The 72,089-nt window shown below is 36.5% G+C and overlaps 1 protein-coding gene across 2 annotated transcripts; it reads right to left on the reverse strand.

The window, feature by feature from the left end:
• Window positions 1-18,090: 18,090 nt before the first annotated feature.
• Window positions 18,091-32,898, reverse strand: PCDH18 (protocadherin 18). 2 transcript variants are annotated; one of them, XM_047718449.1, is made up of 4 exons: window positions 29,864-32,898; window positions 28,944-29,029; window positions 28,691-28,854; window positions 18,091-20,037 (listed from the first exon to the last, which is right to left on the reverse strand). In XM_047718449.1, the coding sequence occupies exons 1-4, from the start codon at window positions 32,348-32,350 to the stop codon at window positions 19,370-19,372; spliced, it is 3,405 nt and encodes a 1,134-aa protein (XP_047574405.1). In that variant the 5' UTR covers window positions 32,351-32,898; the 3' UTR covers window positions 18,091-19,369. The 2 variants fall into 2 exon arrangements, with proteins under 2 accessions (XP_047574405.1, XP_047574404.1); XM_047718448.1 differs by having other exon boundaries at window positions 28,944-29,032.
• Window positions 32,899-72,089: the final 39,191 nt, after the last annotated feature.

A 72,089-nucleotide genomic window follows, 5' to 3' on the forward strand; every position in this document is an offset into this window, starting at 1 on the left:
GAAGCTGGAGCAAATCTCTGAGGTATATCAACGTTCTGTTAGTGTGTAGAAAAGAAGAACTGAGGAAAAGGTACATATGAAAAGGGAGCACTGAGAGATTTCATAAAAGTTTTCTTAGAGGGGTGCCTTGGTGGCTCAGTGGGTTAAAGCCTGTGCCTTCGGCTCAGGACATGATCCCACATCGGGCTCTCTGCTCATCCGGGAGCCTGCTTCCCTTCCTCTCTCTCTGCCTACCTCTCTGCCTACTTGTGATTCCTGTTCTCTGCTTAGTGGGGAGCTGCTTCCCTCTCTCTCTCTGCCTGCCTCTCTGCCTACTTGTGATCTCTGTCTGTCAAATAAATAAATAAAATCTTAAAAAAAAAAAAGTTTTCTTAGAACGTTTTGATTAGAAGATTGCAGTGACTTTAAAATAAGTCCCCAGGGCACCTGGGTGGCTCAGTGGTTAAGCCTCTGCCTTCAGCTCAGGTCATGATCTCAGGGTCCTGGGATCGAGTCCCACGTCGGGCTCTCTGCTCTGCAGGGAGCCTGCTTCCTCCTCTCTCTCTCTCTCTGCTTGCCTCTCTGCCCACTTGTGATCTCTCTCTGTCAAATAAATAAAATCTTAAAAAAAAAAATAAAATAAAATAAAATAAAATAAGTCCCCAAATTCTTTGATACCCTTTCCTTCAAGAGGTAGAACCTGATTCCCCTCATTTTAAGTATGGCTAGACTTAGTGATTCACTTCCGATGACTGGCATAAAACCAAGCGGTGTGGTGTGATTTGGGAGACTATATCATAAAGGTACTATGGATTCTTAGTCACTCACTCATTCTTGAGTCACTCACTTGAGGGCAGCCACCTGCCATATTATAAGAAAATGTTCACAAGTTGAGGATGGTGGCCTCCATCAAATAACCACACAAGTAAGCCATCTTAGAAGCAAATCACCTAGCCCTAATTAAGCTTTCAGATGACAGTAGCCCCTGCCAACTTCCTCCCTGCAACCTCATGAGAGATACTGAGCCAGAACCACCATCTGTGCTACTCCCAAATTCCTAACCCATGGAAACTATGAGATAACAAATGTCTGTAGCTCTGAGTCACTAAGTTTTGATGTAAGTTGTTGCACATAATATATACTTAATACAAAGAACCGAGGGAATAACAAGATTTAAGGAGAGATGGGATAGTGGGCAGTGTCAAATGTGGTACAAAGTCATATAAAAGGAGGACCAGCAACCATCCACTGGCTTGATCAGCCTAGAGGCTATTCCTAGCCTTGGTCAGAGCTGTTTGATGAAAAATGGGAATGGAAGGTAGAAGACTATCAAGAAGTAAGAGTTTGAAAATGTGACTAGTGAGTCTACAGAATGTATTCAAGAAATTTGGTTACAGAACATAGCAGGGGAGAGAAAGTGTGGTAATTGGAGTAGTGCATGTGTTCCAGAGGATTTAAGATGAAATACACAAAAGAGTATATTGATAATGTAGGATTTGACACGTGGAGAACCAAAATATAGAGACTGGAAAAATCAGGGGAAAAATATGGCAATATTCCTGGGAAAGGAATATTGTAGAAAAATGGTGGTAACCCACCTGTTTACAATTATTCATTCTTAATATAAAGGGAATACAACTTATGGTTGCAGCTGGAGATAGATTTGCACGCAAAAAGTTAAAGTATATCTATGCAATTGATCGCATTACCTCTGGAAAGTTGAAGTACATGTTAAAAAAAAGAAAGGAAGGGGAGCCTGGGTGGCTCAGTCGTTAAGGGTCTGCCTTCAGCTCAGGTCATGATCCCAGGGTCCTGGGATTGAGCCCTGCATTGGGCTCCTAGCTCAGTGAGAAGTAAGCCTGTTCTCCCTCTCTAACTCCCCCTGCTTGTGTGTCCCCTCTCTCACTGTGTCTCTCTCTGTCAAATAGTTAATTAAAATCTTTAAAAAAATAATAAAAACAAACAATTTTTAAAATTTAAAGAGGGAGACTAGGAGTTTTTAAATAGTGGCTTAATGACAGAGGTCTCTCCATTTTTTTCATAGCACCTCAAAATCAACAAAAGTAATCAGAGAAGTCGTAGTGTCATCTAGAGGGTGGAGTAGGTGACCCTAGTCTCCACCCGCACCCCCCCCCCCCATGAAGAACAATTAGACAATAATCTGCAAATGGAAACAGCTCTGAGAGAGCTCAGGAGTCCACTTCCGAAGCTTCAGCAACACAGCAAGCAGAGGAAAAAAACCAAGAAGAGCTGCAGCCAACGGGTGGGAAGAGTAGTCTCACTACACCTGCAGCCCCATCTCCCAAGCCAGCTCTGCTCAGAAGCAAGAGGACAGTCCTGGCACAAGACACTTCCCCTAACTGGAAAAAGGAGGACCTGGTGAGCAACCAGCTTTCCCAGACTTTGAGGGCACTGCACTAAATCCCAGTTCACTTTTACCCCACCCGGAGATGAGCAAAGCTGTCTAGAGACAGCTAGGAACAGGAAGCAGGGCAAGGACTGCCTGTATCAGCCCAGTAGCGGAAGTCACAGTGGTTATCACAGGCTTCCTTGGCAGGAGACCCCAGCAGCTTACCCCACCGGGGACCTGAGCAGACTTTGCCAATGTTGCAGACCTCCCCTTCTCCTAAAATTCATCACTGAGGACCTTGTCAGGGATCCTAGCAGGCTGCTCCACACACAGGACGCCAGCAGCTGTTGTCGCAGAGGAAACCAGTGGCTGCCACAGCCACCCCAGACCCCTGCAGATTTCACCACTGAGATTTTTGCCCCAGAAGTTTTCTTTTGTTTGCAGACACCACCTGCCTTTGTCCCTTCCTGCTCCCTCTACCACCCTCACCCTGGGGCTCGGAATCAGCACCAGGAGCCGGCCCCAGCCTTTGTGACTGTGCATACACGACACCAGCTCAGGGCCCACCACAGACCCCGTTGCCATGTGTGCACCCATGGCTACCATTTACAGTTGTGTGATTGTGTATTTATGCCCAAGGTCTCCAGAGCTGCTGTGGGCTTTGTTCTGGCCCTGCCACCTGTCACTGGCCTCTGCAGCCATGTGCACACCCATGAATAGTACCCACTGCTATACAAGCACCTGTCAACCACCCAGACCCACAGAGCTGCTTGACACCTGGAGATGGTCCCAGTTCTTATCACTATCCTGCACCAGCACATATGTCAGCAGCTAGCCCCTGCAGCTCCACACTTGTATGCTGCTTACCCTGACTCCCAACACTGGCCCCCACTCATATCTCCTCCTGCAGCTAGCTGATGATTCAAGTTTGCACTGATACCAAAGGCTCCCACGGCAGCTCTCATATCCCCAGCTGGTCCCATCCCTGTTGCTGACCCCATCCCTTGCCACTGCACTCGTGTCCGCAGTTGGCCTTGCCACCACCACATGGGCACTTTCAGCCAGTCCCCACAGCCAAGTGTGTGCATACCATCAGCTCCAGCCACCACCGCTGCTTCTTCTGGCCGCTAGCCCTGAGGCACCGCTGAATACACCAACAGCCCTTGCAGCCAAGTTCATGTAGCTCCTGTGTCCCCCAAATAAATCCAAGGCAAAGAGATTTTCCTCAAGATATATTTTAATAAAACTGTAAAAAAATCAAAGATAAAGTGAAGATCTTGAAAGCAGCAAGAGAAAAGAAGGAAGCCATCTATAAAGGAGCCCTGATAAGGCTGTTAGTGGTTTTTTTTTCCCAGCAGAAATCTTGCTCATCAGGAGAGCCTGGGTTAATATATACAAAGTACTGAAAGAAAAAACTGCCAACTATAAATGCTGTCCCTGGCAAAGTTGTCCTTTAGAAATGAAGAGATAAAGGTTTCCCCAGAGAAACAAAAATTGAGGGCTTTCATCACCACTAGACCTGCCTTACAAGAAACGCTGAAAACAGTTTTTCAAGCTGAAACAAAAGGAGGCTAATTAGTAACATGAAAACAAATGCATGTAAACATGTGGTAAAGATTATAATCAAGTTCAGAATATTCCAATACTGTGTGTTAATCACTTAACTCTGGGTTACAAAGGATAAAAGACAAATGTATTAAATATAGCTATAGATACAATATTGTTAATGGATACACAATATAAAAGCATGCAAACTGTATATCAAAGCATAAAATGTGGAGGGAAGGAAATGAAAGTGTACAGCTTTTATGTGCAATAATTTAAGTTGCTATCAGCTCTAAGTAAACGGCATTTCCATGTTTTCTGTCAGCCTCATGGGAGCCAAAATCTACAGGAGATACACAAAAGAGAAAGAGAAAGAGATTAAAGGATATCACTGTGGAAAGTCATCAAGTCACAAAAAAAGATAGAGAGGAAACAAAGGAGCAAAGGAACTAGAAAATGGCTGGAAAACAATAAAGAAGATAGCATTAGTAAACCCTTACCTATCAATAATTACTGTAATTGGCTGTCTATTGTAGAGAATAGTGATTAAAGATAATCATACTATAGTGCATACCTGAACGTTGCAGAGAGTGAATCTTAAGTGTTCTTATCTCAAAAAAGAAATGGTAATTATATATGAAATGGAGGTTTAATTAATGTTATGGTGGTAATCATTTTGCTATACATACTTGCAGCATACCAATGCCTTGTACACCTGAAACTTGTGCATTGTTATATGTCAACTGAAGCTCAATAAAACTTAAAAAAAGTAATAAGAAAGAAAAAAAGACTCATGTTTTGATAAAACATAAAAATATTGATAACCTCAAACCATAAATTATGACGAGAGAATGACCATTTTTGCCAAAGTCAGAAAGCCAGATAGAAACATGCCAAGATCCTACAGTTGATTGAATAGTGGACCTCAAAACAATATGCCCACTTAGAACCCAGGTATGTGACCTTATTTGGAAAAGTCTTGAAGATGTAACTAAATTAATGGTCTCAGGAAAAGATCTAAATCCAATAATAGATGTCCTTTTAAAGAAAGGGGAAAAGACAAGAGGGAGAAGGTCATGAAGGTTAAGACTGGAGTTATACCAGATGCTTGGACCCACCAGAGCTGGAAGGGGCAAAGAAAGGATCTCTTCCAGAGCCATCAGAGGGATCATGGCCCTGCTGACACTTTGGTTTCAGAGTTCTGGCGCATAGTACTCTGAGATAATAAATCTCAGTTGTTTTAAGTCAACCAGTTTGTGGTAATTTATTATGGCAGCCTTAGGAAACCAATACAGATTCCCTCAGTCTTAGAATTCAGAAAAAGAAACAACACACATTCTCCAAATAATGGCCTACTTTGTGAACAATTGATCAATCAAACAATAGTTTAGAAACTTGGTTCAACAACCAACCCTTAGAGGAACTGCTCTGGAAATAAAACTTCAGGAGTCATACAAGACAGGCCTGAAAGGAAAGTCACAAACACAAACCATATTTGCAAAGAAACCTTCTCAAGGGACCACCTTAAGAAAAAACAAAAACACCAACTGTAGTTCAGAAAACTCAGGGATTTACTGTGAGAATTCAGAAGAAAATAAAATATGAACAGGCAAAACATAGGAAGAAAGCCTAGGAACAAATACAGATCCACGTGTACACAAAACCATTGAGGAAGTGAATCCTCATTGGATTTAGCAACTAATGAATCAGATGCTGCTGAAAATACAGTAGCTGACATGGAGGATAGGATTGGGACAACAACAACAAAAACGTAGATGAACGATAAAATGACAATAGTTTCTTTTTTTTTTTTTAAATAGAGAATAATGAATGATAGGAAAGAAAAGCAAATAGTATTTTGTTTTGCAAAGTTAGTGTCCCAAAAGAATACAAAGTAATTACTAGACAAGAAAGCAATAAAACTAAGATAAAATAAAGCAACACTTTCCTAAATAAAATAAAAATAATACAAACTTTCCATAATTAAAAGATGTGAATATATAGATTAAGAAAAGACCCTTAACACAAGAGAAATGGACACAGAACAATCATTATATAAACACTGACATATAGTCTAGTAGATTTTTTTTGCATTTTGAATAAACAGGAAAAAAAATCTTTTGGAATCCAAGCAAAAAGTATCAAGTCATCTCTAAAAGGAACAAAATTATTCTGGCTCCTGATTTCTTGTTGCATCATCTATAACTGGAAGCAGGAGAGCAGTGTGTGCAAAGCCTTAGAAGTAGGAGTGGATAATCTAAATATTCTGTCAATTTATTTAAACATCAAGGAAGCTATAGCAAAAGAACTAACAATGGGCATTAAATTAATTTCCCTGAACAGCCAGGATAAAAACAATTGTGGAGAATATGATTATACATAAAATGAAAATATCACATGCCACGAACATGTAGGGAGACATGCCTCAATGATAGTAGAAGGAAAACAGTGGGAACTGTGGTGGATGGGAAGAATGTTTCATCTTCCATAAATACAAGTTAAATGATACCATTTAATGATATAAATAAAGCTACATGTGTATTTTAATGCATAAAAATCAACAAGATAGGGAAATACAGGGAACAAAAAGAGAGAGAAAACGTAATAGAAACACTGAATAATACCTTTGCCCATAGTAGGAAGTTAATAGACATTGTCTAAAGAGGAGATTAAATTAAAAAAAATAAAGAAAGAAAAATGAAACTAATTAATATCAAAATCACAAAAGGAAATAATGAATAGGATAATCTAAACATAGAATTTGAAGAGCCACAGCTAAAACAGATGTCAAGCCAAACTGTAAATCAACTACACTTATTTATTGAAGAATAACATTTTTGGGCACCTGGTTGTCTCATTCGGCTAAGCATTTGCCTTTGGCTCAGGTGATGATCCCAGGACCCTGGAATAGAGCACCAGGTTGGGTGACTGGCTCAGCATGGAGCCTGCTTCTCCCTCTGCCCCCTGCTAATGCTCTCTCATTATCTCTCTCTCTCTCAAATACATAAAATCTTAAAAAAAAAAAAAAAAAAAGAACAACATTTTCATGTTAGACTCCAAAGCACAATATTCTGTAATACACATTCTTAACACAAAGGTATTTATATTGACTAAAAATTAATAAATGTGTAAAGGCATACCAGCCAATTATCTATGCACCAAAAAATCAAACTAAATTTGGAAAGGATTTAGAAAATAATGTCAATTCAAATTTACATTTCTAAGCCTATGAGAAACACAGCTAACATAGTGCACAGAGGAAACATATAATAACAAAAGCATCATGCGATCAATTCTGAATGTTTTAAAAAAGATAAAACAATTGTAAGGAAAAAAGTGAGAAACAAAAAAAAAATTAAGTTTAAGTGGTTAAATGTTAGAACCAATAAATAAAGCCTGTTGCTCTTTTTTGTGAATAAAATTGATAACATACATCAAAAGAACTGTTTTCTAACCTTGTAAATGACAATAAATAACAACAAATATTGTAGAAATTAGTAGGATTCTAAGCAACTAATCTTTTCAGATCTTTTCAAATTAGTTCAACAACATGAGTGAAATGGATGCTTTTCTTGGAAAATATAACCTATCAAAACTAACCAGAGAAAGTGGCTCTAGACAAATGCATATATGATTCACCATTCAAGAAATAAAGTTGCTAAATAGCTATTACCCAGATGGTTTTACAAGGCTATTCTCCAAAACTTCAAGTAATAAATAACTGCAATTAAACTTCAATTATTCAGACCACAGGAAAAAAAAGAAAAGAAAATTTCCTATCTCTTTTAGGAAGTGTGCATCACATTGATAACCAAATCCCAATGAAGATACACAAAAACAAACCACAGAACTTTCAAATGTGTTAAAATAAAAACCTTTTAAAAATAAGTAGCAAAATTCAGCTGTTTATTTAATAAATAGTAAAGCAAGTGCAGTTTATTCTTGGAATGTTCATGTGGTTAAATATTAGAGTAGTTATAAATATAAATCAACATACTTAGTAAGTCAAAAGAGACAGTCATACAGATCTCATTAGAGGTAAAAAATTTTTAGTAAAATCCAACATCTATTGTTGATTTAAAAATCATAATATTGTAGGATAATTTCTATGTGATGATGTTTATATGTATATGCAATTATACATATATAATATGCTAACTGAGGAAACATTAGAAGCATTCTCTCTAAAATAAAGTATCAAAATTGGTTATCGATATTTTGATTATAAATTTTTCTACAGGTATTAGGCAATTATATTGGAGAATACATTGCAGAGTGAATTTAGAAACAAAATTGGAAAGGAGATTTTAAAGATATTAATGCTAGAGAATAATATATTTTGTCCCTTGGAAAATCTAAGAGGATCAATTAGGAACCCCTGGGTGGCTCAGTGGTTTAAAGCCTCTGCCTTCGGCTCAGGTCATGATCTTGGGGTCCTGGGATCGAGCCCCGCATCGGGCTCTCTGCTCAGCGGGGAGCCTGCTTCCCCTCTCTCTCTGCCTGCCTCTCTACCTACTTGTGATCTCTGTCTGTCAAATAAATAAATCCTTAAAAAAAAAAGGATCAATTAGAAGACTATAATATGTAATAATTGTCATATTATTATAAATAGTAAGACAAAGCAGTTACGGGTCTGAGTATAAAATTGACACACAGGAATAAATGAGTTTCTCATGGACAATAACTAGGTAGAAGAGTAAAACATCAAAAAATAAAATATGAAACTTAACAAGAAACACAAAATCTAGTTTGAAGAAAACTACTCATACCACTGAAAAACATAAACAAAGACCTTAGCAGAAGGAAAGACACATTCTTTTGTTCTTTAAGATCTTATTTATTTATTTGTCAGAGAGAGAAAGAGAGAGAGAGAGAGAATGAAGGGAGGGAGGGACAGAGGGAGAAGCAAGTCCCCCTGAGCAAGGACCCTGGGATCATGACCTGAGCCAAAGGCAGAGGCTTAACCAACTGAGCCCCCCAGAAATCCCAAAAGACACATTCTTAGAATAGAATATGTGACACTATAAGAACATCAGTTTTCCCTGAAACTAATCTATAAATTTAATGTTATGCTAGTAAAAATACCAACAGAATATTTTTGGAAACTAGATAAATTGATTCCAAAGTTAAAATAGGAATAAAATGGTCAGAAATGTCCTAAAAATAGACAGAAAGAGAGAGATTATGTTTCTCTAGCTCTATCATTTTAAACTTATCATAATTAAAACAGCATGATACTGAATAGAAAGGCAATTTCTGTACTGTTAAGCACTACAAGCATTGATATTTTTATGTTATTGCTATTAGCTTTTCAAAATCTGAAACTAATCAATCACTCACCATCATATGATCCATTTTTATGAGTTTTTAGTCAAAAGATTGTTTAAATGAAAAACATAGTTAAGAGCTTGATAGAAAAAAATATGTTATACAAATTGAAGGTGAACATTTATCAGCTGCAGCTTTTTGCCTGAACTAGAATCAAATAAAATGAGGACAGTGTGAAGAGTCAAAGAGAGATGTGATTAAATCAAATTTTCTTTTTGTAGAAGGGGGTGATACTCAGGATACAACATCCTGAGCAATGGTTCACTTTTTGAAGGCATGTTAGCAGGAAGAGAAAATCAAAAAGCACTCAGAATGAAAATTAATTTAAGAAATGGTGTTCTCTCATGGACTAAACAGGATTCTGAGTTATATTCAAAACCACCATCAAAAATATGTGCGATTAGTGAATTTTGATATTTTCTTTTTTTTTTTAAAGATTTTATTTATTTATTTGACAGAGAGAGATCACAAATAGATGGAGAGGCAGGCAGAGAGAGAGAGAGAGGGAAGCAGGCTCCCTGCTGAGCAGAGAGCCCGATGCGGGACTCGATCCCGGGACCCTGAGATCATGACCTGAGCCGAAGGCAGCGGCTCAACCCACTGAGCCACCCAGGCGCCCAGAATTTTGATATTTTCATTGAAATTCATAGAGTTAAATGTCAGTGGAGACTTTTCATCCTAAAGAATCAGGAAGCATAAAAGTAAAAGAAATTATGTAGTTGAGAGATTGTTTCCATGGAAGGCCAGATATTCTGTAAATCTGTTGCATTATATGTTCCTTCATCTGGGACATTAGTTTAATGTATGGCATGTTTTTGCTTTTATCAGACTGCATACATTATAGTAAAAATGAAGAATATGGAACAGATTATGCTTTTGTTTGGTGTTGCCAGTTGTTTATTTGCTTCTTTGTTTTCATAAAAAAAACTAATGCTGTGAATCACAAACCTTCAACAATGACCAACTCAATAGGAGAGGAAGAATTCTACAAACACTTTCCAGCGGTGAGTGGCATCATCATTAATTTCATGTGTATCCCTTAATCCTCTGTGGGCTGGTTGGATAAGTAATGCAAGGTATAAACTCTAAACTGACAGTCTGAGTTTACCTCTCATTCTGACAGCTTCTCTGGCTGTTCCATTGTTATAATTTTGGAGTAACAATCTTATTGCTTGCTGCTCAAAATCTTCATGTGATAGTTTTGGATAAGTCTTAGGTTTCTCTTATATTATAGTTGACATGAAATGTTTCAAATGTACTTTCAGAAAACTTGGTAAGAATTCTGTTAAATGCTTTATATACACATACACAATATACTTTGGGGGAAAATATACCTACTTTTTCTCAATATTTCCTACCCTGATGATGCACACAGACTTTTGTGTAACAATGTGGGTTTCTGTCAAAACAAAATAAAATCACAAGTTTTTTTTTTTTTTTTCCTAAATGGGGGAGGGCTCCTTAAATGAAGTTTGATCTTCATTGTTCATGATGATTTCTTCCTCACTGCTGTCCTTGTCACAGCTAATGGTATAGGGATTAAGATGATTAGGTCTAATAGACCCTCTCTACCCTAAGAAGCCTGAAGTTATAACAAGCAGCTAGGTCAGGAAACTGTCACTGTCAGTGCGACATTGCATAGAGTATCCTGCTGGGGCTGTTTTACAACTGACTTGTTGAATTAGAGAAGATGGTGATTGGATTCAGTGAGAAGTTTTCATATTCTTCTTAATTTTTGCTTTTTAGCCATATCTTTTAATTATGATTTTGTTCATTTTTATTGAAGTATAATTTATAAACAATAAAATCCACAGATGTTAAATGTACATTTAGATGTGTTTTGACAAATATAATCTACTACGCCCACTCAGAATAGAGAACGTTTTCTTTACCATAAAGATTTCTGTTACTTTGCTTTGTAGGCAGTCTCCACCAGCTCCACTCTCCACGCCCCATAAACCTAACCAGGGAAGTAGTTTTTTGATATCTATCAGAATTTAGAAAGAGATCATATTCATTTTGAAGAAAGGTTAATTCTATTAATAGCTATATCCACTATCTCTTCCCCATCACACTCCCTGTCCTCACCCCCAGCCACTAAGATCACTATGTAAAGGGGGCACCTGGATGCCTCAGTAAGTTAAATGTCGGACTCTTAGTTTTGGCTCATGTCATGATTTTATGGGTTTTGAGATAGAAGTCCGGTCTGGTTCCCTGTTCAGCATGGAGTCTCCTTGAGGATTCTCTCTCCCTCTCATTCTTCTCTTCTCTCGTTCACACACATGCACTCTCTCCCTCTAAAATAAGTAAATCTTAAAAAAAAAAAAAGGATTACTGTGTGACATTTAAATTCTATTTTATTACTTTATTTTACTTATTCATAGATTGATTCTCTTTAACAGGCCAAAAACTATACTAGTCTCTTGGGACACCAAAAAATAAATCAAAAATAAAAACCTACACTCCCTCTGTCAAGGTGTTAAGATTCTAGGGCAGGAATTAGAGGAATAACCTGGAAATAACCATAAAAATTCTACAAATGACAAGTATTGACATTCTGAGAGTGTAGAATTCCTAAAGATTGTGCTCACCAAAATATAGCTGGCAGCATTTAGTAGCCTCCTTATATAGCCATATAACTATTTCAGCCAATGAGCTAACAGTGAAAGTGACACATGACATCTTCAGGTTTGGTCCTTAATGACCTCTTCAGTTACCACTCCATGGCTATTTCCTTTGTGTCTAGCTGGAAAGGAGATCCTTCCCAAGGTAACCCTGAAAATGGTGGGTTAATGACGCTAGAGTCTCCATGAGACTGGTCCTCAAATGAATTTCACTTAAGACTGTTTTATAAGAAGAAAGAAACTTCTGATATATTTGAAAAGTTACTCATTTTGAGTTTATTTTTGTAACTGTTAGCCTTCCCCAACTAAAAGTAACAACATAAATGATAGTTTCTCTTTTTCATGTAAAATTATTTTTCTTGACAATCCATCAGGTAAAATCACAGATGGAGAAGAAACTTATTTAATTCCTCATATCTGCACCTGAGCTGATGAGCTATCCTATAGAAAAATGACACAAGGAAATGAATTGTTCCTGTTTTAAGTTCTTCTGTGTTTTCCTCATCTAATTTAAAGTTCATTGTTGGTTTCAATTGAGGTGAATAGTGTTATTATCAACATTGTAGTACAAGCATGAAGACCCAATTGCTCATTTGTCATGTGACTTATTTCAAGTTATTCTGCCAGAAAGAGGTAGTTCTGGAACATCAAGTTTGAGATTTTGACTGCACCACCTGACCTAGAAAAAAACACCCAAGGAAAAGGGCAAAATATCCCAAAATATCTAAGTGGTCCTGAGAAAAGTGAAAAATAAACAGACGTATGCAGTCATATCTAGTGTCAGTTTTTCTTGATTTCCAGTTCCCACTGCTGGCAGAAAACCCTGGATTTTATTTTCTTTTATACTGTCTAAGTTATTTGAGGCTTAATACTTAAGCATGTTTGCATAATAACTCAGATTTTTATGGTAATAATGCAACATTTTTTTTCAGCCTTTCTCCCTGGGTAGTATTTGGATTCAGAAAAAAATGTGTATCAACCATACATTCAACAATTTGTTGAGCATCTATGATGGGCCAGGTGCTGTTTTAGGGACTGGAGATGTGCATGTAAACAAAGCAGGGTCTCTGGTCATTTTACTCTCCTCCTCTTGCTTATTATACTGGATGGGAAGTATTTGCCTACAGGCTTTGCTCTTCATTTCTCCTCCCCTGTCCCCACACCCTTTAAGACTTGATTATTTTAGAGCAATTTTAGATTGGCAGCAAAAATGAGAGGAAAAAACAAAGCTTTCCTGCATATCCCATTAACCCATACATGCAAAACCTCCCCCATTAGCAACATCCCCCACCAGAGTGGTACAGTTGTTGCAATTGGTGAACACGCATTGACACATCATAATGAACCAAAGTCCATTGTTTAAGTTACTATTCACTCTCTGTGCTTTACATTCTAGGGATTTGGACAAATGTGTAATGACATATGTTCATCATTAGGTATCATACAGAGTATTCTCACTGCACTAAAAAGTCTCTGTGCTCTGCCTGTTCATCCTTCTCCCCACCCCAGCCTGATCCCTGACAACCATCTATCTTTTTATTTTCTCCATTATTTTGCCTTTTCCAGAATGTCTTGTATTTAGAATCATATAGTGGATAGCCTTTCCAGATTGGCTTCTTTCGCATAGTAATATCATCTTAGATTCCTCCATGTCTTCCCATGGCTTGGTAGCTCATTTCCTTTTAGCACTAAACACTATTTCATTACCTAGATGGGACCCAGTTACATTTATTCATTCACTGACTGAAAGACATCTTAGCTGCTTCCAAGAATCGACAACTATGAATAAAGCTACTAAAAACATCGTCGTGAAGATTTTTGTGTGGACATGTTTTGAAAGCCCTTGGGTAAATACCAAGAAGCATGATTCCTGGATCATATGGCACAATTGCACTTATTTTTTTAAAGCAACCTCTAAACTGTCTTCCAAAGTGGCTGTACCATTTTGTATCTCACCAGCAGCGTATGAAGTGTTCTTGTATCTCCACACCCTTGCTAGCATTTGGTATTGAATTTTGGCCATTCTAATAGGTGTATAGCAGTTTTTGTCTCCTCTTTTGTCTTTTTACTCATCAATGTATTTCAAACACCTAGAACAGTGTCTGATGCATAGTATGTGCACAATTAATGCTTGCTGAATGATTAAAGGAATGATTTATATGCTGTCCCTCTGTTCAGTTGCCAGCCAAGGAGAAAGGGAGGGGAAAGGAAAGGGAGGAAATGCAGTGAAGAACTCAGTTGTAGCGGTTGGTCCTTTGTAGACTTTTCCTACAATGACACTTTGTTTGTCATCAGATGATCTTCTTGTGTATTTGCCACCCTACCCCCAGCAATTACCAGAATTCTACAGAGTAAGTTCATGCAACCCACATGCACCGCCTCTGGGCATGAGTTTGCAGAACAGATCCAAATCACAAGTCAGGGACTGGCAAATATTTTTCTGGTTAGAATTCATAAAATATTCTTAATTGCATTTTTTTGGATGTTGCATCTCAGGTAACAAGATTCACTGCAGGTTGTGTAGATTTTTTGGAACCTAAAACTCTGGCTAACACAAAGATCTACTTCTAAAAATGTCTATATTTTTTTCTGTCTAGAATATTGTGTGGTTAGTTCTTTTAAGCTGCAGATTGTACCTTTTAATAAAACAAGAATGTACCTGGCCTTTTAGAAAGCTTTCCTTCATTTAGATAAAAGCACTTTGAAATATATTACAGTTTATTGTATCAGCCCCTCCCCTATTTTGGTAAGGAAGGAAATTGGAATCTTCTGCAAGCCAGCCAAAGAGAGGAAGGAGGAAGGATGCCGGTTCAGAGGCACACACACTTTGGCACCAGTTTGTCCATACCTGCACTCCTAGGCAGGGAGAGCTGTGGAAAGGAGAACATCTTCCCCCAAAATAGTGCTTTGTTTTAAAGGTTCTTTTAAAGATCACGGGAGGTGAGAATATAGAAGATACTAACATCTGAGATTTTGCCTTTCTCAATTTATTCATAGGGCTCTATGCTGTCAACAATTGCCTGAGTTATCTTTCTTTTCTGTGGCAATGGATCTTTCTTACTTTCACATTTATTTCCTCACACTTAACTTTAGCTTATATTAAGATGCCAAGCTTACCTTTCCTAGGCCAATCCTTAATACATAAAGAGAAGGGTTTTATATTTAGGAAAAAAAAATTCCTCCTCAATAAGATAAGTGTTCTACACTTATGTCTCCCTAGGCACTGAAAAACATTTAATTTAAAACAGAACAACAGAAATGGCCCCTTCATTCTTAACTGTATAAATTTACCCTTCCATTAAAGTATGAATTGGAGGAGCAAGGTTTATTGAGAATGAAAAGGTGTTAGTTTCACATCTCAAAAATATGATCCCTATTGTATTAATAACAAAGAAAAGATGTGGAAAATTTTGATAAAATCTAAGTGGTTATATAAAGAGCTGTGTGCATGTGAGAATTTTGAGAAGATTGCTATAAAATGTGGACAGTAGGGTAAATTATCAAGGAAGAATACCATAAAATAAATAAATTGAAAAGATAAAATCTGAAAAAGCAAACAAGAATTAGGAGCAACTTGCAGAAGTCATAAAAGGAAATAGAAAACTGTTATTTTAAAGTGCCAGAGTAGGATGTTATTGCAATTTTAAAAGTCAAGATGTATGTAAATTTTGGTAGCAATTTTTGTTATGCCAGTCTTCATAAAATTTTTCTAACAGTTCTACAAGTTGTATAAGTTAGTGTATAATAAAAATCTAAATTAAAGAGAAGCATATTCTATCACTTTCAGATCTGTTATACAGCGTCTACCTGGCCTCTTTATCTTGTTTTAGAGTATATTAAAGGTCCCATTATTCCTGGCATACAGATTGTATATATTGATATGACTCCAGTTACACAGTTGAAAACTGAACCACAAGTCGGGCAATACAGGTTTTTCAACTGCAATCTAGTACTTTAGATATCATATATTTCTTTCAAAAAAGTGACTTATTGTTTGTTCTGGGAACTAAACTGAATGAGATGAATCTTCAATGGCTCAAAGAGCTTAATTTATCAAATTAGAACTTTATGTAACCACATAAAATTGTTTCTATCCTTCACAGTTGGAGACATCCTAATACATTAAAAATGATTACAATCAGTAAGACAACTCCTACTTTCATAATATATAAGACAGCTTCTATATATAAGATAGCTTTATTTTATGAATTTAACTTGCAATTGAGGAAGTCAATATGCTGGGTCTTTTAAAATGCCTATACTGTCTTTATTCTTTTTAAAATGCAACATAAATCTTGAAGACTTTTGTGTGGTTTGAATTTAATTTTACATGGCAATGCTTATTGCCTTTCAGAGTTCAGTGCATTCCCAATTTTTGATACTGTGATGATACATTCACTGTATATATTCAGTTAAAACAGGAACATCAAAACCTTTTTAATAGTTTGGCAAATTACCTGAACTGTGTGGGTCCAGTTCTGTGATTTCATGGAGGACTGAGAGTTGTTATGTCAGGCAATACCTTTTTCATCCACCATGTTTGAATTTTAATGTGTTAATAATTCAAACTCAGTTTTGAATATTTTCTGACATTAGCTGGTATCAAAGCAATGCAACAAGGATTCTAAAATTCTTTCACAAATGACACTTCTTCAGTAACTCCAGTAAGAGTACCTTAACCATTTTTTGCCTGAATAGTTATCTATTGGTAAGTGGTAAATTTGATAGATGTATGACAGAAGGAGAAAGAATTTAAATAATTAATAAAGTCATAAGTCTCATCTGCTAAATACTAAGAAAGAAAGAAACGATAAATGAATAACAATGTTAATAACTTATAAGATTTGAATAAAGCCATTTCTAATCATCCTATATAATAAACATTTAAAAGAAAATTTATTAAGCAACAGATTCAGTATTGAATTACATTTTTGGGAGATGATCCTATTAATTAATAGAAGATTATCACTGGGGTGCCTGGGTGGCTCAATCAGTTAAGCCTTTGACTTTGGCTCAGGTCGTGATCTTGGTTGGGGTCTTGGGATCAAGCCCCAAGTCAGGCGGCAGGCTCCCTGCCCAGCGGGGAGTCCGCTTGTCCCTCTCCCTCCGCCCTACCCTCTGCTCCTGCCTTTGTCTCTCTGTTGATCATTGAAGAACATTTAAAGGAACTGAATGGGGACAAAGGGATTAAGAAATCAAAAAGAACCTCCTTAGTTTAAGTGCTTTTCAGTTGTTTCAGTCTGAAGAGGGGCATGGTATCAAAGAAGAGAAAATGTAAACTTGATGAAAGGTTAAATTGCTATGATAGCACCAGAGAGTTGAGCTTTCACTGAGATTATAGTATCTGTGAAAGGAACAGGAGCGAAAAGTGAAAATCTTGCACTAATATTCCCTTTACCTTTCCATCTGGAAAGCCATAGTAAGTGGAGAAGGCTGGAGTGGCAAGGAGTCTGAAACACAGAAAATTTACTATACAGACAATGCTCAAAAGTTTTGTATTTAATATAGTATTGCATTTTATGTACTTTGCATTATTTAAATGTTGATTTCCAGTTCTGCTTCCTAATTTCTAGTGGTGCTTTAAATTAAGAACAGCAAAGCCATGAAAAATTTTTAATAATATGTACTAAAAGGAAGTGAATTTGAAAAAAAATGTTTTTAAATGTGGTTAGCATTTGTGTGTGTAATATACTGAAAAATAAATGGAAATTTCCCCTGTAACTGAAATCCCTCCTATAAAGGAAAATAAATGTGCCTTTCAGAAAACATAAAACATCTATTTGATGTGGTGCTCATTTGAGATTTAAAATATCTGAGTTCAGCCTTTTTTAGGCTATTTAACTTTCTTCATATTTCAATTCCCTGCTAGTAAACCAAGGAGGATGATATTTTCACCTCTTGGAAACATTGTAAGGCATCTTTTTTTGACCTAACTTAATACAAAATGTTCTGAGATTTTTTTTTTTTTAATTTGAAAAATGTTCAAGTAGTTACTATTTGATTATTCTTTTTTTTCTTTATACTTCAAATGCATTTAAATTCTTCAGTCTACTGGGAATACCATAAACTTCTTTCATTCCCATTACAGGTCTCAAATTCATTCCTTTTCCATTGTGTTTTTCTTGTTGGCCAAGCCAGCTGACAGCTTCCTCTGTATCACTCAAAATTCAACATTGAATTATTCTCTCATGAAAGATATGCTTCATGCAAAGCTTTTGAACTTATATGTAGACCAGGACTCTGATTTATGGACAGTTCTTTAGCTTTACTTTAATTTTTCTTTTATTTTCATTGACAGCAAAATTTTTTGGAGAGTACAATCAAGATAGTGTATTCATAGAAATAACATTAATAGAAGCTTGGTCATAAATGAGGACAGTCATAATAATGATCTCCTTTACCAAAGCATTCCACACAGAGAGATAACAGCACAATAATTAAAGAATTTGTTGTTTGTCACACAACAAATACAACAGAACTGCAGTAACAAAAATCATCATTTTAAAAAACATTCTTATACTAAAAATAAAAGCAAAAACATGAGATCATGCATTGGAGACAAAAGCTAAAAGTGAATAGTTATAACAAAAACATTGCAAAAGATAAAAATGTTCAAGTTTTGTGAAGGAGAGAAGATTCAAATAGAACAGTTTCAGAATAAATCACTTACATTTACTACCTTAGGAGGGACACTGACATAACCGTCTTCGTCCACTAATATTTTTCGCTGTTAGAATACATACTGTTAACCCATTTATAGGACAGATTTCATTTCCTTGGAGCATGTCTACTGTTACAAGGACAGAATGAAATGCATCATTTACCTTGATTACAAGTAGACAATAATACTTCAGGAGAAATATTCTCAAGAACAGGCCAGTGTGATGCCCCAGAATAGTAGGGCCCTGGGGGTTGGGAAGCATTGACTCTAGCCCTATTTTCATCATTGTCTGTGAAAGACACTTCCCAGTCCTAAAATGAAATTTCACCTCATGTTTCAATTCTGCTGTAATTGAACTATCAGAACTAGAAGAGAGCAGCGAAAATAATGATAATAATAAAATAGTTTAACATTTTTATTGATGCATAATTTTATTTTTTAAGTACTGTAAAAAGAAACTGGATCACTTAATGAAACTAAGAATCATATAATGCTTTAGTGGGGTTGTTCCTACAGCACAGCAATTTCTTCCCCAACGTAACTAATCTACACAGTGCCTTTATACTTTGTGGTTGACTATACATCCTATTTGAACAGTGGCTAGTTTCTACATGATTAGGAAAGACATGTTTGTCATGGGAGTAAAAAAATAAAATTTGTCTGTTAAATTACACATAAATATAAGGTACAAATGTATTTTTAAAATACAGATTAAAATAATCACACTTGCATTGTGTACATACGAAAATACAGTATTTAATATTCAATATACACAGACACATTTATGATAAATGCAACTATTCGGCAACGCCAGTTCTTTCAGGGTCTTCTCTGTCCCCTATTTCCACACATATGGAAAACAAAACGCTTCGCTAAAGTCTCCTAGCTCTGGCGGACATCTTGAAGCAGTTTGTTAATCTCAGCCACTAGCTCACTGGCATCCATGAGTTCGTGTTTCCCGTCGTTGAGGTGGTTGAGCACATTGTCAAAATCATCTTCTTCATAGTTTTCGGGGATCTCCTCCATGGCCGGCAGCCATTTCGAGGAAGGCTGCACACTGGAGTGAGTTCCAAGAGGGGGACCACAGCTGTTGGTGGGGTTTTGAAAATGCGTACTGGCCGCCCAGGCGGCCACGCCTTGCGGGTAACCCGCAGTCTTGGCGGGCAACGCCCCCTTGCGGCGCTCCAGAGAGTTGGACCGATCCACCTCGCTGCACTCAGCATAGGTGTCCAGGGAAGGGGGCAAGAGGCGTTGGAACACGCTGCTCATTTCCGAGAGCAGAGAGGATGTGCTGGTATCCCCGGAGTCCTCGTCGTTCGGGGAGTCCTTCCCAAAGGTGGAGAAACTCTTCTTCTTCTCCCCAGAATCCACGGGCTGGGTGTCCTCCTCAAGACTCTGATGCGGATGCTGCTGCTGCGGTTGTGCTGGGAACTCCTCCCCCGGAATGAACATGTTACTCCGATAGTCGGAGGACGGCGAGGGCAGCGGTGGCATCCAGCACTGGTCGGAGTGTCCTAGGACCCTGCACTCCTCCGTGCAAAGCCGCATAGCTACACCGAGGAAAACAACAGGGATTCATGATCATACTTAGCGTAACTCCAAATGATAGAAAAGAAGGTAATTTCATTTTTTAAAAAGTAAAACGAGACAGTTTTAAACGGCGAACACGATACTCACCTGTTATTTTATACGCTAAATGGATTACACTTACGGATTTAAGTATCATTTTTATGGACTTTTTTTTTTTCTGTTTATCAAATAAGGAAAGGAGGGTTATGACTCACACACTTCTCAGGGATATTATTTCTGCTACTCACGTAATGAGAAAATGGATTTATAACTTATACATGAGGATGACTGAAAAGGAGCAAAGGTATGGGTGATGGAATGTTTGAACATAAATTCTTGAAAACCCAGGGCTGTAAAGTGAAATCCATAATTTTAGAATGCCACCAGATAATTTTTGAGTAATACCTATGAGTAGCTTTCTAGATATTGAGGTCTATCTGACCAACTTTACTTTTAATGGAGGTATTGGGAATATAATAAACTATCAGGTCATTATCCTTATTAACTCTCTCCAACGTATTCTGGATTATTTATTGATTTCTTACTTAAAATAACAGTGCAAATTATCCTCAACTACCAGGCATCGCTAGTTAGTCTGTTACAAAGACTTCTTTTAGAGGTTTGAAATTCAAATAGATGGAAAAGTCATTAAAAGCTGAACAGTACAAAAAAAATCCATTGGTTATCTCTTCCAGTTGTTATAATGCCCTATTGGAATGTGAGTAGCCACACTCACAGAAAATAATAGGTGATATTAGAGAAGCAGAAAATAAAGAGGAGAAAAATTTCTAAATTTGCCAAATATAACTAAATTACACAACAATGAAGAAATGCAAAAATGTAAAATATACTTCACAAACCATCTATCTCTTTCTCTGAAAATTAGGTCTCTTCAGTATCATGATTTTATTTTAGAGCCAGAGACAGAATGCAGAAAATACAAAGTAGTTATCTTACATTTGAATGACAACTGGATTGGAAACAACCATACCTATCTATTCAGAGCTAATTCTCTAAATCTGACCACTTCAGAAAGATTTCTCTTCTTCCCAAATTATTGTGAAAAAGGATGACTCTTGAACAATGTCAAATCTTTTATCAAGGGATGCAAGCAGTCTAGATAGTCCCCATTACCAGGTGAAGTGTCTGCATAGAATAAGCATTCACTATATGTTTTCTGATTATCAGGGAAATGCACATCAAAACCACAATGAGATATCACTTCAAATTGTCAGGATGGCTGTTATAAAAAAATAATAAATGTTGGCAAGGATGTGGAGAAATTAGAATACTTGTACACTGTTGCTAAGAATACAAATGGTGCAGCCACTATGGAAAACAATATGGAAGTTCCTCAAAAAACTAAAGATGTACCTACCATATGATCTAGCAATCCCACTTCTGGGTATTTACCCAAAAGAACTGAAATCAAGATCTCAACAAGATATTAGCCTTTTCCTATTCACTGCTGCACTATTCACAATAGCCAGATGGGAAAACAATGTGAATGACCACCAACAAATGAATGGATAGAATAAATGTAGTATATGCATACAGTGGAATATTATTTAGTCTTAAAGTAGGAGGAAAAGTCTACATTATGTGACAACATGGATGAATCTTGAGGACATTATACTTGGTGAAGTAAGTCAGGACAAATACTGCATGATTCTATGTATATAAGGTATCTAAAATGGACAAACTCATAGAATCCGAGAGTGGAATGGTGGTTGCTAGTAGGTGTGTGTGTGCTAGGGGGTTGAGGAAATGGGAGACTGCTAATCAATGGGTATCAAGTTTTGGTTAAGCACGAAGAGTAAGTTGTGGAGATCTGCTACATTGTACCTATAGTTAACAATACTGTACTGTATAATTAAAATTTTATTAAGAGGGTAGATCACATGTTAAGAGTTCTTATGCAGTAAAATAATTTTTTTTTAAAGATTTTATTTGTTTAGGGCGCCTGGGTGGCTCAGTGGGTTAAGCCGCTGCCTTCGGCTCAGGTCATGATCTCAGGGTCCTGGGATCGAGTCCCGCATCGGGCTCTCTGCTCAGCAGGGAGCCTGCTTCCTCCTCTCTCTCTCTGCTTGCCTCCCTGTCTACTTGTGATCTCTCTCTGTCAAATTAAAAAAAAAAAAAAAAGATTTTATTTGTTTATTTGACAGATACAGATCACAAGTAGGCAGAGAGGCAGGCAGAGGGAGAGGAGGAAGCAGGCTCCCTGCTGAGAAGAGAGCCCAATGTGGGGCTCGATTCCAGAACTCTGGAATCATGGCCCGAGTCGAAGGCAGACGCTTTAACCCACTGAGCCACCAGGCACCCCTTTAAAAAGATTTATATACTAAAAAAGGAAAGTGAAGACTTAAATGTTTCCTTCCAGAAAAAGAGAAATGAGGCACCTGGGTGACTCAGTCTGTTAAGCGTCCAAGTCTTGATTTCAGCAGGTCATAATCTCAGGGTTGTGAGATTGAGCCCCAGGCCGGCTCCATGCCCAGTTTAAGATTCTTTCTCTGTGTTTCTCCCTCTACCTACCTGCACCCACTCTCCCTCCCTCTCTTAAGAAAAAAAGACATATACAGGACTTCGTTGAAAAGGTGGAAGTCACTGTCCTTCATCACTTAAACTGTGGAGATAGCTCAGTTTTATACTTCATCAACTCTGGACCTCAGTTCTTTTTTTTTTTATTTCTTCTTCTTCTTTTTTCTTTTCCTTTTTTTTTTCTTTTCTTCTTCTTTTTCTTTTTTTCCTTTTTTTTCAAAGATTTTATTTATCCATTCAACAGAGAGAGAGATCACAAGTAGGCAGAGAGGCAGGCAGAGAGGGTGGGGGAAGCAGGCTCCCTGTGGAGCAGAGAGCCTAATGTGAGGCTCCATCCCAGGACCCCAGGATCATGACCTGAGCCCAAGGCAGGGGCTTAACCCACTGAGCCACCCAGGCGTCCCTGGACCTCAGTTCTTAATAGAGAAGGGGCTAATCTGCAAAAATGACAGCAAGTATATTGGGTGAGAACAAAAGTCTGATTGGCAGGAAAGCTAAAAATAGAAAGAGGGTAGGGAAAATGCAGAGATAGAGTGAGTGCTAACTGGGGGGTAAGACAAAGGGCAAATACTTAGAATCCTTGTGTACTTTTGCTGTGAAGAAAGGCTAAGTTTAAAAAATGATGGATGATTTAAGAATAAAAGCATGCTGGGGCGCTTGGGTGGCTCAGTGGGTTAAAGCCTCTGCCTTCAGCTCAGGTCCTGGTCTCAGGGTCCTGGGATCTAGCCCACGAGTCGGGCTCTCTGCTGAGCGGGGAGCCTGCTTCCTTCTCTCTCTCTGCCTGCTTCTTTGCCTACTTGTGATCTCTATCAAATAAATAAATAAATAAATAATCTTAAAAAAAAAAAAGAATAAAAGGATGTTTAGATGTACTGACTTCATGCATTATTACTGCTTGGAAAAACTCACCAATTATCGCTCATCATTTAATGTGGACAAAAAACAAAAGGAGTTGAAAGTAATTGGAATGCCTTAATAGCCATGAGGTTTACTCAGCAGTGAAACAATTCTCAAAAAAATCTCCCTGATTCCCCGGGTCTCTGAAAATGGAAAGGAGATCTGTCTATCTTGTCTTATACACATCCTGTTAGAAGGAAGGGAAATAGATCTGATGACACCTTTCATTTGTTTTCTGGCCTTTAACTCTGTGGGAAGGACTTAATTGATTGATTGTTTGATTGATTTTGTTTTCTTTTAATATTTAATGATGGGGGGGATTACATAGGCTTCTAGGAATCCTGCATATGATCAACTTTCTAAGACCTGAATCTAATGAACATATAACCAAAAATACAACCTGGATGATTAAAATGGTAGTCCCTGTTCAAAAGCAATTTAATTACAGGAATTTTTAAAACAGGGAATGCTATTTAACAACTCTGCAGCAAATAAGTGAAACTTTCATTATAAAATAATAAATTAACATACCATTTTTCAAATTCATAAAGTAGAAAAAATTGATGAAGCAAAGCTAATGAAGAGAAGGTTGGGGAAAAATTAATAGAGATGGGGGCAGTGGCACAGAATAGGGTATTTCTGTTTCATTGATATTTTCAACCTTTTCCCTGGAGACGCAACTATTTAAAACATTCTCAGTATACACAGAATTCAGTGCCACAGAGGTTTCATACCACATCCAGTAAGTTAGAACTTATTGGCAAGGGGTGCATGTAGCTAATCTTTCTGTCTCTTCTTGGAAGCAGCCAGGTGGTTAAATTTCGTCTGGAAAGGGGAAGGGAGGTAAGGAAGCAGAGAACTCCATAGGACTATCAATTTTGTGACTGTACTATATCTTATGCATCAGACCTAACGTAAGAAGAAGAGATAAAAACCCTGGGTCTAACTCCTATCAAGCCATTAGTTATTGAGTAGTGAATCGGTTACGTCTTCAGAGCCTGCCATAGGCAAAGTCATTATGATAGCTCCCTGTCCTCAAATGGTTTCCGATCCAGTTCTGAGTCAAGTGTAACAAGTGATGCCCTAAATGCCCAGTTAGAGTGCCAGGCTGTATGATGCTGAGGGCATGGCAAGAAAGGAAAAAAAGGGGGAAAGTGGAGGTTGCAGTAGCTAAAGAAAGACAAACTTGAAACAAATTTTGAGAGCTGACGAGGTCTCCGACATGGTGAAGAGAAACTAATTTTTTCAGAAAGGCAACATGAGCAAAGGACTGGTGTATTATGTGAAGAGATGGTTCTGCCCATTGCAAAAGATTAAAAAAAAAAAAGAAGAAGGAGGAAGGAAGGAAGAAAGAAAGAAAGGAAGAAAGAAAGAAAGAAAGGAGAGTTAATAAGCTAGGAGTGGGTTTTATTGGCCTTGGAATGCCAAGGGAAATAGTTTTATTAGGTGTTGCTGGGCAACAAAAGCCAATTACTGATTTTGAACCAAAAAAATGTGAATTAAAACATTCTGAAAAAGTTGTTCAAGCTGCATAAAAGAAATATTTAACGAACGCAGGCGGTGCTAGAGAGTGAATATCGGCTTATGTGCTGGTACAGTAAACCAGTCGTGGAAGAAAGGCCAGAACTGGGATACCAGCCATGACAATGGACAGAATATGGATTTAAAGAGAAATGTTTGAGTTAAGTAATCACAGATGGCAGATGAATAAAAAGTGGAATGAACCTAATAAAGGAGTATCACAAGAAACAAAATCAAAAGCCTTTATAAATCATTCTGGAGCAGCTGATAGATTGGGAAAATGGAAATTTTGCAGGAATATGTGTAGCACTGTAGTTCAAAGTTGAATGAGTAAGGAAGAAAGTATGTTGACAAACATGAGCTAACAGACAAAAATGCTTGCTGATTTTTCTGCTCAGAATGCAGGATATTTCTGTGGGAATTAATAGAATGGATGACCAGAAATGACCTTGTTGGCAGGCAATGCAACATAACATAATCTATATTTGATCACAGTTCAGTGTAGAAAAATAGTTGGAATAAGACACTTAAGTCCTAAAAATATACATGCTTTTGAAAACTGCACTGATTCTGTTAATGGCATTCAGATGTGGACTTGCATTTTTTTTTTTTTTCCTACTTGGGCTATTTCCTGGGAATATAAGTTTACACAGCACAAGTTTTAAACCCTAACATGCTGGTGGAAGCTGCCAGAATGAGTAATAAACCAGAAAATGGTTGAAGTACAATCAGAATGATGGTCATAACTAAAGGACGGTTATCTCTGTATAAATACTAAATATGCTCATTTCTTTCCATACTAGCCAGACATGAATAAGGCTTAAAATACTTTATAAATCACTTTATAAATCAAATTTATAAATATCCCAGTGCTCTATGCCACCAGAATGCTTTCTCCACATGGACGCAAGTGGCCAGTAAGAAAGAAATGTATCTATTATAAAACAACACCATGCGGGGCGCCTGGGTGGCTCAGTGGGTTAAGCCACTGCCTTCGGCTCAGGTCATGATCCCAGGTCCTGGGTTCGAGCCCCACATCGGGCTTTCTGCTCAGCAGGGAGCCTGCTTCCTCCTCTCTCTCTGCCTGCCTCTCTGCTTACTTGTGATTTCTCTCTGTCAAATAAATAAAATCTTTAAAAAAAAAAAAAAAAAAAAAAAACAACACCATGTACCAGCAATATAGCTCTCCTGCTAGACACCTAGATTAAGTATAATTATGTAAATGTGGAATTTTTTAAAGGGCTATTTATATATTAAGTTGTGTTATTACTGATAATATAAAAGTAAAGCTCCAACTTTGAAAAGAAATGATAACTCATAAGGAGTTTAAAGCTATTCACTAAATAAAACTTACTATTACCTAGACTTTATATCTACCCATTATTTCCTCAATGGCTTTATTTACATTTTTTTATCTTATTTTTTTAATATATGCATTAGATAACTCTCCTGCTATGAACATATCTGGTGTTGGTAGCTTTGAAAGAGTGAAAGAGAAATCTTGTCTTTGTTTAAAACAAGTTAGCTGTTTACAACTACACAATTTCAGAATTATAAAGGATTTTAGGCACCATTAGGCCCCCAAATGGAAAGGTTGTCTAAATAGGGAAAGTTTTTTTCCTTTTAACTATGCCAATAAATTAAAATTTCAATGAATAGCCCTCATACAATGTAAAAAATAACTTATTATAATATAATACTAATGTTATGACCATTAAATTACTTTTCTGTTCTATGAAATAATGAAATTTAGGAAATGACATTATTCAAAATTAGGGATGAATATTCAACACTAGAGTTCCATCAGTATCATTGAATCATAGAAATTTAGCCAGATGGTTCTTTCATTTCATTGCAAGTTTTCTGAGGCTGTGTATATCCCACTAGATTTTCAGAGATTTATTTTCTTCCTTTAAACAGGAAATCTAGGAATAAAACAAAGAAACAAAGACACTACTGTGCAAATATTGGTTCTCGTGTACACTGTAGCCCTCAATGCTACTAGAAGTCCTTGCCATACATTCATCCTGCCAGAGATGCACTGTCTCGTGCTGTCCTATCATAATGAAATAGGCAGCATTCAATCATTTCATAGATGGTAGTGAGACTTAAGAATATGAGAACAAATACATTACTGAACTTATTTATTTATTTATTTTTTAAAGATTTTATTTATTTATTTGACAGAGAGAGATCACAAGTAGACGAGAGGCAGGCAGAGAGAGAGAGAGAGGGAGGGAAACAGGCTTCCTGCCGAGCAGAGAGCCCGATGTGGGACTCGATCCCAGGACCCCGAGATCATGACCTGAGCTGAAGGCAGCGGCTTAACCCACTGAGCCACCCAGGCGCTCACTGAACTTATTTAAAAAAAAAAAAAACTGTTGCTTCATATTGCTCTTACTGGGCTAGTGTTTATGTGTGCAGGGACTGGTTGAAATCCCACCTCCACCATGTACAAATTGCCCGATTTGGGACACATTTTTTTAACATTTATAAGCTTCAGTTTTCAAACCTAAACAAAACAAACAAAACAAGAACACTACTCTTACTACTACCCCACTATTAATTCCTGTGTCTGTCGAAGTGTTAGGAGACAGAATGCAGGTACCAGTGTCCTCATGGGGCCTATGTAAGTGCTGGGACATTGCTGGTTATTACTGGTGGCAACTACCACCACCACCAATAGAACTTTCCATGTGGTGAAAACCTGCATTTCTGTGGCTCTCTGAAGCGGTCTCACGACTATTTCCTAAACTCTCCTACTTATCTATATTTAGAAAACGGATGTTTGATTGAACTCAGATGGGGCATAGTTCTGCCTTCCTTTCATTTATCAAATGGCAGTCATTTGATCAACATTCTCTGGAATGTACAAACATAAGTAGCCAAAGCAACATTTATGTGTTCCTAAGAGTTGATTCAGTATTACAGTCTCTAGAACCAGGGTTGCTACAATGAGGTAGTCAGGATATTTACCCAGTTGGTTCAGGGTTTCTACTATACAACTTAGAGCGGGGGGACTCTAAGGAAAATGTGGCTCATAACTTACTAGGATCTCCTCCATGTAGCTATATACTTATAAATTTCCCTCTTAAACTCCTGTTCCTTTTCCACTATAGTGCAGATAGAAAATGAAGGGAGGCAAAAATATTCTGTGTTTACCACCTACAAAGATGCATTCTTTGTCCTATTTTTGGTGATAGAAGTGGACCATTTTCTAGTGTATTTTAATCTCTGATTCTGTGAGTAGGTTTCCATCACAGGAAATTTGTGTCCTCCAAATTATAGTCCGTTTCACCACGAGGCACCAAAACAGGCTGTTTGAATAACAACAACCACCCAGCAATTTCATAAAGAGTTGCTCAAGAGTGCCTTGTGGCAGTCCTGGTTGGGGCAGAAAGAGGAAAGAAGTGTGTGGTTTTCTGTCCTCCTCGCCCCACTCCTTCCTTCTTGTCCTGCTGGACTCTCCTGCTTACTCCGTCTCTACCAACTGCTTCACGTGAATTCTAAGAAAATGATTCTGAAGTGTGCCAGGTCACGTTCATTGCTGATAGTGTACAAATGACAGACACTTCAGTGCAAAGGACAAAGAAAATTAGAAGGATGGGAGAAACTTTTCACTTCATTGGTGTAGCAGATCTGAAAATAAGGATTTGTCATCTATCACTACCCTCTTACCTGCTGGAATTCTTCCATCTGTAAGAAACAGGTCGCTGAATCCTTCACCCAGCAGCCTATCTATCGGTGAATCTCGCCCCAAATCGTAATCACTGTCTCCTGCTTCACTGTCACCACGGCCACTGTCTTTCAAGCTAAATTTGTCCATGTCTTGGAGGGCATATCTAGAAAGATGAATCAGAGAAAGTGTGGTTTTTACTCTTCAGCATTCATGCTAGTGGGACTCAATAGGTGGCAGGAGGATAATTCATACCTATAGCTCCTGGAATATTTGTTTCCTCGAAAACTTGGCCTTGGCTGATATTGCCCCTGGTGAAGCATTGATAGAAGCTGGGAGACCTGCTGGAAACCAAAGAGACAGAACTGATTTCTGGAAACAAAGCCCTGAAGACTCACAAGCTTTAAGCAAGGAAAAACAGTTGCACACTATCTCATCCTAATTGATTGAACATGTTACCTCTGTTTTAAAGATTTACACATGCTGGAATGTGGCAGACCACGTAGGCAGCCACCACACATAAATGACTCCATCCCAGAGAGACTTGAATGATCTCATACACTGACTTTTTCTTTTGGAAAGAGAACTCCTTGATAAATAACAGATTGATTTCCTTTATTTTATTTTATTTTTTAGTTCAGATTAAAGTGAGCAGTTATAAAAATACATGGAAAATGTTGTAAAATACAACATTCAAACACATGCAACTAAAACAGTCTCAGAAAAATTCTAAAAGTTGAGCAAATGTGATATGCATTCAGATGGCATTGTGAAGGCCTCGGTTTTGTTTTTTTTGTGGGTTTTTTAAAATTCTTTTGTTTTTTGGGGGAGTGTTAGTAGGAATCACAATTATGAGAATAAAACAAGCCCTTTCATTTTCGGCTTCCAGTATTTCAATCTGGGAAGTAAGGGTATTCTAATTAGATAGTCATTTAAGAGCTCTACGTTTATTTTTCAATATTATGCATATAAATAATACATGCAAGCAAAAAAAGAAAAACAAAACAGCCCACTAAGGTATGTATACTTACTACATACACATAATGCAACTTGTACCCTATTTAATTCAAATATTGTTTACTTCTTAAGAGAAACATTTAAGAACTAACAGATACACAACTTCTGAACACTAACAGCTGACTTGATCAGTGAACTGGTGTAGGGTATGATCTTACCTCAACAGCAGGAGTGGCATGGGTGAGTTCTAATGAGAAATTCTCTGGCACGTGGTTGGATGAGATTGTCACCAAACTGTTGAGGGACTGGTGACTGTGGTGACTCTGCCGGCTGCCCATCTGCCCTCTTTCCAAGGTCGGAGACGAAGATGGAGATGACCTGTGATGAGATCTGATGGGCAGAGTGCCATTCATGGTTGGCACCAAGGTAATGTCCCCTTTGTGAATCTGCCTGGATGGCCTTTTTGGGTGGTGCTGATAAGTGGATTCTGCTACCCTGCAGTTGTAGGATCTAGTGTCTTTCTTTTCTCTGTTACACCTCGTGGCAAACAGCACCATAATAACCAACAACACTGCACAAATTGCTCCTAAGGAAATAATTATAATCATGGAGACGTCCAAAGATGCCTGGCTTACTGAGGTCATGGCTGTACTTGTCACTGACTCTGCATATTCAAAGATCACACACTTCAGAAGGACTTTGGTATGCAGCTGAGGATTGCCTTTGTCCTGGATGATAACCGAGAGCTCCCATTCTGTGTAGGAAACAGATTCCATGCTCACATTGGTATGGATGTCACATGATCGTGGATCCATTAAAAAGATATTCTCCTCATTACCTGCTATGATGGAGCAACTGAGTTCAGCATTCACACCAGAGTCTCTGTCAATTGCCCTTATTCTTGTGACGTGAAAGCCGCTTTCAGCCCCTTTGGGTATGGAGATTTCTGCAGTATTATTGCGCAGCGCAGGCCCTATAACCACGGGGACATTGTCATTTTCATCAATGATGGTGAGCACAACTGTGGTATTGCTTGCGAGTTGCTTTGGACTTCCTCCATCTCTTGCTTCAACCACAAAAGTGATCTGACTCACTTCCTCATGATCAAAGATTCTGAGGGCATAGATGGCTCCATTCGATGGGTCAATGGTTACATATGTAGTTATGGAATTTCCCAGGATAAAACTCTCCAAAATTGTGTACGTAACTTGCCCGTTTTCTCCAAGATCAGGATCTGTGGCTGTAACAGTGGTGATATAGGCCCCTGGCGAGTTATTCTCTGAGACTGCAAATTCATAGCGACTTCTCTGGAAGTGGGGTGGATTGTCATTTATATCATTGATCTGAACAGTAAAATGTTTTACTGTAGAAAGACTGGGTGTCCCCTTGTCCTCAGCGATTACGGTCAAACTGTATTCAGATCTCTTTTCTCTATCCAGTGTGGCATTCGTCAAGATTAAATAATTGTTTTCATAAGTCTTCTGAAGTTTAAAGTGACCATGTCCGTGAAGCTTACAAACTATTTCTCCATTCAGCCCAGAATCCTTGTCCTGAACCCTGACCAAAGCAACAAACGTGTCAATAGGATCCCCTTCAAAGATATAAGATATTTCTTCTTTGCCGGGGGACATGAGGTTTATGTTAATTTCAGGCTTATTGTCATTAACATCCACAACCTTAATTATAATTTTGCAATGAGCTGGGATTGAATTTGGACCCAAATCTTGAGCCTGAACATCAATCTCATAGGATTTGGTGATTTCATAATCCACTTGCTTGAAAAGAGTCAAATGTCCTCTTTCTGAATCGATTTTAAAAGTCTCTATAATTTTGGGAGACACATGACTGCTGAAGGAATATACAATCTTCCCATTAGCGCCCTCATCTGGATCAGTGGCATTCAGATCAAGGAGCAAAGTGCCAACAGGGGAGTTTTCTAAGAGTTGTATTATATAAGACTGCTGCTCAAAAGCAGGGCTGTTGTCATTGGAGTCTGAAATGCTTATTTTTAGTATGGATGAGCCAGACCTCTGAGGCACCCCCATGTCTGAGGCAGTGAGCTGAAGCTCATAGCTTGACTTCAGCTCCCGATCCAGCTCTCTGACCACTATGAGTTCTGCATACTTGGCGCCATCAGTCCTGGTCCGGACCTCAATATTAAAGAAATCATTGGCAGAGAGAGAGTATGTATGGAGGGAATTTTCCCCCACATCTGGATCAAATGCACTGTCCAGGGGGATCCGAGTCCCGACTGCTGCACTCTCAGATATCTCAATAGGTATGACAGATCTTGAAAACTGGGGAGAATTGTCATTAATATCCAGCACTTCGACTTCAATATGGAAAAGCTGCAGATGCTCCGTGGGTAGAGTGATCACATCAAACTCTATGGAACAGTTCAAGTTTTTCTGGCATAGTTGTTCACGGTCGATTTTAGCCCCTATGCTGATTTCTCCATTATCCTCATTGACCACAAGGAGAGGAGAATTTCCCCTTTGCATGGCTCGAAAACGAACAGTGGAAGGATTAGGTAGCTTAACTAAAACATCAGCCACATCCTCTGATAGTCTTGCAATTACTGATCCAACCCTCTGTTCCTCATAAATCCTGTACTTCAGATTCTTGCCCAGTACATCGTAGCTGAAAGATATCATCAGGAGTGCAAAAAGAAATCTAAAGTGCATTTTAGCATTCATTTGGCACATCGGTCAGTTTTAGGAGATTCCTCACACAGACCAAGTTAAAACGGCAAAGCAATTCCCCCAACTTCCTTTGGCAACTTAAAGCTAAACTACATTTGGTACTTGAAAGTTGAAAGCGTCTCTTAATAATACAGCACAGCAATTAACGGCTCGCAAACTTTTGTTTTATACACACCGTGTCACGACTTCCAGCTACTAGCGGCGTGGAGTGCGATCCTTGCGTTTGTTTGGCCGTCTGTCCTCTCTGCAGGCCGACGAGTGTCACCTCCGCGTTTCGCCCCCCGTGTAGTCGGAATCCATCTAGTGCAAGGTGCCGGCAGTCTGCAGTGAATCCTTGTCGAGCGATTCTTTCTCCCTTTCTCTGCGCGGCTGCAGACTAAACACCCGTGATTGCTGACTCCAGTCTAAAATCTGTACAACTTCACTTCAACTCAGACAAAGCTCTCTTGCCCGGCGTGTGTTGAATCGCTTCCAGCCAATCAGCGTCCTTCCAAATCAAAAGCTGATGGAGTCCCCAAAGCGAGGGCGGTCGAGAGTGGCGGGTGGAGAGGGAGAGAGACCAGCTAGGAGGAAGGCGGGGGCCGGGGGCGCGGCGGGAAGAGCGGGGAGGAGGGCCGGTGGGGGCTGGGGGCGGAGGATGGGAGCCGCTCCTTCCACGGCTCCTCCCTTCCTCCTTCGTCCTCCCCCTCCTCCTTTCAATCCACTGCATTCACTTTCTCTGAGCGTGCCACGACAAAGGGGAGACAAATTACAGAAGACAAACTTTAAATCAACTTCTGGTCGCCTTTATTTATATGGCATTTTAAATCGTTCTGGTTTTCTTAATTGCCCTTTCTTCTTCCACAAACATGTAATCATCTTGCCTTTCATAGTCGTTTTAAGTACTGGTTTAACTTAAAATACCTCTAAGTGCGTTTTGTTGGTGAAGGAATTTAATAAAATTTGAAAACTTGCTTCTAATTATGCTTCTCAGGCCGCCTCCTTCCCCTCCCCCTCTGTAAATACTTGGGTCTTTCTCCTGTGAGCACAAGCAGATTTTCTTGGGGCTCTGTTTGAAAGAACAGAACAAGTAAGGAGGTTTCATTTTCTGTTTTTCTTTCATCTTTATTCTTTGAAGATAAGAATAGGGCTATTTTCCACTCATGATTTCTCTTAATTAGCAAGATTTAAAGGAGCACCTTAGGATTCAAAACTAATTACTAATATAGTTCTACCATATAGCGTTTCTTTCTTGGAGTTGCGGCGAAATTGGCTATGATATTTCTTTGTCTTGTACTTCAAAAAAATCCTATTTACCTTGAGCAAAAGATATTTCATGCTTTAGCGTGCCAGTTTCTACCAAAAGGCATTATCCATACATAGTGAGTCTTCACAATGAATACTGGGGGGATGTGGACTCAATAGTTTACAAGTCAAATTTTTATAATATATGTATTTATTTATGAAAGCACTTTTCAGATATGTATTTTAAGAACCCAAAGCTTGTTTACATTAAAGAATAAAATGCCTGAGCTGAAAATTGCATTTTGTGTGCATCAAAATACTAGGAAATATCGTGGGAGGTTTGTGCTCTATCCAGGTCACAGAAATTGATACGGTATTCTTATTTGAAAATATGATTATTTATGATGTTCTTTCTGCTCTGCAATTCCTTTTAAGTTTATCATCATGGCTCTATTGCTGCTTTTTTTTTTTTTCTTGTACCTCTTGCATTATTCCTCAGCTGTCTTCATCCACTTGCAGATTTGCTGTTTCACATAATCTCACGTCACTTTTTTCCATTTATTTTCTCCCACACTCGATTTTGCCCACCAGAAACATATAAAAAAGGTAATTTTCTGATTTTTCCACTTTGCTTACTCTCAGCAGAGCTCAGCTAAAGTCACTAAGAAGGTTCCTTCCGAGAAAGAAAGCAGAGGAGTCTCAACGTGAACTCTCCTTCTTTTTAGGCATTCAAAAGCATTTTATAAGCCATTGTCTTTTTTCCCCCTCCAGAAACCAGGGCTGTGTGGCAAATTGTGCAGAATAGAAATGCCTATAATGAATGTATTTAGCACTGGGTCACGCTGATGAACATTCTGCCCCCATGAATAATACTGTTTTACAAGGTTGTAGCCCTTTCAAATTGCTGATCCCCAAACCCTATAGGCAAACTGGGGAAACTACCACAAGCAACTGGGACTTTAGAAATCCATAGCCATCTGGCCTAGATCTCGAACAATCTGAGCCAATAATTATATCAATTCAGGCTTTAGCGAACCCCTTTGCAAACACCAAAAGAGCAAAGAAAGGAATTAGTAACTATTCAAAGTTGGGGTGAGAATTCAGAGGTAATCTAATTCCAGGAGTTCTAGGAGAGTCTCCCTTGTGGATTTGATAAGTCTACCCTCAAAATCTGTAAGAGCAATGGACTTGATTACCTTAACATAGAGGCCATTTTCCCCTCCCGCTTAAAAAGTGAAAACAAATTTTAAAATCTTTCTTTTATTCCTGACAAAGTCTTAATCATTGTCAAAATAGCTTCAGACTACCTTACTGAAATATTTAGAATAGGCTGTAAATATATCCTCTTAAAGAGTGTGTTTCTAAATAGCATGGAGGACAAGGGGAGATGGAGAGGAGAAGGGAGTTGAGGGAAATTGGAAGGGGAGGTGAACCATGAGAGACTATGGACTCTGAAAAACGATCTGAGAATTTTGAAGGGGTGGGGGGTGGGAGGTTGGGGGCACCAGGTGGTGGGTATTGTAGAGGGCACGGATTGCATGGAGCACTGGGTGTGGTGCAAAAATAATGAATACTGTTATGCTGAAAAAAATAAAAAAAAAAATCAAAAAAAAAAAAAAAAAGAGTGTGTTTCTATGAATAAGTCTTTAAATAATTTGGAATTTTTCATGGAGAATAGCTTGTTTTCACTTGTGGTATCATCCTTATCCAATACCTTTTCATGTTCAGCTTGTCAGTCCCTCCCTGAGAAATTATATGTACCTACCTGATAGTACTGGGCTTTTGATTTCTCCTTAGTGTGCACTACTCTGTTTTTCAAACTTGTTTGTTCAAAAAGTACAAAGAAGAGAATAAATTTTCCTTCGCAGGTTTGATTAGCTTCAGCAATTCAAAATGTCCTTATTCGGTAGTGTTGCGAAGAAAATGCCTGCCCCTCCCCCAACCACACACACAAAAAACTCTCTCTTATATCATTTGCTATGTGTGAAATGGTTTATGTCTGTTAATTGTCATCTAATGGTGATTTCATCGAACTTTTTTGGTCTTCTAGAATTTTACAAAGTCATGAATAAGTAGTCAGGAAAAAGTTTAGACATTCTAAAATTACTTTCAGGTATCCAGTGAAGGAGGATTGAATGCTCCTTAAAGTCCATCCACCTTTGGTACCACAACCTTTGTTGACAAAAAAAGAGATGGCTGCACGTCTTGAGGCATTCTGAGTGATGTTAGGTAGGAGAGCAATGTGCTCCTGACCTCCTAAATGAAAATCTTGCTTTTTCCATCCTGTAGTGTATATTTTATCTACAAAGCTCCTTTTACCACTTGAGCCTAAGCTGGCTGAAAATTGCTAAACTAGAGAAAAGATACTCATTGACATTTGCAATACATCCTGTCACCTCTAATAACAGTTTTATTATGACATTTATTTTGATTACTTTTGTTTTAAAGAAAATCAAGCCTTATAATTCTAAATCTTCAATGTTTTCCTTACTGCTGAAGAGGAATGGGAATGTAAGGCTCAACTACAAAACTGAAATGTCTTGTCATTACGTGAGTAGTGTCCTATTTGATACTGAAATAGAAAATTAAAGTCAATAAAATATCTTATAAGCGGATGTGGTGTTCTTAAAAAAATTCTTAGTTATTTGTACGTTACTAGAGCATATGAAATGCAAAAAAACTAGGGAGATGGATAAAAATTCACTTCTGTCTGACCATATCATATCTTTCCCATCATCAAAAGAATAATAAGAATCTCACAATCTCCTTGTAGATTGAGATAACATTACAATCTTTACTCATAGCATTTGCTTGGAAATGCTTTGTAGTAGGAATTCCCAGTCCTGTCTGATACCGGTCCTCTCCTGAACAAACCTAAATAATTACTCTACTACATATCTTGGGAAATTAGATAAGATCAAAAGTTTTATCAGACATAAGCTGGTAGAGTTAAGGAATCCCAGTACTTTGGAACTGTTTAGGATAAAGAATTTTACTTTTATATGAGCCCAATATATGTGTGAATGCAGGTACCACCATTTGGTAGCTGTATAATCCTGAACAAATTATTTAGCTTTCTTTAGTCTGTCTAAACCTCCATGAATAATAATAACATGCCATAAAGAATTCTTGTAAGAATTAAATGATTGGAGCTTCCCACAGAGGCTGGCCAAGAGTAAATATACAACCAAGGTTAGTTTCTTTTTCGTAGACTATATGAGTCTGTTTTCTTCCTAACATGCACTGCAGAGAAAAAGAAAAGTGGATTATATTCACAGTCCTTGTTGCTTTTCAAACTTTTGGTTTAGATGCTTATATAATTTTATGCTGGAAAGATGAAGCTCTCTCCATTTTTGATGTATGAATGTCACCTTTGAAACATAATCAACAAAACTAATAGTACTGATCTATGATGTTTTTGAAAACTTGCTGGCTCATTGAAGAAAATTTTGAAAGATTCAGCAAATACACTGAAGTGTATCTCCGGATTCTGACTATAGAAACATATCCAATAATACAGTTGAAGTCTATCAGGTGCTTAATTATCTCTTTTATTTGGTAGGATGCATCTAGTATTTGCCTATCCTCAAATAGTTTGAAATGAACAGGTTTTTGTTTGTCTGTTTGTTTTAAATCACATCATACTGTACTGGGAAGGCAAAAGAATATAATTTGATATGGTATCTTGGCAATGACAAGGAAAGATAAAACTTATCAAACAAGATTTTCATTTAGAAAGCACCATTAGATCTTCTATCAATCATATTACACCTCTTTATGTTGGTTTCCTTGTATTCCATCCTAATCTATTCACTAGTATACTAATAAAAAATCACTGAACAATATAACCTCTTTATTGGAACAAAGTTATCAACATAAGATCAAGGGTTAGGAAATGAGAATGGGCCCTATACTAACATTAGACTTGTAGAATTGAAATGGACTCTGTGGAATTCTGATCAAAACTAAATGGATTAAATGCCTACAGGAGGGTCACACACCTGGAGGCATAGCTCTGCAAGCACCAAGAGCAAGCCATCAGCAGAGGGCCAGGAAGAGTTGGAGCCCATGAAATGCAGTGACAGGTGCTAGGTCTATTTTGTCTGAGTATGCAATCAGTACTTGGGCTGTCCTGCCAAAGGTAGGACACCAAGTTCCAGCCAGTGACTTAGGGTCTGACAACAGGTCATCAACTAAGTCTGGATGTGAGCCATATAGGTGAGCTACTGCTTGTCCTTCTCAGGCAGACAGGTTGTAGAATTAGGGACTAAAATGAGAGAATAAGACAGGCACCCAAGATCCAGTGTTCTGAAATGGGCATATACTGGGAGCCAAGTCAAAATATGAGACCAGATCAGAAAGTTAAAGGAGATGGCAGCAGGTTGATTTTAATATTAATCGTGTGAGCTGTTATAGTCTCTTAAATTCCTTTTCCACAGGGCAGAATCCTGAGGCAGAAAACTAAGCTTATAAATTGTGTTCCAAAATCTGCTGCTGATGGGAGGGACTTTGCAGGGAGGTGGGTTAAGCCCTTAAGTGAGCTGATTCTCAGTTCTTAGTTTAAAGCATTGCCAACAGGGTAGTATAGAGCAGCAGCATGGGCGCTATCCCAAAGTTTATTAAAAATGCGGAATCTCAGGCTGCACCCCAGACCTACTCAAATAGATTCTGCATATTAATAAGATCCTCTGCTGATTCCTATGCACATTAAAGTTTGAGACACATTGTTACAAGAGCAATTTATTGTCCGAAATGTTAGAAGTCCTGAAACACAAGACAGTACTCCCATCTTATGTGCTGTAAGATTTTGCTGCTCGAGGGAGTTTAAGCAATTGGCATATGGTGAAGATTACCACAGAAAAGGCCAGGTTTAAATACCATTTATTAAAAAATATAAGTGGAAGTGATATAAGAAAATCTATTTATCTGGCTAAATTCATAGAGAAGGAAAATTAAGCTCTCCTCTGCATCCAGTGTTTTATATCACTTAATACCCTGTCCTCAACCATTTAGGCAAGATAATTTGTGTTAGAGAGGGAAATATACTCAGAAGAAGAGAATTATTCTTATTTCTTTTTGAAGAGTTATTCCTGAAGGTAAAAGTATTTCCAGTGTCATTACATACATGTACATGTGTATATGTATATGCCTAGGCATATACATATGGTTGTGTGTTTTTGCATCCAGCAAGTATATATAAATGACAAGTTTACCTTATGTTATCTTCATGCCAGTATTCCTTCACCCTTCTGTGGTGTGGGAAAGCAAGTCTTGGTACACCGTTTATTTATCCTTAAATATTTCTAGTTCAGGATTAAGAAAAGAGGGGCGCCTGGGTGGCTCAGTGGGTTAAAGCCTCTGCCTTTGGCTCAGGTCATGATCCCAGGGTCCTGGGATCGAGCCCCACATGGGGCTCTCTGCTCAGCAGGGGAGCCTGCTTCCTCCTCTCTCTCTGCCTGCCTCTCTGCCTACTTGTGATCTCTGTCTGTCAAATAAATAAATAAAATCTTTAAAAAAAAAGGAAAAAATAAAGAAAAGAAATTGAAGGGTGACAAAAAGTTTCTTTCCAATGCTTCCATTTCATGTACAATACTTCTGGACACCTCCAATAAATATCTAATATATCCAACTTGTTTTTCAACTAGGAGCATCCCATTATCCATAGTCTGGTGTCTACTCTTAAGATAAAATTTCTGAAAGTAAAAAGGAAAACTAATACGACTTAAAACTCTAAGCATCCGTTTAAGTAATGCAAATCAAATGAATGTCATTTTGGATATATAGATTAGATTCAAACTTTTTGAAAGGAGGCTTTAATATTGTCTATTAAGCTTAAATAAATGTCTATTGAATATTAGCTTCGATTATGTGCAAAAATGTACTATAAGTAAATTCAGCTTGGTTAAGTGTGACTTCGGTGTCCAATTATTTATTTACTTAGCAGCTGTGGGAAATTATTTAGTTCCCTGTTACCATCCACAAGCTGAGCCACTTTCAGTGAGAAACAATCTAGGATTTCTAGTGCATGAGGAGCAGTGTTAATCACATTGTGGGAGACTCAATCTTACAAGGACCAGAAAAGTTTCCAGGTATTCTCTCAAATAGTAACTTCTATCAAGAATAATTAAAATTTTGCAAAATGAAAGAAACACTTGACTTATAGATTGAGAACATACATATCTGCCTAGCTATACGGCTGCTCTCTGAAATGTGTGTACTTCCTACTCTTTCATAAAACTAAGACGAAAACGAACAGTTTGCACAAACTTTCTAAATAATAAACGTCTGAATGTATATTAATTATACCACAGAAAAATGTTTCAGTTGTAATAAAGCTGAGGAGAGCTGTAAGGCCTTCTTTGAAAATACTTTCTATTTTCTGTAAGGCACATAGTGGGCTACCTTTTGTGACAACATGGTGCCTCTTTATTATCACCTAATATTTATTTTTAATTTAGATAATTTAATTTAGCTATAATAAACTAATCAATTATGGCCAGTATTCTCTATTTATAGGAATTTAATTTCCGGAGAATATTCTCCTCTTAAACAATAAAGCATTTTAAAAAATATCTACCCCAAAATGTAATTAAGAGGACAAATTTTGAGAGTTTACATTGAGGTTGAATTTCTCATAGTAAATACCATCTGAAATAGTAACATTTCACGTAGCAGGGTCTTGGAACACAATAAAAGTAAAGGCAGTAGTTATTTAACACCATTATGTGTCAACTGCTTTCTTTATATTTCCTTATATAATTTTCACTATGATCTCAATAATGAAATGTTTATAATTGCTAAAAACATATGTGATACAAGTTACTAGAACCTAAAGTGTCAACAAGGAGTTCATCATTTCAAGACACAAATCCACAGAGATAAGAGATTTCTGACACAGAATAATTAAGCCACTCAGCAATACCATCATGAACCAGGTTTTTCCCATCCTTCTGCCTCTGCCCCTTTCTCTTCAGTGTGTTGCCTTATCCTCCTTTCATGGGTTCCTTCACCTTCCCAAGATGGTTGTTACAATTCCAGGAAATATCTCCCCACTCAGCTGAATAGAGTTACAAAAGGGCAGCATTTCCTTCACAGATCTTCTTTCATTAAGAAAAGAGCATAGACCTAGATGGTATTATGTTAGTTGAAGTACGTCAGACTGAGAAAGACAAATACCATAGGATTCCACTCTAAAGTGGAATCTTAAAAAGAAAAATAAAATAAACAAACAAAAAGCAGAATCAGACTTATAAGTACAGAGAACAAGCGGATGGTTGGGCAAAATGTGGGAAGGGGAGGGGGAATGCATAAGTCACTGGGATGAAAGGCTCAGCATAAGGACTATACTCAATGATACTGAAATAGTGATGGAGTGGAACAGATGGTAGCTCTGCTTGCGGTGAACACAACATAATGTATAGACTTACCAAATCATCAAGTTGTACACCTAAAACTAATGTACCATTGTGTGTCAAGGATACTCAAATTAAAAAAATAATAATAATAATGAGAAGGAAAAAAATATGTTCTAGGAGCCTTCTACTAATACTCTTTTAATGCTTATTGTCAGATTTGTGTCACATGACTGTTCCTTAACCTCCAGCAAGGAGAGCATAATTGCTGTGATTGGCCTAGATTAATAAAGTTTTAGGATTGGGTTATAAGACTAGCTCCTTCACTTCACACAAAATGCTAAAATATTGTGGTTCAGTTAACAAAGTACAGTGGAGAGCAAAGGAAGTGTTTCCTGCCACAATAATCCTAGAACAATTTTATGATAAAGAAACCAAGACTCACAAGTTTAAGTAAATTTTCACACAGCTATTATGTAGTTGATGTTGAATTATATATCTATATCTGCCTCCAAAATCTTCCTATACACTAATAAATACCCGTTTTCGGGTTTTTTTGTTTTTTTTTTTTTTTTTTGGTATTAAATGAGAAAACCTGTCCCATTTTAGAATTCTTTCTTTTTTCAAAACTATGGAGCTATGGGAAAACGTATCAATACACATCAAGGTGAATTGCCTCATGGAAAAATACTGTCATCCATGCAACAACAAAAAATGATCTCTGTCCTTTGGATATTATCCTTGAAAATTATTAATGCTACAAGATTAATTAAACTGATTCTTAGGTGGGAGTGGGGAAAACAGAGGAAGGAAAGGTAGAGGTGATACTTTTCTGACTCTGAAAATCTCAGATCCATTAGGACATTTTCACCTACCAGGTGATATTTCTTTAAGACCAAGCTCAGCTAGAAGGAAACACAGTTGAATTATCTGTGGATTAAAAGGTGCAAATAGAAAGTCTGGGAAACTGAGAAAAGGAGAGTAGAGATTCCGATTCACATGTATGCTATAATCAGAAACATTCTAGTGTTTGACCAAAAGCTAACCAGGGGACTGACACAAGGGAGTAGCATAATGCAGTACAAGAGATACTGACCTGAAATCAAAGAAATCCACTTCCCACTCAACAGCTCTTTGATGTTGTATCATTGTTCATACATCACCAGTCTTCCCAGAGATACGTCTCCACATTTTTTTTGGTTGTTGTTGTATAAAGTAATGAATCCTATATTTGGGAGGGAGACATAAAAAGTGCACCTGGATATCCTGCTTACATTGAGTACTCAAGAGAATATTATTTATTTTGACAAACTTTTCTAGAAACTCTGCTTTCTGTTGTGAGGCTAAATGAAAGACGCTAACATTCCTGGCAAAGAAAATACCATAATTTAAGGCAAATATGCTTTATGTTTCTCTGCCCAAAGTATTGAATTTAGCAATCCAAATAAACAACAATAAAAAATCTTTCTTTCAATTTTAAGAAGCATATATGGTGTGCACATCAATTCTGTACATCCAGTTTCTGAATTTCTAACATTAACTTAATGAAATAATAAAATAATAATCTCTTTCTTCACAAGCCCCAATACGAACTTTCTTAGACAAAATGGCTGTACATTTCTTTTTAATGGATTCTTCTAGTAACAGGAATATAGAAAAGCAAATCTCATCTCCCCCCATATTTATCCAGTGTGGTTTACCAAGGTACAATGAAATGGTTTGAAAGTGATTTTCCTGCATAGTGTTAAACTTATAGATATTCCTGATGTGCAAAAAAAGTAAACATATTTGAGCTTTTGCACAAATAGTCAGCGACTACAACATTTGCTGTGGTTCTTTCTGTTTTGCTGTTAACTCTCCGATGTTTTAAATTCAAGAGGTTTCTGCTGGAATTGGATTATGATTATTATGCAGGAGCATATCCCAGTATAAACAGCTTGCTTGGCATTTACATATTGCTCCCACATGCTTCCATATCTGACTTCTCAGTAAGTCAGAAGCACATATTTTATTGTTATGGAGAGAGCACAGGTTTTTTTTTTTTTTTTTTTTTTTTTTTTTTTTTATTTACTATAGAATCTTGGGTTTTTACAAGCAGAATAATCTAGCACCATAGAGTTTATAGAGCCGAAACCTGAACTGATAATAACAATATAAATGTACAGAGCATGCAAATATTTCAGTCTAAAAATCTGTATTGTTAATGCAAGATCAACAAAGGTTATCCACAATGAATGCAGACATTCCAGCCTCACTAACTGCTTTTATAGTAATGAGGGTCAACCGACAGTGAGAATCTAAGCAGCTTTTGTTGAACCTCCATAGAGACATTGAGCCCCTCTCTTCCGGCAATATAAACATGACACATCTCCTGGATCTGCGGTCACTGTCAAAACAAACCCTATGTCCCTACTACTAGAAATAAGTCCACTTTTTCCTACAAGGAATAGAATACCACTATTTCTGCCAAGCAGGTATATACATCTTCAAAAGTGAAAGTCACTAATGCATAATAGAGTTTCTTACTGTTTCATGCTGTTCTACTCTCCTCATGGAGAATTTTCCATATGGAAAATACTGCCATACAAGCCTTCAGATGTCCAGTAGGTGAGAGTCCCTTCTAATTTTGCCTGCCTCCATTCTGATCATTTATTTTTCTAAGTCAGGGCATGCTGCCTTCTTAGTCTTAGATATCTAACAACAACAACAACAAAAAATTACTAAATGATCAGTGAGCGACAACAATTCTAACTCAATAAAAACAGAGCATTTGGGCTAAGGCTATTCAAAAGGTCAAGCGTTTTTATTTTTACTAAGAAATGAATATTTATAACAATTCTACATCCTAACATTTTCCTCTTTTTGATTTTTTCTGTAGGGACAAAATGGCTCCTTTTCTTAATGTCATCAAAAACCATGTGGTCTCAAAACTCTGTTGCAGAATAAACAGCGTAGGGGGAGATGCGAGAGGAAAAGGCAGGCATGGCTTATCCGAAGAATATGCATCATATACTGACCATCAGTCAGTCTTTGCATGTAAGTCGTTAACTGTTTTGGGTGCAAATGTTTCTCTATAAAGAATCAGATGTTCCTTTTCCTTCCCTTCCTCCAGCATGGTAAAACCAGGGCCATAAAGTCATTGCAAAAGACAGCAAACAACTTTGTTATTGTAATGGGGCTTTTTTTTTTTTTTTTTTTTAAACAATAGGTCTAGCAGGTGGCATGTGGCTATGGCTGGGTCTATCTCCATCTCCAGGGTGCCAAGATGTCCCTCAAAGTTTCTGTGGGAGGAATTTGTTGGTGGGATTTGGATTGTAAAGGCACGCGAGCATCTGCTGCCTCCCTGGTCTCATTACCATTCACACAATTAACTCCTGTGGCTCTCTGCTCAGCAGCCAGAACCAAGGACTCAATTTTACTACTTCTCTGACAATGCTCATTATCATTCATCTGAACTTAAGAGTTCTCAGGCTTTGAGCTCCCTGGAAAGTTTTCTCAGGAAAACAGATCGCACACAGGAAAGCATTAGGAATGGAGAGTGAAGGAGCAGAGAAATGGCTAAGGACCAAAGAAACACCTGGAAGGAACTGAAGTTCTGGAATGCAGAATTTTATTCCAGTTCTTAACAGCATGTCACATCTTTCAAGACTGTATCGTATTTCAAAGGCCTATGTTTGATCTCCTAATATTTTCAGTTAAGGAACTTTGATTAGTTAACAACAGTTGTGTCAACTGTTCTCAATGATCCCAGTTCCAATTTTGCAGCCTGTAGAAGCTTTGGTCAAGACTAAAACTGTCCAAAAAAAAAAAAAAAAAAAAGACTAAAACTGTCTCCAGAAGGTTTTTGAGTAATTTTCAGAGGAGATTAAACAGAGTGTCATGAAATGCAAGGAGGGAAGGATTCACAAAAGATATGACAAAATCAGGCATGCCCATTTTTTATAGCCTCAGTCAATCTGATTAACCAGTGTTAAGTCGGATAATTATCAGGAATGCTACCTGAAAATTAAAACCACACTGTCTCTTTAACCACTTGTCTCACAATAAATATTCATAAATTGCAGTTATTAACAAGTTTATGTTGGGCCAGATCGAGGTGATAATGTATGACTTTTTTCTAGCTTAAATAGCAGAAATCTGTCACTATTGACATGTGGACTACAAAGAGGTTAAAAGAAAATCTCCTTCCTTGTTACTAAATAAGTGATATAAAAACTGCACCTTCTCTTAAAGATAAAAACTTAATTTTGAAGAAAAAGCATTAAAACAATCTGGCTCAAATGGAATAAGTTTCCTTTGTTTGAAACAACAAAAGAAAGATTAGACTGTTAAAAGTGAGGGAAGCTGTGCTATGTGGTAAAAGCTGTGAAGCTTTATTTGTACTTTTATGAACAAATTAGGTTGTGAGAGAGAAAGTTTACATGGTGGTCTTTCTGCAATAAGTAAAACTTTATTCCAGTGACTACAATTAGGAAAAATCATAGTATGTGTGATATCACTAAAAAAATTTCGCATTTATTGAGCTTTATATTGTCTTAGAAATGGGAAACCATCTTATTGATCCTGATTATATTGCTTTTCCTTTAAACATCACAAGTCAAAACATACAATTTCATCTCTCTCTGTATATATATTTTATTTGGCTTTAGGAGGAATAAAGACATTTTCTTTAAGATTATAAATTTATTATTATAAATTTAAGTCATCTAACTCAATATGCCATTCTATATTGTCTCCAAAATGCCCATTTTCTCAAGTAAAACATGGGAGAAAATAAATGTTCAGGGTGTGATATAATTCAAACTCACCATCCTGTGAATGGAGAAACAACGAACAAACCAACCCTCATGTTAAGTATTATAATGCTTATTGTTTGTTATAATTCAATTCATGTTTGGGGGATAGGTAATATATGATGGAATCTGCAGAAAATGCATTGCTGTAGGCTGCTTAGACAAAATAAAAGTGAGTATCTGAATCCTTCTATCTTGTCTTGCTATAAGTGATAACACTCCACAAAGAAACTTTATGCACCTAGAATTTCTTCACAGCTTAGAATGAAATGCCTGAAGTTATTTGTGTATGCTAGGGGTCTAGTGTTAAATTGCTGGTACTTAGAGAGTCCACATAGGCTCTCACGGTCAGGCTGTAGACTCAGATCCTGACTCTATTCTGTAGAAGCATGGTTCCAGATTATTTTGAAACTTGCATCTATGGGAATGAAATTACCTTATTTGTTTCTCGAATTCTGGTACCCATATAAAATGTTGTTTGGTTCACAACCTTTGTATCTCTCTCATTCCATTACAACTTTTGTATCTCTTGTTCCACATTCCCCACTATTTGAACTCTGCCCTTGTACCGCCCAGAGGTCTGCCCCAGTGTATCTGGAACTAATCTTGTCCTGAGTCAGGACAGATGCATGAATGTTGGTGTCCAACTGATGCTCTCTTGAGTGGTGTCCAACTGATGATCTCTTGAGTCTGACCCTAAGCCTGGTCCCTGGCTTTAACGAAACTTCTTTCTTATACCTGATGTGTCCTCTGCATTTATTGTCCATATTCTAAAGTTGACCTTCGGATGCTCCTTAGTTTTGATAGTTTTATTCTTGTGCCATTCCAAATCCAAATTACTTATTCCGGCTCTAGACTTTTTGTCTATTGTCTTTTTATCAGCTGGTGAAATTCTGTGATGCTGACATTCCTTTGGGAATATTCCCTGGAATCTTCGTCTTTTGCACCACCTACCCATGAAAGTGCTAACAATCTCATGTGATGTTGCCAAGTGCTCATAGAATGGCCGTTTGTGGTCCACGGCCAGACCCACTGATGTTCTCCCCACTGCACTGGATCTTCGTGCTCTGGATGAGACTCCTAGAAGTTGCTGTGCTCCAGTAAGAGATTCTGTATATAGATCCTCTCCCCTCCTGATCTTGTGCTATGTGCTGACCAAGTCTTAGTTGTCATGCTTACTTATGTTCATAACATACATGAGATTTTTGTCATATTTCTCTTTGTTAATGCATTACACAATGTGAACTTATAGAAACTGAGCACATGCCAACTACTTAGATTCTATTTTAGGTATTGCAGAAGTTGATACTATTGTTAAGAATAATGGAACACAAGCATGTATTAATTCAAAATTAGATCTTCAAAAGCAACAAATTTATGCCTTATCTTTGTGAATCATGTTAGTGAATTTCAGGTATCATTTTCTTATTGTGACTAAAATAAAACAAACATAAGCCAGGGTATATCAAATAAGTCAATTTCAGTAGTTGGTTAAATTATTATGCTAAAGAAAATAAGAATCAGGTGTCACCATTATAACAAAAATACCATTTTTTCTCTAAAGATTTTAATATGAGCATAAACATACACATGTAGATATGTGTGTATACAAATATATTTTTAATTTACTTTATAGAATTTTCATATATCAGTATAACTCTTAGAGTAAATATAATGACATACAGCCACATACTAAAATATAATTAAAATAATAGAGCATACTTTCTCTCCAGAGTTATAAGTATGACAACATCCAAATGTTTACTAAAATGTTTTCTAAAAAAGCATATGCTCCCAGGCACATGAGTTAAATCCCTAAACAGACACAATGCATAATGAAGCAGCTGGTATCACCTCTCGCAAATTAAAAATATACAAATTTTAAAAGTTTCATAATAAGAATTAGAAGTAACCAAATTTTCAAACTCTAGCATATATGCAAATATCAACAAATGTTACCTTATTCTTTATGTGTGAAAAAATCATTTTCCTTATAAAAAACAAAATATTAGCATTTACTTGGGAAAAAAATCTGTGTATGCCACCAACAAAATTGATGTGCTGAATTTCATTTTTACATGGAATATCTACATTATACTCATGTTGCTAATCAATGTTGAAATGTCATATTCACATTTTGCCTTTGAGTGCCCTTTTAAAGCCATCATGTTATTAAGATATTGTTTGACTGTTTTGCCCTTACAAAAGTCCCCTTAAATCATGGAATAAGGCTGTTGAGCAAATGTAAAATAAGTCAACCATGCATTGTATGGCATATGGGCAATTTCCATTAAAGACATTTGTATGTGGATAAAAGCAAAACTCTATATAATGGGATATCTGGGTATAAATGGATTTGGAGTGTAACTATTATAAATGCTACACTAGTCAAATTCCTTGAGTAAGCTGAATATTATTCCTAAAGTTTGTATTCTGTATCTTGAAGAGGTAGTTTAAATATTAGCCTTAACTCTTAAAAAAAAAAATCACAACATAGAGGTGTTTTATATTTTACTCTTCAAAATAGTATTTTACTTTAGCTATTTTTAAATTATAAATAGAAGATTAATCAATGAGATTTTTGATGAATGGTTGTTTTATAGAATGGATGATATTGATTCACACACCTTCTATTCAGGGTGATGACAACTTTCCTTATTAACTTATTAACTTATTTCCTTATTAACTTATTTCTTTATTAACTTATCCTTGAATGGATTCTCAACTGCTAGTGTATGATCCTCAGAGAGGGCATTTGGTGAGAGGTTCTCTCCTTGGTTGATACTAGTATCAACCAAGGAGCTTTACAAACTACTGATGCCTGTATCTCCCCTCAGAGATCTGACTTAATTGGTTTGCCTGGTTTCCTCAGTATTTTTGAGAAATTTCCCAGCTAAGAGTAATATGCAGTCAAAGTTGAGAACTATTTCATTTTACTTTTTCTAATAACAAGCAACATGACTATAACAAAGATTATGTCTGTATTATGCATGAAATATTGAAACAAGTAAACTTATTTGTGATTTGATGGCAAAATTTGTGTTACTTATCTCACTAGAGATTTGAGTACAGCAATGGAGGAAGCACACAAAGGATGCTGGTCTTGGGAAGGAAAGAGGGGAAGAGGCATGAGAATCTTTGGGAGCAGAAAGGAAAAGCGAGTAGGTGTGTAATGCAGGGCAACAGATATGCAGAAGTAAAGCATTTCTCTCAAACTTTTCTACCTCACAATCCTCTGTCTTCTTATGATTCACATAAGAGTACAAATTGTGTATAAATGATCATATATTGGAAAGAGAAAAACAACAAAACACCAGTATAAAAGGACAGGCATTTGTTGCCCTCTTAAAAAAAAAAAAAAAAAAGGTTAAATTGGAAACACCTGGTTTTAGTGATTTCCTAGAAATGAGTCGCTTTTTTAACTGAGGAGGAGTCAGTACTCACAGATTCATAGCTGATGTCACACATTTCCACTCAAGCCTTCTAGCAGTATGAAAATCAGATCCTTGAATCTGGCTTAAAAGTCACCTTCACTCTCCCTGAAAAATGAACTGTCAATTCAGAGGCAATCCTGGAGAGGAATGGTGATAGATGTGTTACAATACAAATGTTACACTTTAAATAATTTAAAATGTTATGAAAAGGGGACAAATAAAGACTCTGAGACAAATTGGTAAGCCACATATCCCTATCAAACATGTGCAAACAAGTGCAGTGGTTTTCTGAGGAAACTGAATTAGGTAGTCCATGTGAGGGAGACGGAATGTCCAGCTAGGCCAGGTGAACCCGGGGTGTGGCAGAGGGTCGAGTTTTAAAGAGTTAAAGGGATTTCTTTTTTCCCATCACTATGGGGAAGTGCCTGGAAGACTATTTAATGTGTGCCAAGTTACTTGAGTAATGTGAAATTGATACTTCACGTAGAGTTCAAGTACTAAAATTATTAAACATTAATTTTTCTCTTAAATGATGTATTATGGACGACAAATGATAGAAAAGGGAAAGGGCAAGTGTTAAAAAAAAAAAAAAGATAAGCACAATAAAAGTAGAGGCATGGTTTGAGTGAACTAGAGACAAAAGTCTGAGTAGGGAAGACTTCTGATAGACACTGTGATGAAGGTGGTCTAAGTTACCACAGGCTTTTCCACTGATTGGAGATATGACCTTCAGGAAAATTAAATGTGAAGCGATCTTACTTTCTGTCTCTCCTAATTTCTTTCACCAGTATGCATTACAATTATTCGATTAGATCAATCTAATTGGTCAGCCAATTCTTAGCACTTTGTTTTCTGGCCAATAGTTATCTTTCTTTATTAAATGAAGTAATTACCTACCTTAAAATGATTATTATAAAATCAAGTCATTAAATGACAAGAATACAAATAAATTATTTAGACAAAGCCATTTATTGTAGCACTATTATAATCACACACAAAATCAATTTAAAGTAGAACACAGATATCTACCAATAGTGTGCTGTTTGAGTAAACTGTGAAAAAAATCCATCTTACGTAAGACTACCTAGCTGGAACGAGTAGCCATTCTATGAAGAGATCATCAGGTTATCGAGAACATTAGACTATGTTGCAGGTCATTTCAGAAGTATAATCCACACAATTTCAGAAAGCTTAGTGATGAAGGATCGAGAGAAGAGGGTGAATGTGAGAAGGATATCAGCTGAATTTCTTTGCATTCATCCTTTTTACTTATTAAACTTTAAAATCACATAAACATGCATTATCATTATAAAACAGATACATTTTAAAAATATTTTAAAATAAAAATAACATGAAAAAGATGACATAAATATATATTTAATATTTCCAAAATTATACAATTCATACATATATTTCTTATTTATTTAATTTAATTTATTTATTTGAGAGAGAGAGTTCACAAGCAGGGTGGAGGGGCAGAAGGAGAGTGAGAAGCAGACTCCCTGCTCAGCAGCGAAGCCTCACATTGGGCTTAATCAGAGGACCCTGGGATCATGACCTGAGCCAAAGGCAGATGCTTAACCCATTGAACCACTAGGTGCCCCACATTTCCTATTTCTTATCACCGAAAAGACCCAGAATCACTGACCAATCCAATAGGGATGAATTCCTTTCGGGTCTAATTGTGACCTTTCATTAATGTTTTTCTACTGAAATAATCTAGTCTTCCTTGGAGGAATGGTTACTTCTCGGCCTGAGGTAGGAAATGTGTAGGATGAGCCTGGCCATCTTGTCATAACAGAAAATAAAAGTGTCAGCAAAGCCCTGAAGGATAATGTCTTTACCACTTAGGAGCAAACTGGAATAGACACCCACTAGCCAAAGATGGAATCAGTTGAGCATTATTAAGGATAATAATTTTGATGTGTTGAAATACATAAAAATGCATAAACCTAAGGATTCATAATGACGACAAAAAATTATTGTCCCCTTTTAAATATGCTAAGGAACAAATAGCTTATACCTTAGAGGAAACAATTGGGATTTTTTCCTCCTTTTTCTAAATAACCTCTAATTCTTATTAATCAGAGTTGATATGGGAACAGTTTTAAGGAGGTATTCCATCTGATAAGAGAAGATAAAGACATTGTAGTCTGTTATAGTTTGTTTAAAACTAGAATACCATCATTTTTCAATCTCTAATGAAGTAAGGGATCTAGGCAATAATAATCAATGACCAATAATAGTACAAAGAGACAACCAGAGCCATTATGTCCTTCCTGATGGGAATATACACCACCACCTAGAAAAAGACCTGCCAAAAACAACTAAAAGAAATCTGATCAATCCTCTGGATTACCAATCTACAGGAAATACAGGAAAGACACTAAAGAGACTGTCGGGATGCAATCAACAAATCCCACAATGTGGGAAACCATAGGAAAGAGAACCTGGATCTTCAATGAAAATGTAAAATTAAAGAGACGAGGTGGTGAACTTTCATGTTAAAAGATATTTCAATTAATCACAAAATTTGGACCTTCTTTTTATTCACATTTCAAAGAAACAGATTAAACTTTAAAAAAAAGAAAGAAAACAATTGGAAAAATTTCACAATATTAAGCATTTTTTTAACATGATAATGGCATTGTGGCTAGGTTTGATTAAAGAATCCTCATGAAAAAAATTAATTCAGTAAAAAAGCATCACTTCAACCCTTAGTTGTTTTTTTTTTTGATAAGCATCCTAAAAGATAATTTCTATAGTTAATTAAATGTGTGGTAATAATTTTATATTAAAAAAACTACTTGCACAATTAGCACAAAAATCACTCATTTCTTTCAGATGCCACTTAAGCTTGCAGATTATTGTTGTTGGTTTAATCAATAAATCAATATGGCAATATGCAGTGCCAGTAATTCAGAATTTGTTCCAAGCAATGTGGCTTTCTGGCAACTGTCCTTCCTGAATCTGATATACAATCTGAAAGTACTAGGAATTTATAATCTCTTATTGATTAATATGCCAACAAGTAATTTTTAAGCTGTTGGTACTAGTATTTGTGTTTTGGTTAGTAGAAGTGCAAACATTAATACTGTGTAATTAATAAGGAGAAACAGATCCAGAGTAATTAGAATACAAGAAAGGAAAATGGTAAATGATCAAAGAAACATATTCATAACAATTAAGCTCATTCTTAAGTTGTTCTTTTAATAACCCAAGGTCATGAGTTTATAAGATTTGTTTATGTTATTTCCAGGTATTTATATTTTTTACAAATACCTATATGAATATGCTTATACAAATTTATAAATGTACGTGTGTACATGAGTTCGTAGCAATATGTGTATGAGACAGAGAGAGAGAGGAGAAGCACTTCACAATGGTAAACAGCACAAATACTAAGAAGTTAGATTTTCCCGGGATTCATTCCAGTTCTGGCCCTCAACTAGTCATGTAGACTTGGCCAAATTACTGATACTCATTGATTCTCAACAATCTCATTTTAAGATTGGGACACTAAAATCCCAACCTCAAAATTTTACAGTGACTATTAGGGAAGGTAATGAACTTATAGCATTAGCACAGTTTCTGTCACCTAGTCAGTACTCAGCAAGTGATGAACTAGGTAAACTAGGATGAGTAATTTACTCATTTATTATGAGTAATAAATTATTAGAGAGCACAGTATAGAGAGAGACTATGAATACATGGAGAAAGGGTTAAATTCAGAAGAGACTCTTCTCAGTATTGTTACTTTCTGTGCTTAAATTATCTTATGGAGCCTGAAAATTTCTGTTTCAAGCCACCTAGTCCTGAAGGAAGAGTCTAAAAGTCTGTGACTCTCCCCATCCCCAACTAACAGTAACTACTTAATGATGAAATTTGTTCTTTAGGTTGTCATAAACCAGGACCCTCAGATTAGAACTGCCTCAAATATTTCCATAAGAATATACTTGCTATGCAACAAAGTGTCTCTGAGAACAGAAAGATCAATATCCAGTTCCTATATGTCATTATGTCATAAGATAAACAAGATTTTTTGAAATATAGACATTCTATTTTCAAATGATTTCAAAATATTTTAAATGGTGTTAAAATTACTGTTACTGTTTTATTTTCCTTCAGCAAATTTGATTGATTATAATGCAAATTCCAAACTTAATGATAAAAATCTCTGAAAAGCTTACTCTTTCCTTAAAAAAAATATTAGACTAAAGCAATGTTTCATAAATTGTAGTCTTTTTGCATCACCTGTAAGTTTTTATCCTATCTGAGGCACTATGTTAATTTCACAAAATTAATTTTCTTCAAAACTGACTAAATATTTTCACTTAAAAATTTTAAGAAATAAAACTTATATTAGTCTAAAGAGTGGTAAGAGAAAACAAATGGAAAACCTAATCATTTGCCAGATGAAAAAGTGTATCCGATGAAAAGAATCCATAATTGTAAATAAAAGTAAGATAATGATTAAAATCAATAGCCCTTCATTATGGACTTTTATAAGACCTTGTACATTTCCATACCTTAGTTACCCTTCTAGCTTCTTCTATCATACTTCCCCTAACCTATCTTCTGCAGGACACTAAATATCATTCAATCCGTTGTACTCTTTTCTGAGTCTCATCACAGGGCCTTTACCTTTAGCATTACCTCGACCCAGATAATTTTTCCTCTTCTCTATGGCTAGTTAATGATGGTTTATTCTTTACACTTTAGTCAGAGCCTGAAGTCTTTTCTGACCTCTTCATCAAGTCAAATCACCCTATTACAGCTTACATTCTATTTTAACTCTTGTCAAAATAGTGATTATTTTTGGTTTTGTGACTCTTTGACTAATCTCTGTCCTATTACTTTAAAAAATTTTAGGAGGTCTGTGATTATGAATGACTTTGCATCTCATTTTGTCTCTAGCAAGTAGTACCATGCCCAGCCCACAATACAGGAATTTATTTTGTTAAATAAATGTATTTCTACCATATTTTTGAAGACATAAGGAAGAAAAATTATATATATATTCAAAAAAATAACCACCCCCTTTACTCTTCTTATTATTTTTTCACTCCTAACGCAGTTTGGATTTGATATTCAGCCAAACGGCAATTAGATATGGCTTTTGAGATATGGCTATTTTTCCAACAAAAGGCTGTGTTTGCTGTCTCAGGTAAGAGAGGGATTGTTCAAGCTGGTTTTGTTATTCAGCATTTTGATATTCAGTATTCTCGAGTCTGATCCTCCCAGGCAATGCCATTTCAATATGAGTGAAGCATCATTTTCAGTAGACCTCTAATTTGACATAAAAGATTATACATTCAACACATAAATCACATAATCACTGTCATAAAATCAAAGTTCCTCCATGGACCACCTAATATCATATACTTCTATAATGGTCACTATTGGACTAAAGGGTAGTTGTCAAAGTCATATTACTTTATATTCATGAGAATTTCATGGTGTACAAGTATTTTCACATGTTATGTCTTCTGATGTTCCACAAGTATTAAAAGTTGGGAAGAGCAAGTACCCATATTCCATTAATAAATGTGAAGCCTTAGTGAAACGGCTGAGATCTTACTGATATTTTATGGTAGGTGATCTGGTTCTAAGGAATTATCACTATCAGAGTTAGAAGGGACTGGTTAGTAAAGTGAAATAGTTATTAATGAAAGTCAGGGAACTTTGAAGTTGGCATTGGGAAGACCTCCTTAGAGACAAAAATTTATGTGGTGGTGGAAGGAGTTTGGTTACAAAAGAATCCAAAGTTCAGCTACCAAAGTTTCAGTGATGATAGAGAGTGATTGGAGTATTTGTAGATAGAAACAAAGAAGAGAAGACAATAATACAATAATTTATAATATAATCAAAATTGAGTAGCTTTAAAGAGCAAAGGTTTCTCAGAAAAGGGAGATTAGTGGTGAGGAATAAGTATCAGTAGGATCTAAGAGAATATTGAGATTATATCCTATTCAAAATGACATGAGACACAGGAAAATTATGATTCTAGCTAGAGTCATGGGATTTGTAATAAATCAACAATTTTAAGGGAAAAGCCGTATTAGTTATGCCAAGAGACTTCAGGGATATCCAATAGATATATGAGGCTATTTCCCTGTGAGCTGGGAACGGACTAGAATAAAGAAGGCCATAGAAAAAAACAACTTCTAGCAGTTGGAAAGAATGGAAAAAGTGTGTGAAGGATGAGGGACACCCACAACATAAAGTGATGAGATTGAAGAAGAGCTGGTTTGGGAGATGTACATTGCATCATGGAGGGAGAACAGACATTGCTAACTTAGTGGAGTTTGTAGGTTTGCAGAATGTCTTCAAATCTGTAAAGAAAGAAAAAATCCAGATATTTGGAGATAGCACTTGTGGAAATACATTGTTGGAAAGACCTTTTGTATCATTTCTGTGGGCATGAAGGTGATAGGAAGGTAACAAATGGGTGAGAACCTCTGTTATTTATTTATTTATTTATTTATTTATTTATTTATTTATTTGCATTTTCACATCTATTGTGATTCTGAAGTACAATCAACAAAACCCTGTATATCATGTTCAATTTTGTAATTATATATTTGAATTCAGGGAATAAAAAAATGTTGCCAAATGTTAAGTTTCTATGAAATAAATTGCTTTCCATAGAAGATACCAGAAGATAGCAGAAAGTAATGGAATTCAACAAAATTTGCTCTCTAATACCATCACTGAAAGGAGAAAGTAGAAGAAGGGAAAAAATTTAAAAAAGTAATTCTGGGCTGAAGACAGGAAAAAAAATTAGAAAATAGGATAAACAATGATTGCTCAGGTTAAATGGTCATTTTACTCCTTTTCTTCCTCTGACTTCATCACAGAATGCATAGAGACTGAATGGTTTGAAATAAACTGGGAACACAACTTGATTTCTCTCAATATGTGTTCAAGGCTCAGGACCAGACTTTTGAAGATATAAAATAAACAAGTCTCCATAAGCATTCACTATATAGCAAAGGGAGATGAGATGTGCGTAAAAGAGAAACCCAAACCAGGATGTGCTGAATTGAGCCATAGCTGGGAATGAGGCTGTGGGAACATAGAGGCTTATTTTTTTTTCCTGTCACAGACTAATGATCAGGTTGCATATAAATTGGGCCAGGAGGATTGTGTAGAATATGTATAGTTGGAGATGGAGCAGAAGGGAATCAGCAGACCCCAGGAATATTAAGAGGGGAGACAACTTCCAGGGAAGGTGCCTTTTGTGGAGGATAAACTGGCTATTCAGGTCAAAGAGAAAATATGGAAGGTCTGAAAACCTTCTGAAGGTCCAGTTAAAATTTCTGAAGGTCCAGCTAAAATTTGCTTTAGGTAGGTTATAAACTCCCTTGCAGATCCATTGAAAGCTTTTACTTCTCAGTACATGTTACCCATTCATGGGACATTTGCACAGTTTCAGGATTTCACAGGAGGCCTTGAGCCATTAATAGGTTCTGATTGTAGGCAACGGGAACTAAGTGAGAATATGAAAGTAAGATGATAAAAATGCGAACAACTCTGTATTCCATGTGAATCCCATCACACCAGTTAGAACTCTGATACAACTGGACTTAAAATTCTGATGGTACTGGCCTAGATGTGGAAGGATTAAAACTCTTCTCTGAAAAGGGGCTCTACAACTCCAGGGTGGGGGTGCTTTCAGGAGGTAACATCGCCTATGTGAGCATAATATCCTTGATAGGTGTATGTAGAAATAGGGCCCCAACCCCTGAGAAGTGTACTGCTTAAAACAAAAGAATTTATCTATTTTGGAAACTGAGAAAACGAACTGGTGGTTGTTCCTCCCATGTTATTTGCATAAGGGATTTTTATCACTCGACACTTCTGATTAGAAAACAGCTTTCACAGATTTACCCTTTGAAAATGACAATATCTAATCTCTCTGCTTTCATAAGCCAGGCCTGCATTTCCAAATACCTCAAAAGGGGAATAGTAAACTATTTTTCACAGATCCTCCCATAATAGATGAGATAAGAAATGAATTTCATGGAAGTTGAGCACCCTGGAGGTTATTAGTTTGCCATAATAGATAACATTATTCTGGCATCATATCATTATCATTATTATTTTCTTGTGCAACCAACCTAAAACATTTGAAAAATTTATCAATTTTATCATTTATGGATCTTAATAAAGACGTGTCCTTTTCTTAAACCATTAAGCTATGAAAGACATTATATTTTATTTTAGTTATATGTACATGCACTGAATATTAACATATCAACTTAAAGTATATTGGGAAGCTAATTACCAATAGTTACTTACAACAAGATACAATTTCTTAGAGGACAACATGTATTCAATTAAGACATTAAATCCCTGATATGTAAAGTGTTAATAATACATACCTGTGGTATCAGGGTTTAAAAAATGAGTAGAACTTAAAGTCAAATGTAATAATAAATAGTGATCATTTTCTAAGTATTATGCTGTAGTGCCACTAACATGTATATTTTAATATCAATATGCATATATGCAATTCTTCCCCCAGCTCTATGAGAAGACTGCATATGTATATTCAGTCTCTTAAAGGTTCAATTTTGAAATTCTCTTAAGCATTTTTGAGCGAGCTTCAGTCAGTTTTTAAAAGCTGGGAATATAGGATCTCATCTTTTATTGACAATTTACTCCCCCAAAGACACTAGAAATCAGTATTAAAATGTTAATAAAACACAACTGTACATGCTTGTTAAAATTAATAGAACTATGCACATAAAAAGGCAAAAGTAGTATCAATTAAATTTCAATAAATCTGCCTTTAGAAAATACTGTGCATAAAGAAAGGGGTAATGTAAATCTTTTCATGTATTTTACTTAAAAAATAGATAGTAATATTGCTTATAATTGACAGTGTAACCATGAACTTAAGACACTTTTCTCATTTAAAAATCAACTTTCCTAGAGAGTACCACTAGAAAAACCTCAAAGTTCTCTATTGTTCTATAATATTTTTTATTCTTTTTTTAAACATTAATTTAGCATTAATCTCACTACAAAAACAAAACCCCCAGCACATTAAAAATTAAACAAATACCTCTTCTTAGGTTTCTGGTAGGAGATGTCAAAGAGGTTTCTTGATGTATGCACTACATTTTCTTCTTTTTATCATTTAAAAGATTGATGGTTATTTGTCTGTTTAGCTAGCAGATGGGAAGTGATTTTGTGATGTTCTATATTCATCACGGAGTGACTGCTCATTCCTATTTTCCTTCCATTTCAGAGGAAACCAAAAGAAAAATAACTTCCATTATATTAGGTGCTCATTTCATTACTGTGCTATTGTTAGAACTTTTACACTAATCCTCGATATGAGTCCAAGCTCTAGGTAGCCCCTAAAATAAAATGCATCGCCTCGTACGGTATCTAGTGGTCTGGTTGTGTGATCCTATGCTCTTACTCCAGAGAAACGGCTACACACAACACCTGCCCTTGCTGACCCAATCTTCCCTCTCAGAACTTTTAATTGTCTGCATTTTCCTGCTAATCTATTGTTCCTGCAGCTAGCCACTTTTCTTGTCTCTGAGTTTTTAGATAAGACCATATTCTCCAATTACCAATGGCTAAACCAAGACCAAAGAGCCATCGCTCTGATGGATCCAAGGAATGTTGTTCCTTTCAAAAGAAAAATAATGAGTTCTCTCTCTTTCTCCAAACATGTCATAAAAAGGATGTGCATGATCCAGGCCTCTAACTCTGATGTGAGATGTTCACAAACTTGCCACATCCCTCCCTAACTATGGAGCGTAAGAGAGATAACTATCAGCATTTAAACAGCTAAATATCCAATTCCCCCAAATCAACTGGGAATAGCATGAGATTGCTCCCCAATTCACAAATAGATATGAGAGTCTGATTTTCTCCATCTCATGTGTTTCTTGGCTTGAGCTCCAGGAGACAATTCTCCTACAATTCTCTCTTCCCCAGTCCAAAGGATAACCTATCCCAACTTTAAGTGAAGAAGGTCCTATTCCTTTCCAAAAAAGCATCTCATGAAACATTATAATTACTTAGGCAAATTCATGTCCTCTATTTAAAGGAAGAAAAACTCTTCACAATGTGTGTAAGTACGGTCTACAAAGGAAGATCCCATATTAGAGTGTGCCATTTTTTTCAGGTTTGCGTGTTGTATCATTCTTTTTAAGGGACATGCATTTCAAATTAGTTGAGACTACACTACCTTTGATCCTGGAAGTAACCTTTATTATCAGTTGCAGAACAAGCATTATTTAATGGTATTCTTTTTTTGCTCCATGTTTTGGAAAATATTTTCTAGTTACATTGTAAATAAATATATTGTTAAATCCCAGCAAGTTCTGTTTAGCTATTCTTTTTTTCTTTTTATTTTTTATTTATTTATTTTTTTTTAAATTTTATTTATTTATTTATTTGACAGAGAGAGAGATATCACAAGTAGGCGGAGAGGCAGGCAGAGAGAGAGAGAGAGGAAGAAGCAGGCTCCCCGCTGAGCAGAGAGCCCGATGTGGGGCTCGATCCTAGGACCCTGGGATCATGACCTGAGCTGAAGGCAGAGGCTTTAACCCACTGAGCCACCCAGGCGCCCCTCTTTTTTTCTTTTTAAATATTTTATTTATTTGAGAGTGGAGGGGTGACCGGGAGTGGGGGTGGCAGGGACAGAGGGAAGAAAGAGAAGTAGACCCCCCGCTGAGCAAGGAGCCTGATACAGAGCTAGATCCCAGGACCCTGAGATCATGACCTGAGCCAAAGGCAGACGCTTAACAGACTGAGCCACCCAGGCGCTCCTCTGTTCAGCTATTTTTAAAATAACATATTCAATAGCTTTTATTTGAATTTAATTTGAATCTATATGAAGAGACATGTTTTGAGTATGTGATCTTACAGTGGAATAAATCACAATATACACGTTTTTCATTAGCTCAACATTCATTCCTGTATAAAGATAACACTTAGAAAATATGTTTAACCTTAATTTAGTAACTTTACATGTATTGTATAACTTGTTCCTTATCCAAACTTTATGAAGTAAGTACTATTGTTCATGTCCATTTTAGTGTTCAAGGGAATGAGGTGGAGTTCTATTAAGTCACTTGCTCAAGGACAAGCAGAGAGTGAAACACTGTATTTGCATCTGAATCCAGAGCTCTTGCTCTTACCACACCCAGATTCACTTTAGCACATGCCCATTTTACCTGAGGCTCTTTCTACTTTCTCTGAGACACCTGAGCACATGGTTATGAGTCTCAATTTTAGTGGAGCCAACTAACTCTTGTTACCCATTCCATCGTCATCTTCCTTGCTCATGAGATTTGAAATAGATAGATCCGACCAAAAGATTTCTTGCCAAAATATAAGGACATAGAAGAATTATCAATTACTGGATGGCCAAAAATCTGAGAGTCCACTGCAGGATAGAAACAAGATTTTGAATTATTAATTTTTTTTTCAAATTCCCAATCAGACAGAACAAGTACATCAGTAAGATTTAATGGAGGCCTTCTGAATTTTTGTCCCTCATTCCTGAAAGAGAACTCATTGATCTTTCATCTACTTGTCACCGCAGACTTCAAAAATTATACATAACTGTGAGTTTGCAAAATATCTAGGTTTTAAAACTTATTATCTTCCTCCATATTACAATTTCTGAAAAGCAGTATCATATTTCCAAGGGTGAGTTACATCAAAAAGCAGTTATTTATAGAGGCCATCCCTCATGCCATTCTTATAGATTACAGCTTCCAGAGAAAGTAAAAACTTTTATCCCTTGTGGTTTAGGGAACTGCTCTCTGTGTATTCCTGAATATTTTTATCTTATCCCTTTCAGAATACTTGTAATTTGTTGTTGTTGTTCTTGTTTTATACATTACCTCCTCCATCATCAATAGGATATGTATCTCTTTATTATCTTAACCCTGGGTTTCTCAACCTCAGCCCAGTGACATATTGAACAGGATAATTCTTTATCACAGGAGCTTTTCCTAAGTATTATAGGATATTTACCAGTATCTCTAGCCTCTACCCTCTGGATGTTAATAGCAATTCTTTTTTTCCTTACACTTGTTCTGACAACTAAGCAGGTTTCCACATATTGCCAAATGTCCACTGGGAGGACACTTCATGCTCCTATCCCAGGTTGTACATTTCCATCATCTTAGAACACACACACAAAAAAAATTTTCTAAATTTCTTACATGAATACAGAATCATCTGCATAGTTTCCAGCTTTGAAGTTTATGTAAGGGGAAGGTAATGTATTAAGATACAGAGACAATGAGTGGCAGTTATATAATCTATCATGGACTTTGGATCCAGAATCTGCCTCTGGTACTTGGTAATTATATGAAATCTCTTACCATAGTGTCCTCATCTATACACCTGAGATAATGACCATGTGCTGAATATTTTCTTCTGTCCCTCCAGATTGTCTCTGCCCCTGTCTTCCCTGCTGGGGATGCTGACCTCCCAGGACTGATCCCATTTTTCAGAAGAGGAATCTCAGATTCTATGACTTTAATAAGCAATTTGCCTGAGATTATAAAGTTTATGTATAAATGATGGAGGCTTCACAACTAGGCACACTGTCTAAAATTAAACCATTGCACATAAAATTAATGCAATACTTACTTCCTATTTTAGCAATTCTACCGATTAGGAGAGTTTTATAACCTGTACTTAATGTTTGCTATGCCTTTAGAGCTACACTTAGTCTTGCATAGGCTTTCTGTTATTTAATTCTCAAAAATTTTTCTATAAAGATTATCATCACCCCCTTTAACAGATGAAGAAACTCAAGTCACCAGACTTTTTGTATGCCATTGCTACCCCTTGAACATTCTTGTCTCAATTTCTGTTTAATTTGTTTCCTCCCAACAGTGGGATCTCAGCATAGACATCACTTCATCTGAGAGGACTCTTATGGCTACCATGTCATCTAAAGCCAGCCTCTTTTATTCCTACTTGTTTCCTGTGTAGCACTTATCGGTAATTTCTAATTATTTTACCTCTATATTTGTTTAGTTGGCATTTACCTGCCTCTCGATTAGAGGATATAGCTGTCTTGTTCACCTTTGTCTCTCTAATGCCTAACACATCAATAGACATCAGTTTGCCTAACAAGTGCCAAATGAATAAATAAAGAGTTGTAAGTCTAAGAAATGGTAGAGTTAGGAATTGAACTCAGACATTGCTAAATTAAAAACAAAACTTTAAATCACTATGAACGTCTCTTTTTGGAGTCCAGGTAATCTCTAATCCTGAGAACAGAAGAACAGCCTGAGCATACAAGGTTCTCTCACAGTTTTAACATGTTTCATACTTGAATTTTTTTTCTTAGTATTGACTATCCCTTCTCTCTGCACCCCCAACCATTTATCATTTTTATTATACCATTTCCCAAGACATACAGTTAATCTGATTACTTATTAGACTAGCCATTGCTACTTTACTCCATGCGATGTCTTTCTTTCCTATGTTGCATCACGGTATCCTTGTCAGTCTTGCTCTGCTCTTTCTTGATACAGTCTCCATAGAACACTTAGTAGGAATTAAAAAGAAAATACTATAACATTTGTATTATTAGAAATGTTCTAACCATTTTCCTTCAAAATTAGAATATGAACTCATGAGAATAGCCAACAACACCAACGACAATGGAATTCTCCCAGCATCATTGCCTACAGTTCTCCCCTCATTCACTGTGTCTCAGTGTAGTGAACTTCTTTAAGTCTCTTGAGCAAGACAAGCTTATTCTTTTCTTTGTTCTCCTCTATTATGTGTTAGACTGCCTCATCATTAAAAGTTCTATTCAGAGGGGCATCTGGGTGGTTCAGTGGGTTGAGGCCTCTGCTTTCAGCTCAGGTCATGATCTCAGCGTCCTGGGATCGAGCCCCGCATCGGGCTCTCTGCTCAGTGGGGAGTCTGCTTCCCTTCCTCTCTCTTTCTGCCTGCCTCTCTGCCTATTTGTGATCTCTGTCAAATAAATAAAATCTAAAAAAAAAAAAAGTTCTATTCAGAGAAGCTTTGCTTAACTAACCATTACTTAATAGCCCATAGACATTGTTTTTTTTTTCTTGTGTAGTAATTACTACTACTTGAAATTATTTATGTGTTTAATGTATACCACTCCATACTAAAGGTTTCAGAATATTTATCCGGGGGATAACTATACTTGCATTTCCTAGAACAACATCTGGCCCAAAGGAGACACTCAAAAAAAAATTGTTGAATAAATGAATACATACCAGATGATACTCATTATGGATTTGCAGAGGACTTTTAGAGTAATGGCTCAGTATCATGTTCCCTTTTCTTCTTATCCAAGAATATTCCTAAGAAAAACTCAAACTAAATCTAATATGTTTGCGAAAAGGTAGTTTTTCAACTGCAAAATGACCTATATTCAACTAAAACTACCTTAGACTGAAATGTAATTTGTTAACTTCTGTATCTGAGAAATGGCCAGTGTTGAATCTAGAACGTGAGTTCAAAGTACTACTCTGTGCTTTCTCTCTCTCTGTTTTTCATTCTCTTTTGGCTTCATTTTCAGAAAGTATCATTCAATATGACCCTGGTCATGCCTGTCTTGCAATTACTAATCCCAGGAGGGAAGCAAAAACAAAAACAAAACTATCCCTCTGTTTCATAGTGTATATATAAGTCTTGTCAAGTTATTCTTTTGTCTCATCCCAGGAGATGAACCCACCATGGTGGAGAGAAAAAAGGTATATCTTTGTGTTAAAATCTCATGAAAGACAGTGGAATGCAAGAGGCAGCATAACCCTCAAAAATTAAAGCTGAGAAAGAAGAAAGAGCACTTAATGGCCACCATGCCACAATGTGCCCTTTTAGTGAAATAGAATTACTGAGGGAGATATGCCACTCATTCAAAGACACTCAGACTAAGAAGATCTACATTTAAGCCAATTCTAGAAGGATAGATCCAGGTTTTTTTTGACCTACCTTTTGAACCTAGATGGTGATATAATTGGTCCCGCCTCTGGAACATCTTTTCACTTGGGTCAACTTAGCCATGAGACAAAAAGTATGGGAACTTTCTCTCTTGATACATCTTCATAACAGTTGTGCTCTGTTACTCAGTGATGCTAAATGAAAGGTGAAAGATAATGCATTTATTTCTTCATTAAACCATTGCTACTTTTAGCTTCTATTGGCGATGTGCTTCTCTAGGTATGTAAATATTTGCATAGTGTTTCTGACATTGGCATGGAATAATTAAATATCCTTAATATCCAATATTCATGGGTATTGAATATTGAATATTGAATATTCATGGATTTGCATATTGTTTCTGACATTGGCATGGGATAATTAAATATCCATAATATCCAATATTCATGGATATAATATTGAATATTCATGGGTTTGCATATTGTCTCTGACATTGGCATAGAATAATTAAATATCCATAATATCCAATATTCACTAGTAGTGAAGTTATGTTTCTTCATTTTAAAGATATTAATCACCTACTTATGTACCTTGGATCAACACTGAGTTTGCCAACATTTACTGGAGCAATTTTTAAAGAATTCTAATAATTTGGGAACAAGTATAGCTGGAAATATCATATTCCTAATGTTTAATGTTCCCATATAAACCAAAGGATTATAGTTAAAATAACCATAATTTTACAAAATGCTTAGCTAAAAAACTATTTCTCTAAACTGCTTATCTGAACTAATCCCTCAAGTGTGAATAACACAGTGGAACAAATTATAAGCAGTAACCTCCTGAAAGAAACCATATTTGGGGGACTCTTGGAAAATTTGTTTTTTTTGTTTTGTTTTGTTTTGTTTTGTTTTTCTTCTGAAATATTTGTAAAACTTAAGTATCAGAGAAAAAAAAATCCTCCTAAGCAACAAAGCAATAGAGTAGGATGAAATAATTTTAATAATTGCCTAAGTTTCTATAAACCTTTGAATCTTTACAACAACAACAAGAAAAAAAAAAAAAAAAGCTTACACTGCATGCCAGGTTTAACAATGAGGAGATGGATTGAAGGTTCAAGTGACTATATTTTAACAATGACTAACACTGTAATTGGTAACTGTTTCTCCTGATTTTGAACAATCTTACTACTCTTTCTTTTTCTATCTAGGAATTATATAAAAAAACTATCATAGAGGTAGGATACAATCCATAATAAATAATATAAAAATACCAGTAGATTCACACTAACAAAGCTATTCTTTCTCTATATGTGAGATAACCTTCCCCAAAGTTTCCTAAAGTTCCTGGAAGTTAGATTAATGAAAGTAAGCAGGACGTACTCTAATAATCCCTCTCTACTTATGAAATGTATTTCTAAAAGCCTCTAATAAAGAGATTATTACTCTTTGCTATTTGCAAACATCACTGAGTCTCTCTCATATTGATATGTTTTAATAATTTAAACTGTATGAGGTAAGCAGCGAAAATTGAGTACTGTATAATGAACAAAAATACACTGCCAATCCAGTGTTGCTTTTTTTTTTTACTTTTTAACTTTTTAGAATTCTCTAGTCTTTAATTAACTATAATAACAATCTTTTCTTTTTGACCTTTCCTTCTTTCCTTCATTCTCTCTTTTCCTTATTACTCTTCTCTTTCTCTTTTGTTGGCTTCTCTTTAGGCTTCTTTCTTCAAAATACAAATATTCCTCCAGGTTAGATTCTAACTTTAGTTTTTAAAACCTATCTACTTATTTATTATCTTTAGTCATGTCTATCTATCTACCTCTCAATCACCTATTTCTCCCATGGGACTCCATTTAGCACTTAACAATTTTTTCAAGCAGGATTAAAATTTTTATTTCTAGATCAAACTCCAGATGGACTTTTTGCAAATTTACATCATTTATCTCATGTGGATGGTCCAATATGTACAGAGCTAAGCTCAGCAACCTCCCTAAAACCTCTCATCTTCCTCAGTTCCCTCTCTCCATTAATCGTTCCACCATTTTTCCTATTCTCTCGTACAAAACCTCAATCATATTTCATCCTTATGCCCTCAAATCACCACAATGAATTACTATTTGAATAATGTAATTCTAAATTCCAAATCTTTCCCACCTTTTCCTTATCATTTCTTTTCAACACTACTCTAGTATTATACACCCTCTACTACATTATTGGCTCACTGACAGATTTATGTCTTGGGGCACCTTGTACAGTGTTCTATACCAGTTAGGCATGACACATATAGTTGGTGAATAAAAGGTAGACAGAGGCTGTATAGTTTATAATTTGTGACCTTTGTTCTCCAAAGAAATGTAAGTTAAAATTGGAGCTCCCCTTCAAATAAATCACATAACTAGAAATCAATATTGAAGTTAAATTTTATATACTATAAAAGAAACACCTCGGGGTGCCTGGGTTGGCTCAGTGGGTTAAGACTCTGCCTTCAGCTCAGGTCATGGTCTCAAGGTCCTGGGATTGAGCCCGTATCGGGCTCTCTGCTCAGCGGGGAGCCTGTTTTCCCTCTCTCTCTCCTCTCTCTTGCCTGCCACTTTGCCTACTTGTGATCTCTCTCTCTGTGTCAAATAATAAAATAAATAATAAAAAAAAAAGAACACCTCTACCACCCCCAAATTTCGACTTTATATTGATGATGGTGTAGGTTGGAGAAACCTGCTTTTCAGATTGATACAACAAATAGCAACTCAAGAAAGTAATAGCTTCCATTCAGAAATTAGACAAGGAAAGGATAGTAACATTTATTGATGCTCAATATTGGCAGGTACTGTGATAGAGACCGTACATAGGCAATTCAATTTAAAACCTTACAATAAGCTGGTGGAGAGATATATTATGGCATTTTACACATGGGAAAACTTTCATATTTTTATTTCTCCATGATCACACATCTAGTAAATATCTCCCCTGAAACTCAAAACTAACTTTTTACTTTTAAATCACATTTGTGGGAGACAACGAATAATATGTAACAGGCTTCTGTCTTACCTGCACTGTAGATAAAAGTTAAGAGGGAAAAAAATGTGGTATAGTTACATTTTGGGAATTTTTAAATAGGAATAAAAGTTTTGGTTAGCTAAAGCACTTTTAGATTTCTAAAAGCATCAATCATGCTTTACCTAGCCTCCAGGCATTTATGTAAACTGTTTTCTCTACCTAGTAAAATAAAAGCATAATATAGCAATAAATGAATGGCATTGGAGTCATTCACACATTAATTAATTTGACAATCAAAAATTGAGTGCAGGGGCACCTGGGTGGTTCAGTGGGTTAAAGCCTCTGCTTTCAGCTCAGGTCATGATCCCAGGGTCCTGGGATCGAGCCCCACATCGGGCTGTCTGCTCATCAGGGAGCCTGCTTCCCTCTCTCTCTCTGCCTGCCTCTCTGCCTACTTGTGATCTCTGTCTGTCAAATAAATAAATAAAATTTAAAAAAAATTGAGTGCATACTGTTTATGGCATTCCCTCATTTCTGGAAATTATAATCCAATAAAGGATAAAAGTATTCATCAGATAGAATAATCTACTTATTAGCTGTGTGATCATGGATAATCCATTTAGAACTCTGAGCCTTGGTTTCCTTACCTGTAAACAGTGAGAATTCCTACTATATCGGAGTGTTATGATGAATAAATGCAGAAACATTGTAATTTGCTTAGCACAGTTACAGAACAATCATGTTAGATTTTAGTTTTGGTCACGTTTTTTGCTCTTTTTTGCGATACCCCTTCACTTTCCTAATCCTTGCTCATCACTTAGTAAATGGATTATGCATCATTCTCTCCAGGAAAGTTTTCCAGAAGTGACAGCACAAAATGAGGTATCATTTTCATATATAGTCACATATCCATCTGTATATATCATTTTCATATTACATGATTTTATAATAACCTACATTTATTTTGCATCCCAAATTAAACTATAAGGTTGTTAAAGGTAAGGTAAGCTCTGTGCAGCTCATGGGTGTGTTCCTAGCACCCACCACATTCCAGGGCCACAGTGGACTTCTAATAAGTGTATCAGAATGAGGAGTACAGGGAGCTAGTGGGGAGGTTGGATGGGGGAAACTTCCTAACAGTGTTTCAGTATTTCAACATAACCTGGGTCTACAATGAATATTACACAAAGGCCATTATCCACCCAGTAGCCATTGGAATGCTTTAATTGTTCTGTCTTTCAGTTTGGTAGTTCTGTTCTGGAAATGGCAAAACAGGCAACAAGGACTGTCTTTCTGGGATATTATTGAAAAGGTCCATATATTAGAGGGACTGTTGTTGGACTCAAGAAAATTCATGACACCAAATAGAAATTTATTACCTAGTTTGATTTTGCTTAGGAAAATTTCATTGCTGGTAAATAAAAGCTGAAGACATACCATTTATTGTGTCATTATATATAATAACGCTAATACTCAGAATTTGAGAATGCAGGTAGTATTATTTACAATGTATCATGAGTCACATCATTGCATTAATCTGGCTATAAAGAGTAACAACTTAAAGCTACTGAACTTATTTTCATATCCTCCACATAACGAATAAATTCATTTTGGGGATGATTTTGCAAAGCATTTTTATTCTAGCAGTGGCCCTTTACGATAAACTGAGAGCTTCATCCTTCATTGATGGATGTGGGCTGCTCTGCTGATGGGACAGATTTATTTATTTATTTACTTTCTAAAGTTTTCCTTTAAGAAATAGTTGTGGCTCCTGTTTTAACAATTAGGCATAGAATGTAAGAGAAGAAACTATTATTTATAATCCTCTTTCCAACATAGCAATCTAGAAAGGGTGTTCCTTATTCAGAGGAAAGGAAAACAAAACAAAACAAGGAAAAGTAAAAAGAACAACAGCAACAAAAACAACGAAAGAAAGAGATTGAGAAAGCTTTCAAAACTTGTAAAGCTTTAATACAGTATATTTGACATATCTCGGCGGAGTGTGCATCAGAGGGGGAAAAAAAGCATGTCATTGCTCTGAAACTGTCTTTTCTAATTCAGTGCATCCATGTATTGTTATAAATCTGTTTCCCAATCTTGCTTTTTCACTGAAAGATGTAGACACAAGGGAACAAGCTTCACTGCTATCTATCAGCTCAGATAAGGAAAAGTTCCTTTCAGCCTGACACTGACAGCTTAATGAAATGGAGGCCTAGATGCATGCAAATGAGAGAAAGACTGGTAAGGTAAAGACCACACTTGGTACTTAAAATGTTCAAGAGGTAGAATAACTTGTACCTGTGTTTTTATTCCCTTAGGCAAGGGCAATGAGACTAAGTTAAAAAGTCTGCTTTCTATGGATCGTTTATGGAAAGTACTTCTTCAACATTATATACACAACTTAAATATAGCATTCCAAAGTAACTGAAGCTATAGAACATTTAAGAAAAAAAGCTACAGTTATTTTTTCAATTTTGATAAATGAGGAAGATGATAGTATCTCGGGTCCCATCATGTAAATTTGCACTGTGTATTGTGATTTTGTATTATTCCTTGCAGTTGAATTATTTAAGTCTAAGGATCAGTGGGACTTATATAGAATGAACTAAAAATTGATCCAATTCTTTACTCAGAATGTAGCAAAGATTTATTAGCATTCATCTCCCCATAAGTTTTGCTCTGTTTTGTTTCCCACAAGTTTTTGTTTTCACATGCCTCCGCCCTTCCTTAGCTTTTACAGGAGATGGAGAATGAGAGGAAAACACTGGGAAGAACTTCCTATTACTTACTCCAGATAGAACTGTGAGCAGGAAGTACTCAAAATCTCATGATAAAACCAGAACTGTGAGTGAATGACAGCTTGACTTTGGTGAAAGGAGTCATGGTTATGGTGAAAATGTTTTGAATAAGAATATAAAATTTAGTCTTTACCCATACTGAACTCAATCACTAATCTTAAAAAAATTCATTCTCGATTTGTAGGTATTTATACTGGCTATTGGGAACTATGATTACTGTATTTGTTTAAGTCACTAGTATCCTCAAAACACACTAGTCAACTTGTAAAACATGTTAGACAAAAGTAACGAAGATATTGCTGTTTCCAGGATTTCTATCCATTATTTAAATGTCTGTAATACCATTAAGATTCCTAGTGCTAGAGAAAACTGATTTTCACCAATTACTAGCTAGATTTGTACTTACTGTCCTCTATATCCTCAGGGCATTTCAGAGCTTACACCAAAGATACAGTTGAAATCAGAATTAGCAGAAAGATTATATGCTATAAGCTTTAAAGTATAGGGAAAACATTTCTGAAATTCTGCTCTTAAATCAGTTTAAACAGGTGCTTATTTTCATATGTGGCAGGGTTTATGACCTCCATTCTATTCTCCATCATTTTTTTTCCTGTGGTTTTAGTTAAGAGAAATGAATTAATTTATGCTTTTACTTAAACTGAAGGAGCACCCAACACCTCACGGCCATTGAATATTTATCAAAAGCCAAGACGAGGGACATAATATGGAAAGAAGATTACTATAAAAATAGTCCATGAAATCTTCCATACATTTAAAGTTTATTCTTAAATTGTCAAGATCACCCAAAATCTTGGTACCTATTAATTTCAACCTATTAATTTCATTGGTGCTTCAGGATAAAAAACTGCATTTTATTTTGCCATTACCTCATGGTAAAAGTCATTACAAAAACAAAATCTTGGGCTCCTGGGTGTCTCAGTTGGTTAAGTATCTGCTTTCAGCTCAGGTCATGATCCCAGGGTCCTGGGATCAAACCTGGCATCAAACCCTGCTCAGCAGGGAGCCTGCTTTTCCCTCTGGCTGCTACTTCCCCTGCTTGTACACTCTCTCACTCTCTCACTCTCTCTCTCTCTCTCTCTCTCTGACAAATAAATAAATAAATAAATATCTAAAAACTATATATCCTATGGAACCAGTTGAAAGATCTACTTTGACAATTTTTTTTAAAATCTAGAATTGGCTAATGGTTATAAGATTTAAAAAAGCACACCACGCAATTTTTAGCTACTTAACACCATAAAAGCTTATTTATGTCTTCCATCTCAGTCTGGTTGGGCAGCCTTCTGTCTGGTAATTAAGAGGCTTGGGGTCATTCTAGTGGCTTTTTCAATGTGAGGTTCTCAGTGTTCCCCATATGAGTTAGAGAAGACGGAAGAGACTAGGCATGACATACCTCATCAGAGGGATCTTAGAGACCATGCCTAGATTGAATAAACTGTACTTCTTTCTATATTATTGAACAGAACTCAGATAGCTCCATCTAACTTCTATGCAATATAGAATAGCTGGGTTCTATTAAACATAGTATTCATAGGTGTTCAACAGTGTTGTTGAAGATGGTGTTCTTTATTTTTTTAAATATTTTAAAGATTTTATTTATTTATTTGAAAGAGAAAGAATGAAAGAGGAAGCATGAGAGGGGAGAGGTCAGAGGGAGAAGCAGACTCCCCACTGAGCAGGGAGCCCAATGTGGGACTCAATCCCGGGACTCCAGGAGCGTGACCTAAGCAGAAGGCAGTCACTTAACCAACTGAGCCACCCAGGCTCCCAGATGGTGTTCTTTATTAATTTCAGTATTTTTCTGAGCTCCGGGAGAATATTTACTGAGTAGTTTGACAATATTACTTTTCTTATGGACAATATCTAGCATTTAAAGAACAAATCATAGTGTAAGTAGGTTTGGATATACCTCATCTTAAATTAAAATCTAACTTTCTTTGTTTATTCCCTTTTACATAGCTTATAAATTTATTATACATATTTTATGTAATTGTATGAATTAATTAATGCTTAGTGTAATAGATCTAAGAATATATAAATAAAGAAGTATACAAATAAATAAATGCATAGACAATTACATAAGTAGGTGGATAGATAAGTAACTAGGTGATAATAGACAAAATCAATGTACAGTCCTTATGAATAATAGTGTGCTAGGTGCTGAGGATGTAGAGATAAAAGTCTCTTCTTTGCAAC

Source organism: Lutra lutra, chromosome 2, assembly GCF_902655055.1.
Source record: "Lutra lutra chromosome 2, mLutLut1.2, whole genome shotgun sequence".
NCBI classification, from domain to species: domain Eukaryota; kingdom Metazoa; phylum Chordata; class Mammalia; order Carnivora; family Mustelidae; genus Lutra; species Lutra lutra.

What these genes read in the sequence shown, in the direction of transcription:
- PCDH18 (XM_047718448.1), bottom strand. Translation starts at nt 32,350, where the DNA reads ATGTGCCAAATGAATGCTAAAATGCACTTTAGATTTCTTTTTGCACTC. An exon ending in AAATATTCCAGGAGCTATAG is followed by an intron (nt 28,855 to 28,943) that starts GTATGAATTATC and finishes TCATCTTTCTAG; the next exon opens with ATATGCCCTCCAAGACATGG. An exon ending in AGATGGAAGAATTCCAGCAG is followed by an intron (nt 20,038 to 28,690) that starts GTAAGAGGGTAG and finishes TCCTCGGTGTAG; the next exon opens with CTATGCGGCTTTGCACGGAG.